Below are 72,089 nucleotides of genomic sequence, written 5' to 3'. Positions count from 1 at the left end.
AAAGGGGATTGGAAAATGGGGGAGGGGATGGATGAAATAGAAGGGTGAGAATCAGAGGGAAAGGATGAAAGAGAAGGTAATAGAAAAAAATTGAAGCGATGAAAGGGAAGGGTTGGGAAACAAAGTCAGCCGATGAATGAAACTGGACGGGATGATAGGTGAGAAAAGGGATGAAATGGAAATCAAGAGTCTGTTCCAACCACAGCACTGAGACTGCTGTGATTGCCGCCACCAGAACACTCCTTGACCGCAGAGAAACTGTAGCCCTGATACTCCTTGATCTCTCCGTGGCGTTCAACACTGTCTCTCACAACACTCTCATCAACAGACTCTACAAGGTACGCATACAGTAAGACGCCCTCAAGTGGATCACCTCCTTCCTTACAGGACACACACATAGCATCCGACTGCCTCCCTTCACCTCTGCCTCCTAAGACATCATAACACAATGATCATCCGTCAGCCTCACTTTGTTCAATACCTTTATGACCCCCCTCACACACTCAACTGATCCTCTAGCGCATGGAAGACCCCTCCAACACCAAAACTAACTTCTGCAACACAATGACCGATGTAGCCAAATGGAGGAAAGGCAACTGCCTTCAATTCAACTCAGACAAAACTGAAGTACTCATCTACGGAAAGAACACCTCTGCATGGCACCACAGCTGGTGGCCTGCAGAACTCAGACCTACACCCACACCAACCAACCATGCACGCAACCTCAGCATCACCCTCGACAGCCAACTGACCATGAAACGACAAGTCAATCTCGTTGTTTCCTGCTTCCACACACTTCGCGTGATCTGCAGAATCTTTAGAGGGATCCCTACAAACACCAGAAAGACTGTCATTCAGGCCCTCGTCATCGGCCGCCTCGACTGCAGCAACGCCTTCTACACCGGCATCTCCACTCAGCTCCTCAGAACGCCACAGCCAGACTCATCCTGGACCTCCCCAAACAAACCCATATCACTCCCCACCTGAGAGACCTCCACTGGCTCCCTATCCATAAGAGATGCCAGTTCCATGTCCTCACACGCCTACAAAGACCTCAACCACCTACCACCGGCCTACATAAACCATTGACTGAACTTCCACCAACACATGTGACACTTGCACTCCTCTTTAATTGCCCCCGCACACACACCCGTCATCCCTCACAGCCACAGCAGTGGTCGCTCCTTCTCCCACATGGCTACCGAGAGCAGGAACAACCTACCCTTACAGATCCACACAGCCCCCTTGCTGGCAGACTTCAGAGAGAGACTCAAGACCTGGCTCTTTGACCGATATACAGCACCCAAATACCCCTAGGAGTGACAGTGTTGAGCTTTACAAATGCTGTTTGATTGATTGAAGGGATCACAGGGAATGAAAGTGAAAGGGAAGGAATGAAAGGAAATAGAAGGAAATGAATCTGAAGGGATGAAATGATATGGAAAGGAAGGGGAAGGGATGGGAAGGTTTGAAAGAGGAAAGAAAGGAATGGGAAGGAAAGTGAAGAAAGGGAACGGGAAGGTGAGAATGGGAAAGAAAGTCAAGGAAGCATAGGATAGGAAGGGAAAGGAAGAAAAGGAGGAAGGGACTGAGGGAAAGTAAAAGAAAAGGAAAGGCTGTGAAGGGGAGACAATGAATTAAATGATATTAAAGGTGTGGCAAACATATGGAAATAAATGGATGAAACAGAGGGAAGGAGAGAAAAGGGATGTAAGGTGATGGGAAAGTGGGAATAGGAACAGAATGGATGAAAAGGAAGGGAAGGGAAAAGAATGTTGGGCATAGAAGCTGTTCAAAGAGATGGGAAGGGAAAAAGGGGTAAAATGGGAATGAGGGAAGGGATGAAATGGAAGAGCCGCAGGAAAGTGAAGCAAGGGATTGAAAATGGCGGGAAGGGGTGAAGACGAAAAAGGGGAAGAGATGAAAGGAAGACAATGGATGATACAGAAGGCAAGGTCTGAAAGGGAAAGGAAGGGAAGGGATGAAAGGGAAGGAAAGTATGAAAGAGAACGAAAGTCAAAGAAAGGGAAGAAAAGAAAAAAGGGCAGGGATAAAACAATGAAAGGGAAGAGATAGCAATGGAAAAGGAAGGCAATTGAAGGGAATGTATAGAAGAGGTAGAAAAGGGTTTGGAAGGGGTGAAAAGAAAGAGAGGAAAGGAAAGGAAATAAAAGGGAACAAGTATGTTTGAAAGGAATGAAGGGAAGGGAATGATGAAAGGTAAAGGTATAGAAGCTGATTAAGGGGATTCAAGTGAGTGGAAAGGTCGGAAATGGAAGGGAAGGGATGAAATGGAAGAGAGGGGAAGTGATAAAAGGGAAGCAGAGCAAGGGGAGGAAAAGGCATGAAAAGGTGGGAAAGAGATGGAAAGGATTAAAAAGGAAGGGTAGGAGAGCAGAAGAGGATGAAATAAAAGCAAAGAGATGGAATGGAAGGAAATAAAAAAGAGAAAAAAGGGAAGGGAAGCACAGCCAATGGATGAAACAAGAGAAAATGCGAAAGAGACAGGAAAGGAATGGAAGAGTTAAGAGAGGGGAAGGGACGAATGGGAAGTCTAGGGAAGTAGAAAGTAGAAAAGGCAATCGAATGGAAGGGACGACAGGGGAAGGGATAAAAGGCAAAGGAAGGGGAATAGATAAAAGTGAAAGGTATTGAAGCAGAGCATGGGAATGAACAGGCAGGAAGATGAGGAAGCGAAAGCAAGTGATGAAAGGGTAAAGAGAAAAAAAAGACGCTAAGCCAGGGGATGAAACAGTAGAGGAAGGTGAGAAAGGGGAGATATGAAAGGGAATGGTGGGGAAGCAGAGCAAGGGTATTACAATGAAAGGGAAGGTATGAAAAGGAATGATAGGGAAGTGAAGCAAATGGATGAAAGGAAAGGAAGGGACACGAGGGAGGGAAAGGGCTGAATGGGAAGGGTAGGGAAGCATAGCAAGGCAATGAAATAGAATGGGAAGGGGAGTAATACAATTGAAAGTAAGGCAATGGATGAAATGGAAGGGCTGAGAGGGAAAAGAAGGGCTGAAAAGGAAGAGATAAAAAGGAGGGAAGGAGTGAAAGGGAACAGGAGGGAAGCAGAGAAAGGGGATGAAAGGGACAGGAAGGACTGAGGGAGAAAGGAAGGCAAGGGAGGGAAGAGAAGGAAAATAATGAAAAGTACAGGAAGGCAATAGATGGGAGGATATGAAAGAGGAAAGTAAGGCATGAAAGGAAAGAGAAGGGATGAGATGAAGAGAAATGAAAGGTCATAGGAAGGTGGGAAAGGGATAGGAAGGGAAGAAAGTATAGGATCGAAGTGAAGTGAGGAAAAGGAAAGGGATGAAAAAGAGGGAAGGAAAACAGAAATGGTAATGTAAAGAAATAGAGTAAAGAGGAAACAAGGATTTAAATGATATTGAAGGGGAGGCAAATGGAGGGAAGAGAAGGGATGCAGACCTAGGGGATGAAATGGCATGAGATGGTGGGAAAGGGAAGGGATGAAAGGAAAGGGTCAGAAAGCAGAGCAAGGGGATACAAATGAGAGGTAGGGCATTAAATGGAAGTGTAGGGAAGCAGAGCAAAGGGATAAAAGAAGAAGGGACTACGGGAAAGAGAAAGGAAAGGTAGGAGATAGAGGGGAAGGGACAATGGGAAGGGTAGGTAAGCAAAGCAAAAAAATGAAATGGGATGGTAGGGGAAGGGATTATTATTATTATTATTAGGATTTATAGAGCGCATGGCTACCCAGCCAAGGGCTTCCCAATGTAACACTACAATGAGGTACCAGGGAGCACAGTAGAGACTGATTTAGGCTTTGAGGTTCCTGTGGAGACTGAAAGCAAACAACACGATCTCAGCTCTGACTGGAGAGAATTCCATAACTCGGGTCTAAAAAAAAAAGGCTTGGCCTCTTTGCCTAGCTTTCTTAACTCTAGGAACTACTACAAGGTCCCAATTACTTGAGCATAGGAAACGGCTGGGAGTGTATGGCAGCACCAAGGATCTTAAGTAGGATTAGCTAGAGTTTTAAAGACATTTGTGTACATAACACAGTGCCTTAAATTGGATACGATGTTCAACAGGGAGCCAGTGCAACTAGTGAAGCAGGCTAGCCATAGAGTAAAATTTGGGGGATGAAGTAAAAGGCTTGTCGCTGCATCCTGCACTATTTGTAGTCGTCTAAGCAGATTCTTTGGTACGCCAAGATACAAGATATTTCTGTAATCAAGCCTCAAAATCACCAGAGCTTGAATAACAGTTTATTGGCCCAAAAACGGAAGACACCCTAAGATTTGTTTGAGCATTCTCAAAATACTGAAACAAGCAGTGCCACTTTAGAGATCTAATGAATAATAGACAGTCTTGAGTCCATCCAAACACCAAGGTTTTTGACTTCTGGGTCAGGGGCGAGTATGGTGCCCATCACCTCAGGCCATAAATGTAGGCCTCAGATATGGGGAAGGTTTCCCAACACAAGTACCTCGGTCTTGTCTACGTTTAACTTCAAAGAATTAGAGTTCATCCAGGAGAAGACTTGAGTAAGACAACTATTCAGTGTCACATCGCTCTGATTCTCCTGAGAGGACAGGGAGACAACAATCTGGGTGTCATCAGCATAGGATAGTAGTGTAAGGCCATGTTTTTTCACCAAGTCTGAAAGTGGCCCTACGTACAGGTTGAAAAAAAGTGGGCTACGGGTGGGGCCCTGAGGATACCCGTAGAGTAAAGGCTTGGACTAATGTTGATTGGTATGCACTTGGGAAACCAGATCCTGAAGGAAGGAGCTAGCCAAGCCAGAACCACCCAAATGGCCTCTAGCATCTAACAAAAAATGTTATGGTTCACAAAATTAAACGCTGCACTGAGATGTAACAAAAATCTGTGCAGTGGTGAAAGGAGAATGGATAAAATGGGAAGGATTAGATTGGAAGAAAGGGACTGAGGGAAGAGTGGGGCTGAAAGGCAAAGGATAAAAGGGGAAGAAAGAGTATGGTTGAAAGGGAAGGGTAGGGAATCATAGCAAGGGGATGAAGGAGATGGGCAGTACTGCACTGATGGGGAAAGGAATTCAAGGGAGGGAAGAGAATGAATGAAAGGGCCAGGAAGGTAAGGGATGAAAGAGAAGGGATGTGATGAGAGGGGATGGGATGGGAATGTGGGAAAGGGATAGGCAGGTAGGAAAGCATAGGATTGAGAGGAAGTGAAGGGAACAAAGGGGAGAGAATGAGGGAACAAAAAAGGAAAGGGTAATGGAAAGAAGCAGAGTGAAGGGAAAACAAGGAATTAAATGATATTGAAGGTGAGGCAAATGGAGGGAAGGGAGGAATAAAAGGGCAAGGATGGGATGCAGGGCAAGGGGATGGAATGGCACGAGAAAATGGGAAAGAGAAGGAATTAAAGGGAAGTGTCGAGAAGTACAGCAAGGGGTTGACAATGAAAGGGAGAGGATTAAAGGAAAGGGTAGGGAAGCAGAGGAAAAGGATGAAAGTGGAAGCGAAGATGAGAAAGAGAGGATGGGAAATATGAAAAGGGATTTGATAAAAGGGAAAGGATGAAAGGGAACAGAAGAGCTGAGAGGGGAGAGAGGCTGAAATGGAAGTAAAGGGATGATAGGGCAAGGGAAAGAAGCAAAGTAAAGCTGGGATAGGAGAAGAAATGGACTGAAAGGACTGAATGGTAAAGGAAGGCAAGGGATGAAAGGGAAGGGAAAGGATGGGACGAAAGGGAAATATGGAAAGGGATGAAAGAGGAAGGAAAGGAATGAAAGGGATGGAAAAGTGGGAAAGTTATATGAAGGAAAGTGAAAAAAGAACAAAAAGGGAAGGGGATTGTTCTGGGGAAGGGGTGGGAGACGAGGAATGGATGTACTAGAGGAGGTCTGCGGGACATGTAAGAATGACTCTGAGAATATTAAAGGGAAATGTCCATCTTGCAATGTAACTATGATATCACTGAAATGCTGTGCATATTGAGGGAAGGGAATGAGGGAAGGGAAACGGAGGGGTTAATAGAAAGGTAGCAGAGTGAAGGGGTGACAATGAACTAAATTATATTAGAGGGGAAGCTAAAGGAGGGAAGGGATGAATGGGCAGAGAAGCTGAGTATAGGAATTAAAGGGGACGTTGAGGTGAAGAAGCGAAGGAATGAAAGTGATGGGAGAAAGGGGGCAGGCTGGTAGTAAAGGTAAGGAATGAAAGAGAAAAGGGAAATGGATAAAAGTAAGGGATGAAATTGAAAGTGAAGGGTAGAAATTAGATCAAGCAGATGAAAGGGGCAGGAAAGTCATGAAAGTGAAGGGAAGGGATGAAAAGAAAAGGTAGCGAAGCAGAGAAAGTAGACGAGAGGGCATGGGAAGGTGGGTAGGAAAAGAAGGAAAGGGACGAAAGGCAAAGGTAGGTAAGTAGAGCAAGAGAGTGAAAGAAGAAAGGAGGTGAGAAAGGAAAAGGAAAGGAATGGAAGAGGTTAAAGGAAAGTGGAGGGATGAAAGGGAAGAGTAGAGAAGGAGACAAAAGGGGTCGGCAAGGTAGGAAAGCATGGGAAGGGATAGGATGAGATGGGATAAGATAGGATGGGATGGTAAGGAATGTAAAAAAAGGTAAAGGGAAGGTATGGAAGGAGAAGGAAGGGAAGGGATGGAAGGTAAAGAAAGGGTAGTTATATAAAGAAAGGGTATAAAAGGGAATGGGAATTGTTAGAAATTTGATTTCTGGTTGGCTAGGGTATGGTCTAAGCCAGGCAGAAACAACCATTCAAGGCAGGGCAAGGGAGTTACACAGCGAAGATAACTCCTGCTCACCCCCTTGGTAGCTTGGCACGAGTAGTCAGGCTTATCCCAGAGGCAATGTGTAAAGCTTTTGCGCAACACACCCACAGCAGCAACACACTAGGCACACCACAAAAAGAACTCCATACAAGGTTATATATAAAAATAGCCTTTGTATTATCGAAAACACATTAGAATAGAAATCACACAATATAAACTGTGCCAACTGGCACTAGGCAATATTTACAGGGGATTATATACACATGACAGGGCCAATTGGGCCACTGTCAGAACAATCACAAAGCACACATAGTAAATGTAGAACACAACCAGTAATTACTGGCAAAACACTGTACTCAGCATTATATCCTGCAACATAAATCATATTATGCAATCAGCATCACATTAGGCGTAAAACACATTATGCACCAACCTCATAAGCATAAACACAGTATGCAATAACCTCATAAGCATAAATCACATTAGAGTCATAAATCAGGGTGCGTAAATCACATTTATCATAGGCACCACATAAATCACCTTTTGGCACTACCAACCTAACACTGACCCCCTGGCTAACTGGCCTTCTCAGAGGGCTCAAGTGCCCTATGTCCCAAATGTCAGGGCTGGCTGCCACAGTAGCAGACTCAAAAGTGCGAAATTGCGCTGGCACCACTGGGACTCCTCAGTCCCCACTGGGACTCCTCAAAATGCTCTGGCCCAAACGTTGCAGCAGCCGCTAATTGTGGTGCAGCTGTGCAGGTAACTGTGGGCACTGGCACTCACTGTGCCCTCTGGGCCCCCACTTGGGCTCTACCAACAAATATTGCCAATCGTTGCAGCTGCCCACTACGGCGGTGCAGCTGTGTGTAAATAAACCAGAACTGGCATAACTGTGCCACCTGAGCTGGGACTCTCTAATGACAAAAAGTGCCCCCTTGGTGCAGCTGCCCGCTACGGCGGTGCAGCTGCGTAGGAAAAATGACTTGGTGCGCTGGGGCCCCGCTCTGGCGCTCTCTTAACCAAAATTGCCCCAACGTTGGAGCGGCCCACTCTCCTGCGGGATCGCTCAGGATATCAAGCACCGACAGGGTACAAGCCAAGCCCTCACTCACCGGGCTCTCAGGAACTCCTCCGTGCTGCTGCGGGGAAGCGCGACACTCCCCCTCATATTTATTTTAAAAAAGAAAACAATATGTGCAATAAATATATGAAGAATAACTGTCGACACTGCGTATCGGTGCTAAGTTGGATCGTCACCTTCTTCAGGACAATAGTTCAATATTTAAAAAACTATTAATTTATGTGGAAGCTCTGATATTTGCCTCCAATGAAGTTTTGGACAGGTTCCTCGTCTGGTTTTTACAGTCTCATAGGTGCCGGATAATACCCTATATTTTCTTTGGAGGGTCTTAGTTTAGTTTTCTCACCCTTCTATTTCAATGAATCCCTTCAAGGGTTAATGTGATACCTTTATTGGTCACACTTCGATGGGATCATTCACAAAGAACTTTTATATTATTCTATGTATAATTTTATATTTTTGTCTGTAAATTTAGCAACCTGGTAATATTTGTCTTATTATATCTCAGTGTATGGCCTTACTATAACTAAGTTAACCAATCCAATTAGAGGATCAAATACTCATGTTTTCAAAGTAGAAGGAGAAGGGAACTTTGTGTTTGTTTCAGTATCTATACCCATCCCTTTTCCAAGTCCTAGGGTACCTCCCAAACCTTTTTGAGTGATTGAAGGAATGACATGAAATGGAAGGGTGCAAAAGCAGAGGGCAGAAAAAGAGAAGTAAAAATAAGATAGGAAAAGCAAATGGAAAGTTGGGAAACGAAAGGGAAGGGAAAAGAAGGGAATGGACTGGGAATTAAAAGGTAGGGAATGTGAGACAAGAAGAGTGGAATGAAGGGGAGATAAATTACTGGGTGAGGAGGTTGGTTACGGGAGCAAATGTATAGTAAATGGAAGGGGATGGAACGGGACCGCTGAGCCTTCACCAGGCGAGGTCGCCCCCACTCCGCTGCTCCTGCCCGCTGCCTGCCTGAGCCCTGCTCTGCTGCCTCGCTGCTGCCTCGTTGCTGCCTTGCCTCGTTGCTGCCTTCTGTGTCTTTCCCCCCTCCTGCTGCCTCATTGTTGCCTTCGTCGTTTTCCTTTCCCCTCTGCTGCTGCACTCGTTTTTTCCCTTCTATTTTGCCTGTTTGCCCTCTGTGTATCCCTTTCCCCCCTCTGCTGTCCTTGTGTCTCCTCCCGTCCGCCGGACGACCCAGCCGCCGCTGAGCCGCCCTCAGACCTCCTTCCCGCCACAGACCTCCGCCGACTCCGCCCCCCTCCTGCCCATTGGCCGCCCCGCTCCCGCCACCCAGCTGACCCGCCCTCCCGGCTCCTCACTTATGACGCCCCCAGAGCGACCGCGCAGCGGACGCGCGCAGCGGGAGCACCGAATGAGCGCCGAAGGTGCGCCAAAGGTAAGCCCGTCTGCGCCCGTCCGCGCCTGGACCGCGCCCAGTGCCAGGACCCCTGGCCCTCGCAGACACCAGCCCACCTGCCGGACCTACAACGCCACCGAGCTCAACGCACTCAATGCCGGCCGGACCCCGGGGTGCTACCGAGCCTCTCCGAGACGCACCCACGGACCCTTCTGCTGCCACTCCTGCAAGTTCACCTGCATCCGGACCTGCACTACACCAGCACCAACCAAGACGAGCACCAGCAGCAGCCACCTGAAGTGTATCCTGCTCAACGCCCGCTCCGTCCACAGACACGCCATCGAGCTCTGGAACCTGCTCGATACCACAGCCCCTGACGTCGCCTTCCTCACGGAAACCTGGATGAACGCCTCCTCAGCACCCGACATCGCCATCCCGGACGGCTACAAGATCATCCGAAGGGACCGCGTCAACCAGACAGGAGGAGGCATCACCATCATCCACAAGAACACCATCCGCATCACGACCAACACCGACGACACCCTCGCACCCGCCGAACAACTGCACTTCCAGATCCACATCAACTCCAAGACCACCCTCAGAGGCACCCTCATCTACAGACCCCCGGGACCACGCACACAATTCAGCGAAGACATCGCCGACTTCATCAGCCCGCACGCCCTCCCCTCCGCTGACTACATCCTCCTCGGGGACCTCAACTTCCACCTGGAGAACAACAACGACCACAACACCACCACCCTGCTGGACAACCTCGCAAACCTCGGACTCAAGCAGCTGGTGACCACCCCCACCCACTACGCTGGACACACACTCGACCCCGTGTTCTCATCCAGCAAGGACATCACCTTCAGCCACGCCACCGGACTCCACTGGACGGACCACAGCTGCGTCCACTTCAGCTTCAGAAGGACCACGATCCACCACCACCAGCAACAGGTTGCACGCAGAAGCTGGAACAAGATCACTGCCGACCAGCTCGCGACCTCCCTGAGCAAGAACCCTCCCACCGGCGCTTCGAACCCCAGCCAGGCGGCTACCAACCTCACAAAGTGGATCAGCAACTGCGCAGACGACCTCGCCACTCTGAGGACCCTGCCTAGCAGACCCGGCAGCAAGAAAGCCTCATGGTTCACCGACGAACTCAAGAGCTCCAAGAGGAACTGCCCAGCCCTCGACAAAGCCTGGCGCAGAGACCAAACTCAGGACAACATGACTGCCCTCAAGCTCGCCACCCGAAAACACCACCAACTGATCCACGCCACCAAGAAAACTGCATTCAAGGAACGACTGGACAACAATGCACACAACAGCAAGGAACTCTTCAACATCGTTAAAGAGCTCTCCAACCCCAACGCCGGAATCAACGACACCACCCCTTCACAAGACCTCTGCAACTCCCTCGCCGCCTACTTCTACAACAAGATCGCGGACATACACAACAGCTTCAGCACTCAACCAACGCACGCCACGACCGAACCACTGCCCCCCACCACCACCCTCCGTGCCTGGACCCCGATCAGCACCGAAGACACCGTCCGCACGATGAACTCCATCCACTCTGGATCTCCGTGCGACCCCTGCCCTCACCACGTCTTCAACAAGGCCGACGCTGTCATCGCACCCCACCTGCGGGACATCATCAACACCTCCTTCGACACCGCTACCTTCCCGGAGAGCTGGAAGCACGCCGAACTCAGCGCCCTACTTAAGAAGCCATCAGCCGACCCCACCGACCTCAAGAACTACCGCCCCATCTCGCTGCTCCCGTTTCCTGCAAAAGTCATCGAGAAGACCGTCAACAAACAGCTGGCCGCCTTCCTCGAGACGAACGGATCCCTTGACCTCTCGCAGTCTGGCTTCCGGGCTAACCACAGCACCGAGACCGCCCTGATCGCAGCCACCGATGACATCCGAGCTCTGCTCGACAACGGAGAAACAGCGGCCCTCATCCTCCTAGACCTCTCCGCGGCTTTCGACACTGTCTGCCACCGTACCCTAGTGCAGCGCCTCAGCAACGTCGGAATCCAGGAGAAGGCACTGGAGTGGATCATCTCCTTCCTCGCCGGAAGGACACAGAGAGTCCGCCTCCCCCCGTTCAGATCAGAAGCCACCGAAGTCATCTGCGGCGTTCCTCAAGGCTCCTCGCTCAGCCCAACCCTCTTCAACGTCTACATGAGCCCTCTCGCAGTCATCGCACGCCAACACAACCTCAACATCATCTCCTACGCCGACGACACCCAGCTGATCCTCTCCCTCACCAACGACCCCGCCTCCGCCAGAGCCAACCTACACGAAGGGATGACAGACGTAGCCAAGTGGATGATGAACAGCCGCCTGAAACTGAACTCGGACAAGACGGAAGTCCTCATCCTGGGATCTTCACCCTCCGCCTGGGACGACTCCTGGTGCCCCCCCGCCCTGGGCAGCGCACCCAAACCAACAGACCACGCACGCAACCTGGGCTTCATCCTGGACTCCTCCCTCTCCATGACCAGACAAATCAACGCCGTCTCCTCGTCGTGCTTCAACATCCTGCGCATGCTACGTAAGATCTTCCGGTGGATCCCCACCGAAACCAGGAAGACAGTCACCCAGGCCCTCGTCACCAGCCGCCTGGACTACAGCAACTCCCTCTACGCCGGTACCACCGCCAAACTCCAGAAGAGGCTCCAGCGGATCCAGAACGCCTCAGCACGCCTTATCCTGGACATCCCCCGTCGCAGTCACATCTCCGGACACCTGCGAGACCTGCACTGGCTCCCGGTCAACAAGAGAATCACCTTCCGTCTCCTCACCCACGCACACAAAGCCCTACACAACCAAGGACCAGGATACCTCAACAGCCGCCTCAACTTCTACGCTCCCACACGCCAGCTTCGATCGACCGGCCACGCACTCGCCGCCGTCCCCCGCTTCCGAAGAGCCACCAGAGGGGGAAGGTCCTTCTCCTACCTGGCCGCCAAGACTTGGAACTCCCTCCCGACCCACCTCCGCCTGACCCAGGACCACCTCGCCTTCAGGAAGCAGCTCAAGACCTGGCTGTTCGAGCAGTAGCGGACCCCCTCCACCCCTAGCGCCTTGAGACCCTCCGGGTGAGTAGTGCGCTTTATAAATGCCTTGATTGATTGATTGATTGATTGATTGGAAGAGCAGAGAAGGAAGAAAGGGGAAAGGAAGGTGGAATGGTTGGTAAATGGAAGGGTTGTGACTTGAAGGGGAAGTGAGGGCTAAAGTGAAGGAAAGGAAGGGATGAGATGGGATTGAAAGGAAATGGATAGGATTCAGTGGGGAGAGAAGAGTGGGCAAAAGATAAGGAGGGGAAGGCAATGGAATGGAACGTGACGGGAAGTACTGTGAGGGCATGCTAGAGGAATGCTGAGGAGGGGAATTAAGAGAGGTAGGGAGAAAGGGAAGGAGAAGGGGGAAATCAAATAGAAGGGTAGAGAAAGAAAGGGAAAGGGTGGGATGGCTAACGCACGGAATGACCAGGTGAGATGAAGGCGTGTAGGATTTGTTGCTGGAACAGTGATGTCAGGAGGGTGTTTCAAGAAATTTGGAGTATCCTGAGTAGTGCGTAGGGTGAATAAATTACGATTTAGGGCAGTTGGGGATTTTACTTCAGTTTTAAACCACTTTCAATTAGGTTTTTCAGTTTGGCTTTCAGTTCGATTTTAATTGGTTTATTAAGTCACCTTTGTCCCCCTTGTCCTGCCCCCGACCTCTTCATTCTCTCGAGCGGGCCTTCCACCAGCAGTGGTCCTTTCTCGCTGGAGTCCTTGTTGTTCAATGCCTCAGCTCCCTGGTTACAAGCCTTTTATACCATGGCCATGTCATAATGGAGAACTTTCATCATGTCACCATGACATCACCACGCCGCGGGTGATACCATATATTTCCAGGCCGGGGGGGGGGGGGGCAGCGCAAGATATGGAGAATATATTTTTCCTTGACAGGATTAACCACTAAGTCCCTTAAACGAATCCAATCGCTCTCCTGAAAATACGACACTGGGTTTCCTAACAGATTGACCCAACAACGGTTCCTCCTCACTGCTGCAGTATTGGTCTGCCCCGCGTGGGCTCCCTTGCCTTCACGTGCCCTAGTCCTCGTGACATCACAATGCGGGGACTACTACATCACTAGCATTCTCGTCACGAGGTTCCGCTTCTGGTGCTGCTATGATGGGATGAAGCCTTTCAAATCAATTACACTTTTACATTTTCCTCCGTCCTTGTTTAAAATAAATGATAACTTCAACATTATGCTCATGCTCCCAATGTGTGTGCCCAGACCTTTCTCCCGTTTAAATATAGAAGCATTCACACTGTCCAACTTGCTAGTCCCTCTGGGAATAATGTTCAATTACAATTACGTCCCTCACTCCCTAGAATAAATTCTGATTTCACTGGTGTACAGATCGCAGGAAAGACATACATGAAAGGCCCTAATGTGTGTATGTGTGTGGGGGGGGGGCTTGGTGGTTCGCTCTGTGAGTCTCAAACACTGCCCTATGGTGCCGGCCGTCTTACGTCGTTCCTTACACCTCTGTAGATGTAACTTCTGGGGCTGGCCTTGGTTCTGCCCGGTGCCCGCTTCTCACGCGGGCACTGCTGTTACAGATGTTTTTCCTTCAGCGGTGCCCCTCCTTTGCCTTGGCAGGACCCTGGCTCTCCTGTATCCGATGCTGTTTGTTCCACTTTGAAATCATCAGCCGGGATGTTCGATTCCCTCTCCCCAGGTCTGATTGTGTGTGTCCCCTCTCATCAGGTGTGGAAAATATGGAAGATTCCTTATATTTGGTGGCACAACCAAACCGTTCAAATATAGCAAGTCCCTAGCCCCGAGCACGAAATGAGCGTACTCTCATGACGCATGGCTTCTATGTGCTATATAGTGCCCGAGTACACAGGGATCAGTATGTGCTTGTTAGGCTGGTAACCTACAGAAGGATCAGGCTCCTCTCTGCCCTCCCTGCCTGTCCCCAGCTAGCCGAGCTCTTTATTTGTTTCACAGTATTCGGTGGTCCCTCCATATATGGCTAAACATGTAGCATGTGTGGCTGTATTTTTCTATATACGTCACAGAGGTCGTGTTGCTGCTCCACCCTACTCTGTCTTGAATAACTGGCTATATGGGGCTGCAAGGCCCCCCACATCCTAACCCGATGTTTACTGAAAGAGAGAGAGCGTACATATTGCATTAAACCATTAATGACACCAGCGGTCTGAGTGCCCAGTCAGGTGTAAGTGATGACACTGCTGCTTCCAGTCAAAGGGGATTGGAATCATTGGCGTCCACCCATTTCGAGCAGGTAAGCAAGCAGAAACAAGTCAACGTAAGAAAATACTCAGGCCTTGCTATATTGGTCCACAAACCTAACAGAAACTGTCTTTGCAGATTGGTCGTTTCTGGAGAGGACAGTGGGCTCTAAGTGACTGACTTCTTCTGGCCCCTTCATTCTCTACCTGACACAGCCACAGGAAGAACCAACTGACCAGGCTTGCTGCCTGCGAGACCAAGTGATAAATTGTGTAGCAGGGAGGCGTCCTTCTACAGTGGTCTCAGACCTTAGCTGTCAGTAGAAGAAAGCAAAAACAAGGAGATGATGGACGTAGAGCTGAAACTTTTCAGACACAGATCTGGGTTGAATCGATCATCATTCTTTAGCTCACTTCGCCACCCCAGTTCAGACCCAGCTATATGCAAATCAGTCTGGATCCTGTGCCTCATGGGAACAGTCCAGCCCGAACTGCCAAGCCAGGTCTTCCCTGAACCGGAAACAAACTGGAATGGCATAGTGAGCAAAGAAATGATGGATTTAGGCACAGATCTTTGTACTGGGGTGAATGTATGGCACTGTTCTGTATTCTGTCCATCAATTGTTGTTTTTTCATTTGTCAGTAGAAGAAAGTTCAGCATTTTTCAATGTCTCTATGGTACACCTGCGGGGCAGGAGTTCCCTTGTCAGTGGGTCTGGCACCTCTTGGATCTGGAGACTGTTCGATATGCAATTGACTGCAGTGTTTGTGTTTTTCAAACCCAAACATCTCCCCGCTTGAAGGTGCAGGTCACAGGGCTTCTTGCTTCCCCTCATCCTTTTTAATATCTACATTTGGCCGCAAGCTTTTATAAGATCTTTTGAAACTATAGTTGTCTCTTTTTTTACAACTTTATAAAAAAAATTACTATTTCAATACATTGCCATCCGCATACTGTAAGAGATGAATGCCTGGTATTGGTAACATATTTAGCCAAAGGAGGAGCATGGCGTTACATAAGCGCCTCATGTCTAGCGTTCTCTCAGAACTAGCCCATCCCCAAGAGCGGGGCAATGCTTCCATAGGTAGTTAGTACATTGGAACTGTATCTAATAGACAAAGGAAAAACACAAACTAGTAAATTCAACCACAGTGCTAACGTAACTCGTGATGCTGTATCACTGCCTCCTCCCCTGAGGCCGACCCATGCGTCTGTCCCTACTGGAGGACACCCCCACCTCCACCTCCATTGCCCTCCATCCCACCTTTCATCCAGCGGGTTCTCAGCAGTCATCATAATCTCTCATTTACCTCCTCAGCAGGTTCCAGCGCCTCTCCTTTTCCCCTCAACCCGTCCCACAAATCCTGTGTAAAACAATTCCTCATTCTGTTCAATGGGGGGCGTTCATAGGTTTTAGGATCTAGTTAGTCCGGATAAGTGTCCCAGAACACCAGGTAGTCCATCCCGTCTCCCCTGGACCGTAGAGCAGTGTAAATGGCCAACCCGCCCTAGCCCACTTAACCATGTCAGTGCCCATAGGTTCAGGGGTGGCGCCGCCTCAGATTTCCAGTTCATGGATATACATCTTTTCAGGAGGATCAAGGCAAGGCTTTGAAAGCGTGCAAGTCCCCTTGCCTTTTTATTGACAGTTCTCACACCCAGCAAGCATTGGAGAGGGTCCAGAAGGAATGTGCATGCAGTCACTTTCAATATTCATTGCACTACCTGTGACCAGAACTGAGATATAGTCGAAATCGAAAAGGATTATACCATGTAGATTAAGTCTGCGGTGTCAGCCATACAGCAAGGGCAGGAGGTCCTTGCCCCTGGATACAGCCTACTGACTCACTCTGGAGCCACCACTGTCCGAATATGTCATGCCAAACAGTTCAATGCACCATTGTCTGATTAATTTGGCAAATTCACCCACTGTGATATGTGTCTCTTGGCTTCTTGGCTTCTTTCCAAATATGCATGGATCCTGTATCTTTTCATATATGTGCCCACACCCCTCACATTCCATGTGAGTAGATTATAAGTCTGTGTAGTCATGGTGAGAAAAAAATGTAACCGCCTAAGGGCTGTATCTAGAAGAGAGGTGTAGGGCGGACGCTCGCACGCAACACATTTTAAACTCAAACATGTAAAACCAAACCCCATCGACTCCCTCTCCTTGGCTAGTGCACAGCAGCGTGTATACAAAAGGAGGGAGGAATGGGGATCTATGTAGATCCAGAGGGCCAAATGACCACTCACGGCAAGTGGAAGGTCCAAACCGCAGCATAGGCCCTCAGGTAACTGATACAAAAAAGGGGGGAGCTGGGCTGTTCCTAGGTTCAAGGTACAGGTCAGTGGGGAGTGGATCTGTATAGGAGGTTAGATGATAACCTGCCTGTGGGTATCCATTTTGTTGGATATAATGACCTCACACACCCTTGCAGGTGTCATGCTTCATCATCGGCAGTGCTCCTCGTTGGGTGGGCGGTGCAATACCCAACGGGCTACACCTCAAAGAGGGGCTCTTTGGCAGAGATCTTTTATCCAACTGCCCCTGGGTGAAGTGTGGGTGAGGGGCCAGAAAAGTAGTAGATGGTGTGTGAAATTAAAATAACGCCGGGGTACCAGAAGGAACTTTATTCGGGTGGTCCCAAGCGCTAACTAAAAACAACAGTTAGTCTAGGAGGTCTGGAAAGTAATGTTTTCCGCACTCAAGACTATTCTAGTAGGTGAGGATTGTGGTCGACATGTTTCTCGCTCAGGGCTTAGTTACCCGCGATTCATCAGGACCTATAAAAAGTGTTAGTTGTCTACAGTCTTGCTGATCTATCTAAGTATCAGTGCTTACATATATGGTTAAGAAGAGGTGTACCTGCATATACATTGTTCCATGCCTAGAGGTCAATTGTTAAATGTAACAGCAGTGTCTGGCGGGATGGACATCGGTGAGTCAAGCCTCTGTAGCTAAGGTTGAAGCTCCCGTGTCCTTTTCGTGTATCCTACCCCTCAACGCCAGGACCGGATGATGAAGCATGACACCTGCAAGGGTGTGTGAGGCCATTATATCCAACAAAATGGATACCCACAGGCAGGTTATCATCTAACCTCCTATACAGATCCACTCCCCACTGACCTGTACCTTGAACCTAGGAACAGCCCAGCTCCCCCCTTTTTTGTATTAGTGCACAGCAGCGTCATGCACAGCCAACACATAAAACAGTTTACCAACCGACATACGGACCTTCTGGATTGTGAAGCACATTCTTCATGGTCGACAAAGCGCAGGGTCATGCAAAGAGCGCTCCCCGACGCAGTCCCCTTTTTGTGTCTCGCTTCCAGGCCTTTCTGACCCAATAGCACGCACATAGTCTTGCACTTTGCCTAGGAAGCATCTCAAAATACGGGGGGAAAACTAAAGGATGCAACAGAGAGTGTGTCACATTAGTAAGTTTGCTGTCGTCAGGGTGATCTGCGCGCCGAATGGCAAATCAGCCGGAACCTTGTACCCTAAATATTTATCTTGTGAATTTGGCACGTCCGATTCTGAGTTCTTGGGTTTTCGATCCACATGTGCGTATTTTCCCGATTTCAGCACCTACCAGTGCCCTTTCCTCCACTCCGTGGGGCATATTACCAACGATTAGTGATATTTATCGCTAACTAGGCTTAGCAACAAATTTTTTATCGTTAAGCATCGCCGGAAATTATCGCTGAGATAACTTGCTATTAGCAAGGTTTATCTCCAAAGCGATATATTTTCCGGCGATAGCGTGAATATCACTGAGAATACAGCGATATTCACACATTTGCGACAAAATGCTCTTAGCCATGTTATCCACCTCGCATTGGATAACATGGCTAAGAACTGGCCTGAGCAGGCATTCGTTTTTGGAGATATTCGCGCTTAGCGTGAATATTTCCAACGCTACGCCTGCCTTGTTAATAGGTGATAGCGACGTTATCGACTGCTTTCAGTCGCTAACGGGTTGAGTACGCCCACTTTGCATGTCAATAGCGATAAACATCGCTGACATGCAAAGTGGGCCCCAAACCGCTCGCTATCGCCTAAAAGCTGTCGCTAACATCAGTTAGCGACAGCTTGCTAATGGGGCGATAGAATTATAGCCGCTTAGCGGCCGAAAACGGCCGCTAAATCGGCGATAATTGTCTATTGCCCCCCTTGGTAATATGCCCCGTGTTTGTTGGACGGACGGCTGAGGAGTTTTCAAGCAACTCGGCAGCTGCTCCTTCGCATCCTCCATCCTTCCTTAACGTCCCCGGGTGTTTGGGGGAGCGCTCGCTCCTTTAGTCTCCACCCAGCTCAATGCTTCCTTTGAGAAGGAGAAGAATACTGATTTACCCGCAGCTTTGAATATACCACCTCCAAACATTGGAACTCCCTGCCTAGTTTTCTCAAAAAAGAATCCAATCTGCTTAATTTTAGAAAGCACCTAAAAAAAACCTGGCTCTACTAAAGTTTTTCCATCCTTACCTTTGCTTGTCTGCTCTTGTTAAAGCGCCTAGACACCTCCGGGTATATGCAGCGCTATACAAATTCTTCATTTCATCTAGCACTTTGAGTTTCGCCTGAATTAATATTGCCTATGTAAGGCCGAGGAGGCGAAGCTGTTGTTTTACTGAGTAATAGGACTCCTGTTGTCTTTGCACCGCTGCCGTGTAATCAGGGTAAATAGTGACATTGTTATTCTCCATCTACCACGAATCCTTGGTGCTGGCAATTTGTGTCTCGATCTCAATAGTTAAAAGTTTTACCACCACTGGCCTTGGAGTGCACTGGGAGGAGGTGGCTTGCCCGGTACTTGGTGTGTGCATTCCGCAGAAAAAAAACACTTGGCTTGCCTCCCAGGACTATATCTGATAGCCACTGCTCCATGTATACATCCATATTTGGTGTCTCAGTTTTTTCTGGCAGCCCCACCACCCTGATGTTTCACCTTGAGCGCCCTTCTTGCGTTATCCGCCCTGTGTCTCAATACTTCTATTTCTGCCTGCAAAGCCTCAATATGATGCTGACCGGTGGTCATATGTGGTTGCATTGATCTCAGGATAGGTTCATGAGTGCGCTCTTTATCTTTGAGTTTTTTATGATTGTCACGCAGGATGCCAACATTGATCATAATCATAAGGGCAACCAGTTTTAGTTTCAGAGAGGTTTTAAAAATACATACTACAGTGAGGAGTTCTGTGAATTTCTCATTGTGGTCCCTGAGCATGTGTTCTACTGTGGTTGGGGCACTAACTATTTCTGTTGAAGCCAACGTGGCCCCCTCACTAGTTCAGCTCCCTTTTTCTTTCACCATTGAGGCAGTAATCCATGTTCGCCAAAGTGCAAGACATCACAGTATGATCCTCTCGCACTAGGCTCATGGGTAGCCCACTGACTCGCCACCGCTGCCCTGACTACCCGGGAGCGTCCATGGGGTGTGTCTGCGCCCCCTCTTTCCTTTTAGTTGTCTTTGGAGCTGGTGATTATGAGCACCAAGGGATTGACTGTTTCCTCGGGCTTCAGGCTGTCTCCCCAGTTCAGTGCCCACCTCCTGCCTCCTCGGATTCCAGCAGCCTTTCACTCCATGTTGCTCACCAGCAGATACCCATGGCGAGGTGTAGATCAGGTCTGCCACAATACTGTCTAACAGCAAGGCCTGCTGCGGCCTGGGGCATATGGGGGGCATCATGGTTTATGATTGTGCTCTCTTACTACCCCAGTGGTGTCCATACTGTGCCAGCTAAGCAAGACCTTTGGTACTGTTTACTCCTTCAGTGCTCCATTAACATTGCCGCAGCAGGGAGGCTTGCACCACATGGCCTACCTCTTCTGCGCCTCTCCGTTATTTCCTGATGAGGGATCTGTATTCAAACCATTTCCTGTAGATCAAGGGCCCCTGGGGTGGAGTTAGGCCTTGTCACAGTGTTTATGTGCTGCAGGGGCCATGCCCAATACCGGTGTCAGGCGTGCCTGTCCATTTCCAGCTTCCAGTGAAGAAAGGGCTGTTTTGGACCACCCGGAATGCGAGCCCCCGAGTCTTGCTGAGAACAAATTGGGCAGCATCACCTGTGCATACACGTGCATCCATGATTTCTATGCCAAGGTGAGGGGGATTCAGGCTTCCAGATCCTTTAAAGGGGAGTCCACCTCATCCAACATCTTCAAGCCGGAGGAGATCTATCATCCAAGATCCTCAGAGCGGCTCCTAAACCAGAAGGTGGCTTTGTATGTTGCTCAGTAAATACATCAACCCCTGGACAAAGAAGTCCATGCCCACATTCTGCGGGAGAGCTCTAGACCGTCCTTAGAGGAGAAGGTGGCAGCCACCCCTGTCGTGTCTATGAAATGAAGACTGACAAATCTATATGTATTTATAGAGGAGCTTTATTGAGTACCTCCTTCAGTGTCCCTGTCCCTGCTCTAACTAACCCCATCCTCTCTGCGCTCCTCCTCTTCCCTTCCACCCCAGCTAGCTCCACCCACCCAGCTACTAGACTGCTGACCACATAACATCTCCCCCTTTCTTAACAAATGACAGAACAGTGTGCTAAATCACATTTCTTCAATGAGTCTCTTTGGCCGCTGAATACGTTGATCAGATTCCGCAGTTAGCATGGTGCCCTTCTGTTGGGTAACCAGCAAAGGTTCATCTCGGAACCGACAGTCAGTCTTTCTTTGTTGATCTTGTTTGACAAGAACGTAATCTCCTTCATGCAAGGATGGTGATCTCGCTCTCCTTTCGGCATCGGCATATAATTTCATTTTGTCCTTGTTGCATTTATCAGTCGCCATCATCTCTTGATGGCTGCGGATTGGCAACATTGCTCGCAAGGCCCCTTCCCAAGTTGGGATGCGGTTTCTCATGGGACTCCCCAGCATGAGTGTTGCAGGGCACTTTCCGGTGGTAGAGTGAGGGGTCGTCCTATAGGCCCTGAGGACCTCATTGAGGGCCACTTGCAGGTCCTTCTTTTCAGCCGTGGCTTGCTGGAACGTCTTTTTGATTGTGGCCATAAATCTTTCGATGGGGCCATTCGCTTGTGGCCAGAGAGGTGTAATTTTCCTGTGATTGAAATCCAGGTGTTTTGCAAACGCACTGAACTCGTGCCCATTGAACGGAGGTCCATTGTCTGTTTTCACCTCTCTGGGGACACCCCAGGTTGCAAACACTTCATCTAGCACCTTGAGAGTGCTAGAGGCACTTGAGGATGGCACAAATTGTGCGATGGGAAATCGTGAGTATTCATCGATTATGGCTACCACGTATTTTCCGGATTGTAGCGGTCCGTAGAAATCCATGGCAAGTTCTTGCCATACTCCACTGGGTAGGGTGGTCATTTGTAATGGGGCCGGTGGATCACCTTTGTTGGTCAGCTGGCACAGATGGCAATCCTTCAGAGTAGACTCTACCATCTGGTCGAGGAGGGGAAACCACACGCGTTCCCGGAGAGCACGCTTTGTTGATACTATTCCTCTGTGGCCTTCATGGGCAAGATTGATGACTCCTTGCCGTAGTTGACTAGGAACCACAATCCGTTGACCTCGCAGTATTACTCCATCTGTGGTAACAGACAGTTCGTCACAGACGTGTCGGAATGCTTGCATCTCCTGCTTGACAGCTGGGTCGTTGTCTTCTTCTTGAGAGTCATGTCTCCACCGGTTGGTCTGAATCCGACGGAGTACTTTCTGCAAGACAACGTCTTGCGCGGTGACCTCTCGGATGACTTCCATGGGAATGGCAGGTGGCAGTGCCTGGTCAGCCACGAAGTGGATGTACTCCTCGGCAATAGATGGTTTGGAGTCCGACGATGCATGAGGGTGTCAGGACATGTAGTCAGCCGGGTTCTCCGCCTTCCCGGGTTTGTGAACAATGGTAAAAGTATATTCCTGAAGTCTGAGACCCCACCTCTCAATCCTCGGAGGCATCTTGGATCTGGGGTTGCCGTAGATGGTGACCAGCGCCTGATGATCGGTGATCAAAGTAAAGTGCTTGCCGTAAATGAAGACATGAAAATGTTCACATGCCCAAACCACCGCAAGACTCTCCTTTTCAGGTTGCGAATATGCCTTTTCAGGATCAGACAGACTGCGACTGGCATAGGCAACGATGCGTCTCTGGTCAGAGTCATTGTCATATTGTGCCAAAATAGCCCCCAACCCCACAGGGCTGGCATCCACAGTGATCTCAGTCTTCCGTCGAGGATTGAAGTACGAGAGGTTGTCAGCAGATTCCACTGCACGCTTGATCTCTCTGAACGCTTGTTCACACTGGGGCGTCCAGTCGAACGGTTGGTCTTGTTTAGTGAGGTTGCGAAGGGGATGGCTGATGGTCGCATAGTCTCTGATGTAGCGGGCACAGTAGCTGGTTATCCCCAGGAACGATCTCAGTTCACTGACATCTTGTGGGCTCTTGGTGTCGTTCAGAGCCGCTATCTTATCCGGATCAGGTTTCATCCCTGCACCCGAGAAAATGTGGCCAAAGAATTTCAAAGTGGACTGGTGGAATTCGCACTTATCTTTGTTCAACGTCAGGTTCGCATCCAACAGGGCGTGACAGACGCGGTCAAGTGCTATGTCGTGCTCACGAACATCGGAGCCATACACAAGAATATCGTCGCTGTAGTTCAGAGTGTTGGGGTTGTGTTGAATGATTTGCCGGATTGCCTCCTGAAAAATTTCCGCAGCTGATGAGACACCAAAACTTAGTCTCTTATCTGAAGAGTCCTAAGTGAGTTGCAAATGTCGTAATGTAGCGGGACTTGACGTCCAATTCCAGCTGGTGATAGCCCTTGTTTAAATCCAGCTTCGAGAACACCCTTGCTCCGTTCAAAGCAGAGATCATGTCGCTCAGATGCGGCCCAGGGTGACGCTCCCTTTCTATCGCCGTGTTAGGTAGTCGCATGTCAACACACAGTCTCACCTTGCCAGAGGTCCCTTTCTTTGGCACGATGACCACCGGCGATACCCATGGGGTTGGACCATCCGTTCGTTCGATGATGTCCGCAGACAGGAGGTCTTGAAGTTCATCCTCAACAGCTTTTTGAAGATGGAATGGAACACGTCGAGGGTGCTGTGCCACAGGGCTAATCTGTTCATTGATGTGTAGATGTATTTGGCATCCCCTCAATTTCCCTTGACCTTGAAACAGCCTGGGAAACTTGCTGACGCTGTCCTGGTCATCACTGACTTTAAATAGGATTTCAACAAGGCGGAGACGCTCTGCAGTTGGTAGGCTAAGTAAGCAGTTGGCCTCTGGGCCTTTGATGACATGTATGACCGCTGGTATGGTGATAGTGTTGTGTTTGAGAGTTGTTGGGAATTTTCCCAAGCAAAGGAGTGGCTTCTTGGACATCCAAGTGAAAACTCGGACCGGTGCATAAGTTAGTGGGGGCTTAGGATTCATTCTCTCATATTCTGTGACCGGGATATAGTTCAGCGAAGCCCCGCTGTCCAATACGAATTTAGTGTTGTGGTTCCCTACTTTTATGTCCAAGCGTGGATATTTTTTGAGTTGGTCGGGATCCGCAATCATATTCACATATTCTACTGTGTATTCTGAATCTCTGGACGATGATCTGGAGTCCCGGGACGGTGATCTACGCTCCCATCGAGATCTGCGCGACTCTCGGCTGGAGTGTGACGAGCCTGAGGACAATGTGGGCTTTCCTTGGACAGCTCTTATGTGATGTTTGCTGGTGTCGGAGCGAGACGACCTCGTCGTTTTGCTTCGCCTCTCTTTGTGATAGTCCCCACACATCGCTTCGAAGTGGTTCGTCCGCCCACATTTCCTGCATCGCTGACCCATGGCAGGGCAGGTGTCAGCATGAGGATAGTCATATCCACACCTGTAGCATCTTTTCGTCCTTTCCGGTCCCCTGTCTCTCCGCCCAGGTTCTCGTCTCCTGTGGTCTGGACGTCTTTGACGAGATGACGGTCTTGGTCTCCATTGCTTTTCTCTCGAGTTTCTTCGGCTGCTGCCTTTGGCTTGGACACGACGCACTTGTTCATGACTTACATTGCGCCCCGTTTCAATGGTGGTGGCATGTTCCTCTGCCTGGTCATAGACGCGAGTCATTTCTTCAATGTCGTCTAGTTCATGGGGTTTTCTTAGCAGCCGCCTCCTGAGGGTTTCCGAGTGGCATCGATCTATAATTTGTGACTTGATGGCGGCATCTGTTGAGAAGTTGTCGAAATTCACAGTGTCTCGACAGCCGCCGCAGTCGGGTGATGAACGCGCTCATCGCCTCGTCCTTTCCTTGGCGCGATTGATGAAACGCATGACGTTCATAATCCACGTTTCTTTTATGGAGGAATTTTTTGTTCAATGCCTCACGTACCTTGTCATAGGTTCCAGCATCTGCAGGGGGAAGATCTTTGATTATCTTGCTTATTTCTCGACCTGCTAGGTTGCGGAGGGCAATCAATTTTTCTTTATCTACTGTTACTTTGGATCCCTCGATATAGTCTTCGAAGTCTTCCAGCCACTCTTGCCACTTGGGGCCCATGCTCCCTCCGGTGGTCAGAGTTAAAGGTTCCGGTGCCCGCAGATGCGACACTCCTGAAATGATGGGCTTGACTTCATTTCGCTGTGGGGATGTGTCTGGGGTCACCATCGTGGTATCACGTGTCTCTCACCCTTTTCTCTGACACTGACTGGCCTGTCGCTGCTCGTTCGCAGGTGCTTTAGTTGGGTAATTACGGTCGTCTTCAGTCAGTGTTATCTAACTTTGCTCGTGTTTGTTTATCTTTGTTTAATCAGGTTAATTCAGGTTTGCTATGCTTCTTCGTAGCCTGTGTGTCATTTCTCACTGGCCAATCACCACGCCTGACCTTAAGATGGCCACCCCCACACTGCACAAGGAGTCTGTCCTTGAGGCTGCCTGACCTCAAAATGGCCGCCGTTGTTGGCTTCGCACTGCACCCGAGACTTTCTCTCTGTTCATTCAGACCAAGGCTGTTTCAGTCCAGACTCACCGGCCGTCGATTCCAGGAAGGGCAACACTTCTCCTGGTCTCCACACCCTGTGCCACTGCTGCTGCACTCAGGTAAGGTTGGGGTGGGCTCTTGCCTTGCTTGTCTTGGCGTCTCGCGCTCACTCGGCGCCACCTTGCCAAACCTCACGCATCGGGAGTTCGATTGCGAGGTCGCGCGCCACTCGAGCTCTGGGTGCACCACGCTCGCTGGTACGGGTCCGCGGGCCTTCTGTGGGCGACGCTTGCTGTCAGGACGATTCCAGATGACTTTGGGTGGCAGGCAGAGTCGGAGTGGGCTCCCGACTTCTGCTCTTTCAATACGTGCTAACTTACACGCATTAGGCGTGAGTCACGGTTTTGGCGCGAACGGGTTTCCTTTTCTCGAGCATTTCGGCACTCGTTGCTTCGGCCCCTCTTGGCTCCCTCGCAGTCGCCGGACTGAGGGACAGGGTCACCTACTGCTGGCCTCTCTCTTCAGGCGGCAGCTTCGCTTCGCACAGCAGCGTTCTCCTTTCTGGACGCTGCTTGGGACAGGACACTCCTGCAGGGTTCTGTGGGCGATGGACATGCCGATCCCACACTCGTCGCCAGTTGTCGTGTCTATGAAATGAAGACTGACAAATCTATATGTATTTATAGAGGAGCTTTATTGAGTACCTCCTTCAGTGTCCCTGTCCCTGCTCTAACTAACCCCATCCTCTCTGCGCTCCTCCTCTTCCCTTCCACCCCAGCTAGCTCCACCCACCCAGCTACTAGACTGCTGACCACATAACATCCCCCACATTAAAGATCCCAAGAAGGGCATTGACCACTCCTGAAGGGCTTTTCAGTACAAATTGCTTGACGTGGTAGGCCCACTGACTAAAATTGTTGAATTGGCCAAACACTCCAAACAGTAAGGGAAACCCTTACCCACAGACATTGTGGCTGGTTGGGTGCAACACGCGATGGTCCTTTTGGGCAATGCAAATTGTGCACTGTCAGCAGAAAGGAGGTTGCTCCCTTCTTTTGAAAATAGATTAGAAACAGGGTGAACTCTCCTTATCTGAAGCAAGGTGTGAGAAAGTGGCTCTATATATACTGGACAATAATGAAGTACAGTGTGTATAGATTCCACAAACCGCAAAAGTATAACAGAGGTTAAAGTCAGGACTGACCTTACTCTCCAAAGTGGTAACTTGATCGAGCAGTAAGGCAGTACCAGAGGGCAGTGCAAAGCATTTGTTGTACACACTCAGTCAGCAAAGGATTTCACACACTCAAAGACTGAACTCCAGGCCAATGGTTTTTATATCCAAAGATATAGTTGTTTTATTTTTAGAACCAACAAGCATAACAAATATACTTTGCTAGATATGAGAACTCTCGTGTAATTACTTTGCAAGGAAGCAATAAAGCTGATGAACACAATAGGTACAGAAGTTGCTGAAGGCAACTCAAGTCTAGACACACTTTAGCATTGAGCTCAATGGATTGTTACCATAAAAGTACAGTTTATTACAGTACAGATTACTTTAGTAGTTCCAGGACTAGATCCTAGATTCAGTCCTGGGGTCTAAGCTGAAACCAGATTAGCAAAAACGTTTTAGTTACTGTGGTGAATTTTCATGAATATAAAGCTGTTTTAAAAGTTCACACTTAGAAACTTTTCAATGACAATCTGGCTATGTTATTCAATGGGAGAAAATTTAGGTTGCAGGTAAAGTATGATCACGTTACTTTTGTATTCCAGTACTGGGCTTCTAGGGCCAGCACTGGGGTCTGAACTTAAAACAGGTAGGTAATTGCGTTTCAGTATTTCGTATGATTTTTAAAGAATATTTCAAGTTTTCAAAAGTAGGCACTTAGAAGAAATTTCATATAAAAGCATACAATGGGTTCCCATCGAGAAAATACAGATTACTAGCAAACCCGGTAAGTATTACTTTTGCGGTTCAGTACTAGGCTGCAAGGTACAGTACTGGCTTCTCGCCTGCTTGCAGGTGAGTACTTTGGAATTCGGACTTCGGCTGATTTTATATGAATATTTGCAGTTTTCAAAACTTCAAAGTTAGAAAATGTTCCAGTCAGAATGGGTCAATGTTATCCAATGGCAGGTAAGCGAGTTACCGATTTCCAGGTGAGTACTTGGCTGGTGAAGTTAAGGTTCCGGGTATAGACTCAGGGGCCCCCCAGGGTCAGGTAAGTATAGTCGGTTCCGCCCCAGCAGCGCAGGGCCGGCCGGGTGCAGAGGTAGGTAGGCCCAATGATATCCAATGAGGGAAAGGGGGCCTTCGGTTGGTGGCACCTGGTCACTTGCTCAGGGAAAGGGGGAAGTAGGATAGGACAAAGGTGGCACAGCCAGTGGCACTCGGGCGGCTGGGTGCAGGGTGCTCTTGAGCCGTCGGGCGCTCAATGTTAACCAATTGTAAAGGTCAACAAGGAACAAAGGCTGCAGGCTCGGGGACGGAGACTCTCCAGGGGTGACCAGCACTTCGAGAGGTAAGTTGGGATCTTGGAGCACAGGTAGGTACCCCAAAAGGAGGCACAGGGGGCTGTAGAGCGCCGAGTGCAGGGGTGTCTTTGGTTGTCGGAAAACCTTACCCTCGGCTGGTCGCGGTTGGGGTGGCACCTGGTTCTGAGTCTGCAGGCGTCGGCTGGTTCATCGAGGAGGGTCTTTGGGCACTGGACTTCGGGTCCCAGTTGCCGGGGGGACGCCCTCGTGGTCTTGGTTCGGTTGGGCCCGACTGAAGTACCAGAAAAATAATCACAGCCCAAAAAGAGCCATACTTACAAATAGCCCATATACCAATTACCAATAATCAGTCAGTTGGCAGTGTAGAAGGTCCAATCGTTTATTACAATAAGCAAACTCTGCCAGAGGAGCTCCTTGCGACCTAACCCCACGAGGTACGCCAAGAAGACTGCTGGCACATTGTTAGCGCATCACATGTATACTGTTACATTTCGAAGTCGTTACCTAAGATGGAAAAATACAGGCTTGTACAGGTTGGTGCAAAGGAAAGACCATATATACACAAAACCCCTCAAATATAGCTCAGCTCGTTATAGCAAGGTCAAGCGGGTGACTCCCTTCTGCTAACTTCGAGAGAGTCCGAACAGCGCTCCCCTGGAATGTGCTTGCCCAATCTACCCTCACCTATAACCTTGACAGGCCTAACGTGCAGAAACAGAAGGTTGCTACAGTTATACTGTTTCGCAGGGGAATGGAGCTCAAGCATGGATATTAGAAAGGGTCGTGTTGGTGCTGAATGCTGAAGGCGGGCTAGGCCACAAAATGGCGCTTGTCGGGTCAACCTGTGTTTTACGTATAAGCTAAAATAACGTGCAATAAAGTGTATGTGAGTTCTAAAACAGTTTCGTGTGCCAGCATATTAGTGTTCGAAGCTTTATATCTGCATAATAGCTACACCACGCTAATTACTAGTACTAACTTACGTGTGTTACTAGGCCCAGATCGAATTCTGGTTCCTCAAACCCTCCTTTTAGCGTGATGAAGCTAAGTAATAGGAAGTACTAATCCTGGAAGACTTCCTCGTCAATGGCCATAAGCTCACGAATCTCCTGTTGGAGCATCTGACTCTTAGTGGGGACAGAAGAGGGGGTGAACATGGCTGTCATTTTCGTAGTGCAGTAAGAACAGTAAGCCGGCCCACACTGCATACAGAGGCAGCAGGTGAATATGATACCGGCCGCTCCAGCAACTATCATCAGTAGTTTCCACCCCCATGTAGACAATAACCCCCAGAACCAACCAGAAAGGGACCAGGACCCATTCTCAGTGTGCATTTCCGCTGCAATGCGATGTAGTCTCTGGATAGCCAGATGGACCGTGGGGGCGGAGTCTGGGATGTAAACACAGCAGGAGCTGCCGATCACTCGACATGCTCCTCCCCGATCAGCTAAGATGACCTCAAGAACCATCCGTTTCTGAAGCGAAACGAGTCTCGTGGCCTGAAGCTCTACGGTGATATTGGTCATGATATCTGTGGTGATATTAATGACATTTTCTACTATCCTAGACAAACGTCTTATTTCCCTACTATTAAAAATCGGCCCCCAAAAAGGGACCAATCCTTTCGTGAAATCCGTGAACTGTTGCAGGGAGGTGTCAGTTTGATCAACTTTCGTCATGTCGAGCTGTCTTCGCTGTCTAATGGAAACTGGTTTTGCACTATGGAGCTGGTGTGTTTTATGGTAGTCTGATGGTGCTATATACACCAGGGGTACAAGAAGGACAAGTAACATTGCCCTGCCCACCCTCGCGGTAACCAGGTGTAAGCATTTTCCCCACAAACGAAATACACATTTGGTGGTGTCAACAATGGAGGGCTACTGAAAATCTTCATTCTGTATGTATAATTGCAAATGCTATTTCCAACCTGTACATGTCCCATACCCTGGACACAGAAATCAGAAGTAGTATTCAAAATAGGGACAGGCATAGTGCATTCACTAGTGACATTTCTGGCAACAAAATGCTGAAAATACTGAGAATGATTGAAATTAGCAAAGTCATAAAGTTCATCCTGTAGCCAAGTACTGTTCTCATTAGCAGTATACAAATTCATACAAGCATCGGGGTCCAGTGATCCCTCTCCCCCGTTTCCAGCTGGGTCGAATCCCTGGTGTGTTTCAATGTATGCTAGGATCATACTGTAGTCCTTCTCTGTGTATTGTTTGGGGTTTTCTACATAATGATTATACATGGCAGAGAACATGGAACCATGCTTCACAGCTTCCTAAGTAGGACAAAGGCAGAGAGAGAAACAAGTCGTGCTTATGCATCACTGACGGTAAGAGCCCACAAACCCAGCAATCGGCCATATTAGTAGTACTGTGAGTTTGTTGGAGCATTTCTACAAATACATTCTTGGCATAAGTCTGGCGATGCCTCTGTTTATGTGGTGCTAAGGTGAACATCAAATGCTCGGGCGGGGCAATGGTAGCGGGCATCATAGCTTGCATGGGGTACTTATATTCTAGATATATGAAAACACTCATAAAGATGGCTAATATTACAGCTATTACTAACACAAAGGCTATTTTTACATGCATGGTCCAAGTGGAAAACATTGGCTCATAAAATGGCAAATAACGCGGTGCAATAGGACGTTCTTCTTCAAGCACAACACGACCAAAAGGGTACATTCCTAACTAAAAGTCCAAAACTAAACTCGGGCGCAGCAGTCCGTCCTGCCAGAGGGTTCTTCTCCCTGTGTCCGTCAGAGTCTCACAGGCAGACTCCTATCGTTCATCTCAAAAGAATCAAAGAACTTGATGCACAACCTGGCCTTTTTCGAGGGTAAGTCCTTCTTTCTGAACAGAGCACAATGACAAAAGTTCCAGCTCTCAACGTGTTCAGTCCAGTGTCTCGCTCAGTACCTCAGACTTGGAATCTAGCAAACCCTTTCTACTCAAGTCTTTCCTTATCTCCTAACAGTGTTGTCTGAGGCACCGTGATGTTTTCTTGGCCGTAGGTTGTATCGCACATGACCCGGAATTTCCTGATCCGAGAACAGCAGAGTAGGCACTTTCTTTTCATTGGGGCCTCCACTCGCAGAAATATCAACAACGGGATTAAGGGCACTTGCGGATTCAGCTGAGACCGGTTTGCCCGATCCCGTTACTCCTTCTTCTTGCCTTTTCCCTGTTTCGCAGGCATCGGAAAAAGGGACAAATGCAGTGGCTCTCTCAGTTTCCTGGGTCAATATTTCACTAGATTGTAGCTGATCATAGGGAAGCGGAAGTGGCAGTTTCTTCAGGTGGGAGACATGGATCCAGTGTTTTCTCCCATCTACCTTCACCGCCGGTCGCGTTGTAAGTAATATCTGGTGTGGCTCCGACCACCTCGGGGCCAAGCTGGTATCTCGCTCGTACTTCTTAACCAGTACCCACTGGCCAGGTTCCAGTCGGTGTCCGGGGCACCCTGGCGGAGGCTGCTGTACAGATGCTACCTGCTGATGAATAGAACGGAGGTCTTTAGTCAACGTATACAGGTAATCGATAAACATAGGATATTCAACATCAGAAAAAGATCGTGGTCTAGGCACCCCCCATATGTTAGCTGGTCACACAAAGACAATCTCATAGGGAGAGAGACCAGAACGAGAATGAGGGGTAACTCTCAATGACATGAGAGCTAAGGGTAGGGTGTCAGGCCACTTCAAACCAGTACTTTCCTGGATCTTAGCCATTTTGAGTTTCAAAATCCCATTATATTTCTCCACCAGCCCTGCTGACTGGGGATGTCGGGCTGCATGGAATTTTTGTCATATTTGTAAGCCATTGCAGATATGTTTAACTAGAGCCCCCTGGAAGTGCCCCCCATTGTCCCACCAAATCAAACGGTGCAAACCGAATCTAGGTAGAAATTCCTTGATTAGGGCCTTTGCTGTAGCCAGGGCAGTGTTCTCCTTAGTTGGGTAGGCCTCAACCCATTTACTGAAGGCTCACACCACTACTAAGACATATTTTAAGTTGTTAACGCGCTCCATGTGGATATAATCCATCTGGAGTACTTCAAACGGTAAAGTTGGGGGTGCAAAGCTGCCACTCAAAACACTTTCTGCTTTTCCTGGGTTATGTTGCAGGCAAACCATACAGTATTGGACCAGACGGATAGCTGTCCTTTGTATGTAAGGATTATTCCATACCGGATCCAACAAGGCACAAATCCCTTTCGCTCCTACATGGGCTGGGCCATGGGCCATAGTTACAACGGCTTGTACCAGAGCATTGGGCAGCAGCCATCTTTGTTTATCTGTTAAATCAACCCAACAGTTATTCTCGTCCAGTCTCCCTACTTCCTTCTCCCATCTCTCCAATTCAGCTGGGGTAGCTTCCTTCTGTAATTCTTTCACACTTTCTACGGTATTATCGAACAGATCAGACTCCTCCACCCATCTAGCAGAAGATGTTACAAACATATTGGACATCATGGACTGCGCTGTTTGCTTAGCAATCTGATCTGCAAAAGCGTTCTCTTCACCTACTTCATCCACCACTGCCTTATGGGCACTACATTTCACTATGGCTAGCTTTTTAGGCAAGGTAGGGCATCCAACAATCGTAACACCAGGGGGCCATTTTGTATTTTCTGACCGTGGGAAGTGAGGAAACCACGTTCCTTCCACAGCCGCCCAAAGCTATGGGCCACGCCGAAGGCGTATTGGCTGTCTGTATAGATGTTGACCTCTAGTCCTTCACTTAATTCACAGGCTCGTAATAATGCCACTAGTTCAGCAGTTTGAGCTGATCGATAGGGAACTCGAGATGTCTCAACTACTGTTTTCAGTGTGGTGATTGCATATGCAGCTGGTGCCATCTGTTACCTTGAAACAAGACCCATCCACATACAATTCCCCTTGGGGGTCAGATAGAGCAATGTCTGTGAGGTCAATCCTACCCTTCGTGTCTTCTTCAGTCCGAAATAGGCAATCATGGACATCATTTACATTTTCATTCGAAGGGAGCGGTAGCAATGTGGCAGGATTTAATGTGGCATATCGCGTAATCGTAATATGTGGAGCAAATACTGTCAATTCATATCCAGTGAGGCGTGCACTTGTAAGATGCTGGGTCTTAGTTCTGTTTAGCAATACATCCACAGCATGTGGCACCATCACCGTTAAACTAGAATTTAGAACGAGCCCTTCTGATTGTCGGATGGCCACCGCAACAGCTGCTGTGGCCCTCAGGCAGCTAGGAAGTGCTCTGGCTACGTTATCCAAGGTGGCTGATAAATATGCGCAAGGCCTCTGCTTACCTCCAAATGTCTTAGTTAACACTGAAAGCGAGCAATCGTCGACCTCATGCACGTAGAGTACAAAAGGTTTACGGTAGTCAGGAGTGCCCAAGACGGGTGCAGAACAAAGAGCGGATTTCAAAGAGTCAAAAGAGAGCTGACATTCATCAGTCCAAGGAAGAGGTTCATGCACATCTTTAGTGGTTAATTGCAACAAAGGTTTAGCAAGAAGAGAAAAATTAGGTATCCATTGGCGACAGTAAGAGGTGATGCCAAGAAAAGCATGAACTTCATGCTGGGTGCAAGGGACAGACATGTTAGAGATAGTAGTAATACGTTCAGGAGTCAAACGCCTACCTTCCTTCGACAGTAAATGACCTAGGTAGGTCACCTCCTGTCAACAATATTGAAATTTGGACAAGGACACCTTATTCCCCTTCGCCGCCAAATGGTGTAACAATTTAACCGTGGCGTTCTTACAGCCTTCCTCAGTGTCGGATGCAATCAACAAGTCATCTACGTACTGTAAGAGCACGTTACCATCAGGCAACACCAAGTCGTCCAACAGAGCCATAAGGGCCTGACTATAGATGCTCGGACTTTCAGTATGGCCCTGGGGTGCAAGGCAAAATTGAAGCTTCGGCCAGATAACGAGAGTCCGAAGATCTGCCTGCTATCAGGATGAATGGGGATACTGAAGAAAGCGTTCTTCAGTTCGATGACTGAAAAGTATCAAGCAGTTGGTGGGATCATGGTAAGTATAGTGGTGATGTCGGTCACCACCGGATACTGTGGTACTACGACCTTATTGACCTCCCGCAGGTCAATCACAAAGCGATATGCATCGACCTTCCCCTGGGGTCCTGACTCGGATGATTTCTTCAAAATCGGGAGAATCGGGCTGTCACAAATATTGGCAGCTGTTTCCTCAACCACCCCTTTATCAATTAAGTCCTGGATGATCGAAAGCAAGGCTCGCTCACCCGTCGGTGAGATCTTATACTGGGGTATGCGTGGTAATTTTGTACCCTTCTTCAACGTAATATGGACGGGAGGGATGTCTAGTTTTCCGACATCCGCATCCCCTGTGGCCCATAACGTCGCAGGGACGGTATCAAATTCAGGCGGGAGAGGCTCATTTCTGGCAAAACATTGATTCATACTATCAGCGTAGGGCTGTATGGTCAAATAAACTCCGTCTGGGGAGCAATAGATTTTCGCATTCAGCCTTTTTAACATATCCAAACCCAATAAATTCTCTCCACAATGGGAAGTTAATAAAAACGGTGATTCGATAGTAGCAGGACCAATTGTGAAGGGGAGAGGTTTAGAGATGGGCTTACCACCGGGACTCCGGAAAATCCCACAGATACATTATTGTGCCCGGACAGAGCCGCCCCTGGAACCAAAGATCGAGCAACCGAACTGTTCATTGCTCCTGTGTCAATTAGAAAATTCTCAGAAGTCCCCATTAACTCCCCTTTCACATAGGGTCCTTGCTGATTGACTGGGATCGACACCTGGCCCCTACTCTGTCCTTGGCTGTCCTATGGGTGGTCATATCTATCCTGCCCGCAAAATGAGTAATCCTCATTATAGTATTGTCTACTCTGAGGGTTGTCAAAATGGTTCCGTTCAGACTTGCCTTGCGCCGCCTCTTCCCTATGCATATCACTCCGGTCCGGGCCACTCCGTCCACGGCCTTGTCCCCGAACCGCTCCGTTCTGGGCGAGTAGTAACGGACACTGAGCTTTCCAGTGTCCTTCCTGTTTGCAATACGCACACTGATGTAACCCTAACGGTTGGCCCCTGCCTGCACCTGCGCCTCTGCCTGTGCCGCTTTTTGCAAACACAACAGTGATGGACAGAATGTGGATCAATGTCACACATTCACCCCAGTCAAAAGATCTGGGCCCAAATCCATCGTTTTTCCACTCCACACCACCCTGGGTTAGACAATGGCGATATGCAAATCAGCGCTGACCCTGTGCCCCATGGGAACAGTCCAGTCCGAACTACAAAAGCCATGTCCTTCCCAGAACGGAAACAAGCATCCGAGGACCGGCCCGGTTTCGAGGTAACACCTCTCATCAGCCCGGCTAGCTTGACTCCAGTGGTGTGGAGTGCCTGGGACTCACGTCTGAGCATCCCCAGTACACTTAGAGCGGTAATTGCAAACACAACAGTGATGGACAGAATGTGGATCAATGTCACACATTCCCCCCAGTCAAAAGATCTGGGCCCAAATCCATCGTTTTTCCACTCCACCACCCTGGGTTAGACAATGGCGATATGCAAATCAGCGCTGACCCTGTGCCCCATGGGAACAGTCCAGTCCGAACTACAAAAGCCATGTCCTTCCCAGAAGGGAAACAAGCATCCGAGGACCGGCCCGGTTTCGAGGTAACACCTCTCATCAGCCCGGCTAGCTTGACTCCAGTGGTGTGGAGTGCCTGGGACTCACGTCTGAGCATCCCCAGTACACTTAGAGCGGTAATTGCAAACACAACAGTGATGGACAGAATGTGGATCAATGTCACACATTCACCCCAGTCAAAAGATCTGGGCCCAAATCCATAGTTTTTCCACTCCACACCACCCTGGGTTAGACAATGGCGATATGCAAATCAGCGCTAACCCTGTGCCCCATGGGAACAGTCCAGTCCGAACTACAAAAGCCATGTCCTTCCCAGAACGGAAACAAGCATCCGAGGACCGGCCCGGTTTCGAGGTAACACCTCTCATCAGCCCGGCTAGCTTGACTCCAGTGGTGTGGAGTGCCTGGGACTCACGTCTGAGCATCCCCAGTACACTTAGAGCGGTAATTGCAAACACAACAGTGATGGACAGAATGTGGATCAATGTCACACATTCACCCCAGTCAAAAGATCTGGGCCCAAATCCATTGTTTTTCCACTCCACACCACCCTGGGTTAGACAATGGCGATATGCAAATCAGCGCTGACCCTGTGCCCCATGGGAACAGTCCAGTCCGAACTACAAAAGCCATGTCCTTCCCAGAACGGAAACAAGCATCCGAGGACCGGCCCGGTTTCGAGGTAACACCTCTCATCAGCCCGGCTAGCTTGACTCCAGTGGTGTGGAGTGCCTGGGACTCACGTCTGAGCATCCCCAGTACACTTAGAGCGGTAATTGCAAACACAACAGTGATGGACAGAATGTGGATCAATGTCACACATTCACCCCAGTCAAAAGATCTGGGCCCAAATCCATCGTTTTTCCACTCCACACCACCCTGGGTTAGACAATGGCGATATGCAAATCAGCGCTGACCCTGTGCCCCATGGGAACAGTCCAGTCCGAACTACAAAAGCCATGTCCTTCCCAGAACGGAAACAAGCATCCGAGGACCGGCCCGGTTTCAAGGTAACACCTCTCATCAGCCCGGCTAGCTTGACTCCAGTGGTGTGGAGTGCCTGGGACTCACGTCTGAGCATCCCCAGTACACTTAGAGCGGTAATTGCAAACACAACAGTGATGGACAGAATGTGGATCAATGTCACACATTCACCCCAGTCAAAAGATCTGGGCCCAAATCCATCGTTTTTCCACTCCACACCACCCTGGGTTAGACAATGGCGATATGCAAATCAGCGCTGACCCTGTGCCCCATGGGAACAGTCCAGTCCGAACTACAAAAGCCATGTCCTTCCCAGAACGGAAACAAGCATCCGAGGACCGGCCCGGTTTCGAGGTAACACCTCTCATCAGCCCGGCTAGCTTGACTCCAGTGGTGTGGAGTGCCTGGGACTCACGTCTGAGCATCCCCAGTACACTTAGAGCGGTAATTGCAAACACAACAGTGATGGACAGAATGTGGATCAATGTCACACATTCACCCCAGTCAAAAGATCTGGGCCCAAATCCATCGTTTTTCCACTCTGGCGATATGCAAATCAGAGCTGACCCTGTGCCCCATGGGAACAGTCCAGTCCGAACTACAAAAGCCATGTCCTTCCCAGAACGGAAACAAGCATCCGAGGACCGGCCCGGTTTCGAGGTAACACCTCTCATCAGCCCGGCTAGCTTGACTCCAGTGGTGTGGAGTGCCTGGGACTCACGTCTGAGCATCCCCAGTACACTTAGAGCGGTAATTGCAAACACAACAGTGATGGACAGAATGTGGATCAATGTCACACATTCACCCCAGTCAAAAGATCTGGGCCCAAATCCATCGTTTTTCCACTCCACACCACCCTGGGTTAGACAATGGCGATATGCAAATCAGCGCTGACCCTGTGCCCCATGGGAACAGTCCAGTCCGAACTACAAAAGCCATGTCCTTCCCAGAACGGAAACAAGCATACGAGGACCGGCCCGGTTTTGAGGTAACACCTCTCATCAGCCCGGCTAGCTTGACTCCAGTGGTGTGGAGTGCCTGAGACTCACGTCTGAGCATCCCCAGTACACTTAGAGCGGTAATTGCAAACACAGCAGTGATGGACAGAATGTGAATCAATGTCACACATTCACCCCAGTCAAAAGATCTGGGCCCAAATCCATCGTTTTTCCACTCCACACCACCCTGGGTTAGACAATGGCGATATGCAAATCAGCGCTGACCCTGTGCCCCATGGGAACAGTCCAGTCCGAACTAAAAAAGCCATGTCCTTCCCAGAACGGAAACAAGCATACGAGGACCGGCCCGGTTTCGAGGTAACACCTCTCATCAGCCCGGCTAGCTTGACTTCAGTGGTGTGGAGTGCCTGGGACTCACGTCTGAGCATCCCCAGTACACTTAGAGCGGTAATTGCAAACACAACAGTGATGGACAGAATGTGGATCAATGTCACACATTCACCCCAGTCAAAAGATCTGGGCCCAAATCCATCGTTTTTCCACTCCACACCACCCTGGGTTAGACAATGGCGATATGCAAATCAGCGCTGACCCTGTGCCCCATGGGAACAGTCCAGTCCGAACTACAAAAGCCATGTCCTTCCCAGAACGGAAACAAGCATCCGAGGACCGGCCCGGTTTCGAGGTAACACCTCTCATCAGCCCGGCTAGCTTGACTCCAGTGGTGTGGAGTGCCTGGGACTCACGTCTGAGCATCCCCAGTACACTTAGAGCGGTAATTGCAAACACAACAGTGATGGACAGAATGTGGATCAATGTCACACATTCACCCCAGTCAAAAGATCTAGGCCCAAATCCATCGTTTTTCCACTCCACACCACCCTGGGTTAGACAATGGCGATATGCAAATCAGCGCTGACCCTGTGCCCCATGGGAACAGTCCAGTCCAAACTACAAAAGCCATGTCCTTCCCAGAACGGAAACAAGCATCCGAGGACCGGCCCGGTTTCGAGGTAACACCTCTCATCAGCCCGGCTAGCTTGACTCCAGTGGTGTGGAGTGCCTGGGACTCACGTCTGAGCATCCACAGTACACTTAGAGCGGTAATTGCAAACACAACAGTGATGGACAGAATGTGGATCAATGTCACACATTCACCCCAGTCAAAAGATCTGGGCCCAAATCCATCGTTTTTCCACTCCACACCACCCTGGGTTAGACAATGGCGATATGCAAATCAGCGCTGACCCTGTGCCCCATGGGAACAGTCCAGTCCGAACTACAAAAGCCATGTCCTTCCCAGAACGGAAACAAGCATCCGAGGACCGGCCCGGTTTCGAGGTAACACCTCTCATCAGCCCGGCTAGCTTGACTCCAGTGGTGTGGAGTGCCTGGGACTCACGTCTGAGCATCCCCAGTACACTTAGAGCGGTAATTGCAAACACAACAGTGATGGACAGAATGTGGATCAATGTCACACATTCACCCCAGTCAAAAGATCTGGACCCAAATCCATCGTTTTTCCACTCCACACCACCCTGGGTTAGACAATGGCGATATGCAAATCAGCGCTGACCCTGTGCCCCATGGGAACAGTCCAGTCCGAACTACAAAAGCCATGTCCTTCCCAGAACGGAAACAAGCATCTGAGGACCGGCCCGGTTTCGAGGTAACACCTCTCATCAGCCCGGCTAGCTTGACTCCAGTGGTGTGGAGTGCCTGGGACTCACGTCTGAGCATCCCCAGTACACTTAGAGCGGTAATTGCAAACACAACAGTGATGGACAGAATGTGGATCAATGTCACACATTCACCCCAGTCAAAAGATCTGGGCCCAAATCCATCGTTTTTCCACTCCACACCACCCTGGGTTAGACAATGGCGATATGCAAATCAGCGCTGACCCTGTGCTCCATGGGAACAGTCCAGTCCGAACTACAAAAGCCATGTCCTTCCCAGAACGGAAACAAGCATCCGAGGACCGGCCCGGTTTCGAGGTAACACCTCTCATCAGCCCGGCTAGCTTGACTCCAGTGGTGTGGAGTGCCTGGGACTCACGTCTGAGCATCCCCAGTACACTTAGAGCGGTAATTGCAAACACAACAGTGATGGACAGAATGTGGATCAATGTCACACATTCACCCCAGTCAAAAGATCTGGGCCCAAATCCATCGTTTTTCCACTCCACACCACCCTGGGTTAGACAATGGCGATATGCAAATCAGCGCTGACCCTGTGCCCCATGGGAACAGTCCAGTCCGAACTACAAAAGCCATGTCCTTCCCAGAACAGAAACAAGCATCCTAGGACCGGCCCGGTTTCGAGGTAACACCTCTCATCAGCCCGGCTAGCTTGACTCCAGTGGTGTGGAGTGCCTGGGACTCACGTCTGAGCATCCCCAGTACACTTAGAGCGGTAATTGCAAACACAACAGTGATGGACAGAATGTGGATCAATGTCACACATTCACCCCAGTCAAAAGATCTGGGCCCAAATCCATCGTTTTTCCACTCCACACCACCCTGGGTTAGACAATGGCGATATGCAAATCAGCGCTGACCCTGTGCCCCATGGGAACAGTCCAGTCCGAACTACAAAAGCCATGTCCTTCCCAGAACGGAAACAAGCATCCGAGGACCGGCCCGGTTTCGAGGTAACACCTCTCATCAGCCCAGCTAGCTTGACTCCAGTGGTGTGGAGTGCCTGGGACTCACGTCTGAGCATCCCCAGTACACTTAGAGCGGTAATTGCAAACACAACAGTGATGGACAGAATGTGGATCAATGTCACACATTCACCCCAGTCAAAAGATCTGGGCCCAAATCCATCGTTTTTCCACTCCACACCACCCTGGGTTAGACAATGGCGATATGCAAATCAGCGCTGACCCTGTGCCCCATGGGAACAGTCCAGTCCGAACTACAAAAGCCATGTCCTTCCCAGAACGGAAACAAGCATCCGAGGACCAGCCCGGTTTCGAGGTAACACCTCTCATCAGCCCGGCTAGCTTGACTCCAGTGGTGTGGAGTGCCTGGGACTCACGTCTGAGCATCCCCAGTACACTTAGAGCGGTAATTGCAAACACAACAGTGATGGACAGAATGTGGATCAATGTCACACATTCGCCCCAGTCAAAAGATCTGGACCAAAATCCATCGTTTTTCCACTCCACACCACCCTGGGTTAGACAATGGCGATATGCAAATCAGCGCTGACCCTGTGCCCCATGGGAACAGTCCAGCCCGGTTTCGAGGTAACACCTCTCTTCAGCCCGGCTAGCTTGATTCCCAGGTACTCCACACCACTGGAATCAAGCTAGCCGGGCTGAAGAGAGGTGTTACCTCGAAACCGGGCCGGTCCTCGGATGCTTGTTTCCGTTCTGGGAAGGACATGGCTTTTGTAGTTCGGACTGGACTGTTCCCATGGGGCACAGGGTCAGCGCTGATTTGCATATCGCCATTGTCTAACCCAGGGTGGTGTGGAGTGGAAAAACGATGGATTTGGGCCCAGATCTTTGGACTGGGGTGAATGTGTGACATTGATCCACATTCTGTCCATCATTGTTGTGTTTGCAGCATCTGCCTGTGCCGCAGCCTGTCCCCTCCCCTCTGGATACAGGCACTCGAACTCCTCTCCCCCTGCTTGTCCTCGGACGACTTGCTGCAACAATACTCGAGTCTTAAGATCCTTAGCCTTCTTCTCCACTTTATCCTTGCTCTCATTCTCCCTATGCTCATAATATTGGGCCATGCTCAGTATCACAGAGGGGGTAGAGGTAGTCCAGGTACTTTCGGCGGCCTGTAATCGTGTATACATTTCAGGTGCCAAATTGGTTACAAACCTATTTACGAACAACCAGACCCCACCTTCCGTTGCCAAATCCTGTCCACTAAAATCAATAAAAACTCCCTCAAACCGAGTGAAGAAGTCGGAAACACTCTCATCCTTCTTCTGTCTACAGGCTGTCAATTTATCCCAGTCAACCTTCCGTGGGGGAATCAGTGTATGCATGTAAGCTATAATTTTCGCCGGTAAGGTGGTAATTTCATTCCTAGGCTTATCACTGGGTTTACGGTCTCGGTCCCAGTCTTTCAACTCAGTCCAAGTTCCCCCTAGCTCGGCAGCATGATCAGTGTCATGCACTTGCCGCCATATGTCGACCGGTACCAATAATCCGAAAAATAATTCAATATCTGCCAACGTCATTACAGCCGAGGTTGCAGCTTCGGTCAGCTCTTTGTAGTAGGCGGTGGGATTTTTGCGGGGGTCAGGCAATTGCGATTTAAGGGCAATAACCTCACTCCTTTTCCACGGAGTGTACACCCATTGTTCCTGAAAACGGGCGTCTACCCTAGCTCTTACGACCTGGTCAGCATTATCACATAGTTCGGGGATTTCAGGATGATAAATAGGGTGTACTTTTTTCATGGGGTACTGGGAAGTCCAATTGGGAATTTTTTATAAACATTCTGCCGCGATATTTTACTAATGTGTCGACATTGTTGTACACCTCCTCTGGGTCCATGTTAAATTTATGAGCTCAATCTCGGATGTTGTACAGTATTTGGGGTGCCATTCCATCACGGAAGCATAGTTCCCAGGCTTCGATAAGATAGCAGGACATTTGGTATAGTGCATGTTGCTGCATAACTAGTTCGAGATCTTTTATGGTACTCCACAAATCAGCTACCGTATAGATATTGTTCCGCATCCACTTAGCTGCCTGGTCCGCCACCGCTTCTTTCTCACCATACTCCACGGATCCCCTGGTAAATAATCGTCTAGCTTTCATACCACCATGTTCCTCTAACGGTGTGCGCCCCCTATCTCCGGGTGTCGTACTGGCTGATTGAGAGGTCCAAATGGGACTCGGGCTGCTAAAACCACTCGAGAAGCCGCCACGGGCGGCTGCCCTCCCGGGAGAAGGGTAGCCATGTCTCTCGATGAGGTAGCAGTAGCACCATTAGTACCTAGGGAGACGAGAGACACGTCCGCTTCTGGGGCGGAGGCCGGGGAAACTGCGGCAGGTTGAAGAGGCAGAGCCGGATATACGCGTTGAGGCGCATACGGGGTGGGGGTCGTGCGTTCAACAAATCCTCTATCTCGTCTTCCGCCTCATTTCGAGTCACATAACTACCATCTACTTGTAACCTAAACTGTCGGTCTGCATACTCGATATTCTGTTCGGTCTTATTTTTGTCATGAGCAATTGCTTTCTGAGTTACAGTCTACCCTTGCTGTATCTTCATTAATTTCTCGGCCCGTATGCATCTCCGTTTCGCCTCTTTCTTCCATTTGTTAAGGATATCAAACATGGCCTGTCTGCTCCGCTTAGCGAACAGACGTTCCTGCAAATACTGGATCTTTTTCTCATCAAAAGATCCCATCTTTGGCCACTGGAGTTCTACGTTGTCTTTTGTGTATTTATTCCACAACGTATTAAATAAGAGGGGTCCAATACCATGCTTACAGTACATATCATGGCTAGGAGTTCCCTCTGGAGGGGCTGGTTGGCTTTCATCCAACCTCGTACCTCCTCGGCCAGTACAGCCAAAGCATAGCTTACTGAAGCACGGCATTGCTCTTTTCCTAGACCGGTAGCTGAAAAGGAAAGGTATTATTTACAACGCACTCATACACATGGCCATGTTCTGTACTCAAATTCACTCTCACAATCTTGCACAAATAAAAAGACTACAGTTCTTCGGTAACATAAAACAACACAACAAACGTTATTTCCAAACAAAAGGTGGAGCCCGTCGACTTCCACCTATGGAGAACTCTTTCCAAATTTCAAGTAGACCCAAAAAAATCAAACAGCCTTGTCCTTAGACTGCCCAGAGATAGCCACACAGGTTCCTCAAAACCACAGATCGCTCTACGGACCATCCGACGGCATTCATGGTTCACCTCCCAAACTATTCCGGCTAAGCCCGCTTTTTCAAGCGCCGCTCCAGATCTGTCCGGGTGCTACCCAATCTCAGCCGCCGGCGTTTCCGAGGGCAACCTGGCCAGGTACAAACTTGTCCACAAGTCACACCAAGGCGTCCGGCCTCAATCTCTAGTTATTTCCAAAATCAAAACAGGAACGTCTGCCCGTGCAGTCTCAATACTGCCCCGTCAGACCCCCTTCTCGAGTTCTCCGTGACCAAAAGTCACCAAATTCCAAATATCAAATTCAAATCTAAGGATATCCGACAAGAAACAAGACGAATCACTCACCTGGTGCACTCAGGTCCGATTGGGCGTTCTCCACTGCCAATTCCTGTGGACCAACGTGGTCCGTTCTCGGGTTACACCCGAAGGACTCTGGCGTGGGGTCACTAGCAGCCGAGCTCTCTTGATCGGGAGAGCGGAGCGGACCCCAATTCTTCGGCCGATCCTTGCCCCCCGGTCAAGATCGCCCTTTCCAATGTCCCGTCTTTTCTGATTACAGGGGGACGACCCCAACGCGGAGTCCTGGCGGAGTCGCCAACTGAAGTACCAGAAAAATAACCACAGCCCAAAAAGAGCCATACTTACAAATAGCCCATGTACCAATTACCAATAATCAGTCAGTTGGCAGTGTAGAAGGTCCAATCGTTTATTACAATAAACAAACTCTGCCTGAGGAGCTCCTTGCGACCTAACCCCACGAGGTCCGCCAAGAAGACTGCTGGCACATTGTTAGCGCATCACATATATACCGTTACATTTCGAAGTCGTTACCTAATAATAATAGAGCATTTATAAAGCGCATGGCTGCACAACTGTGTATCCCCGCGCTTACTGCTAACAAAAAACTGTCAGAGGGAGAGGGGCGGTAGCAAACAGAATATAGTTATTGCGGGAAAATGTGAGTTTTTAATTTAGCTCTGAATAGAGTTTCTGAGGGTTCCATTCGCAGATGAACTGGGAGGGCATTCCAATGTTTCACTCCAAGATAGCGAAAGGATCTGCCCCCCATTTTTGCTCTGAAAATATGGGGAAGTTTGAATTGTGTCATTCCAGAAGATCTTAGGTCTCTGATCGGGCGATGAATAGTTAGGAGGTTTCTGAGATAGATAGGTCCTTTATTGTGGGCAATTTTATGGGCGTAGCAGAGGGTTTTAAATCTGATTCTTTCCCTAACAGGGAGCCAGTGTAATTTGGACAGAGCCGCTTTGGAGGATGTTCTTCTGGGAAGACCCAGTACCATGCGGGCGGCTGCATTTTGAATGCATTGTAGCTGGTGTAGTTGCTTTTGGTTCAGGCCTAATAGGAGAACGTTTCCGTAGTCCAGATGGGGAGTTATGAGCGCGTGTACAATAGTTTTTCTGGCTTCAGTAGGGATGAGATCAATGAATTTTCGCAAGGTTTTTAACGTGCCGAAGCACTTGCCTGTTATTTTGTTGACTTGGGATTTTCCCGAGAGATCTGAGTCAATCATAACCCCTAAATTTCTGACCTTTTCTACAGGGCGGGGGAAATCACCCAGAGCCGTAGGCCACCATGCCTGGGACCATATTGATGTTTTGTTCCCTACTACCAACACCTCTGTTTTGTCTCCGTTTAAACGGAGGCAATTGTTGTCCATCCAGGTGGCTACAGCAGTCATGCAACCAGAGAAATTGGTGGCAAATTTCTCGCTGTCTGGGGTGAGCTTGAACATAAGCTGGGTGTCGTCGGCATAGCTAACAATGCCCACCCCAAAGTTCTCTATGACGCGAGCCAGGGGCTCCATATAGATGTTGAATAAGGTAGGGCTCAAACTAGAGCCCTGTGGAACCCCATAGCTCACGTCACGAGAAGATGATTTAAAGGGTGGACAGTGCAGCTGGAACGATCTTTTGGTGAGAAAAGACTTGAACCAAGCCAAAGCATGGTCTTTCACTCCTATATCCGAGAGTCGGGACAGCAGCGTGGCATGAAGCACAGTATCAAAAGCTGCGCTTAGGTCTAGCATGACCAACGCTGCTGTTTCTCCCTCGGCCACCATCCTACGGATGCATTCCGTGGAATATAGCACAGCTGATTCCGTGGAATAGCCAGGTCTAAAACCCGATTGTGTGGGGTGGAGTACATTTTCCTTTTCTAAAAAAGCCATGAGTTGTTTATTGACTATTTTTTCTATTATCTTGGCACATTGTGGCAGGAGGGAGATGGGCCTTAGATTTTGGAATTGAGTGATAGGGATATTGTTTTTTTTAGAGGAATGACTTGCGCTGTTTTCCAAGCCTCTGGTACGTTGCATTCATGAAAAGAGAGGATTATCATGTTTCTTATGTGGTCTATAAGAAAGTTTTCCATGATGTCTTTACTTTTTACCAATGGGCACACATCGCTAGGGGAACCTGAATGTATGCTATTGATAATGTTGATTAGGTCTTTTTTGTCAGGTGTAGTGAATTGTGTAAGGATAGGTTTTTGAGTAGTGGGGGTTATGGTCCTTATCTCCTCTCCTAATATAGAGGGTTTGGGAAAAGTGGCGTGAATTTTCCCAACTTTTTCGACGAAAAAATCAGCTATTTGTTCACATATATCGTTGGAATATGTGTCCTGCGTATCTAAACATGTTGTATCTGTTAGTTCTTTATAGATACGGAACAGTTCTTTCGTGGGGTTGGTTGCCTCTTCAATTCTGATTTTATAAAAAGTGCTTTTTTCCTCTCTTATCATTTTCTGGTATATTTTTAGTTCCGATTTGTAAATTTCCTTAAGTTCGGGAGAGTAGCTTTTTCTCCATTTGCGTTCTGTCGCTTTGCATTGGGTCTTTGCGATTTTTAGTTTTTCCGAGTACCATGGTTCTGATTTGGTTCTCCTGACTGGGGGCTTCGAAGTCCACGGGGCGATTTTGTCTAATGCCTTACCTAACCATAGTTCGTAGTTATTCCATGTGTCTTGTAAGGACTGACCTACCGGAAGGGGGTGTTTCTCTAATTCGCTGACCAAGCTTTCAGGAGTATAGTTTTTCCAATTTCGGCGCTTTGTAGACAGTGGTTTATTGGGGACCTTATTAGTAATGTTAGTAGGAATGTTAAAAGTAATTATATAATGGTCGGACCAAATTATAGGGATCGGGGGGGGGCATTTCAATTCCTTCCCAAGTGGCAAAGATAGGGTCTAGAAGGTGCCCATGTTGATGCGTGGGGTTGGTGGATAGTAATTTTATTCCCAACGCGTGTAATGCTGTCTTAAGTATTTGAGCCTCTTTAGCATTATTGTCTTCGAGGTGAAGATTAAGGTCACCTAAAATCATGAAGTTATTATGCCTTATAGCTAGCTGGGTAGCTACTTCTAAGAGTTGATTGCAAAAAGGTGTTGCCGTGCCAGGAGGGCGATATATAAGGAGACCAGTAATGGTCGAATAAGAAGTTAATTTAATGGAGAATGTACCACATTCACTATTAGTAATGGCCTTGTTAGTGAGAGTACATTCTAATTCCTTTTTGCAAATCATTGCAAGTCCTCCACCACGTTGTTTTAGCCTGTCGATTCTTAGGAGACTGTAGTTCGAGGGCACTGTCTCTAAGATATCGGGGGAGGAGGATTCTTCTAACCATGTTTCCGTAAGAAACATTACATCGAAGTCACCTTTCTGCAGTAGGTCGTGTATTTCAGTTTTATGTTTTATCATAGATCTGCAATTGAGCAACATCATTTTTAATATGTTCGTGGGGGCGTCATGGTTCTGAGAAGTGGGAAGTGATCTATTGCATACATTACAATATGACGGTATCATATTGGGATCAATGGTATGCATCACACAAAAGGGTAGAACAGGTCTAAGGGTGGTGTGTTTCTATACAAGCGACTGAGAAACAGTTGGATCTATGTGTAGGTGAAAAAAGACTGTTAGGTCACTAGGTTTGGATAAATCCCATCAGCCCACCCATTTGGCGGTTTGTCATCATATGGGACAGGATAAACATCCAAAACCTAACCGGTCTTATAGTACCGGGATAAAATGGTTCCTCAACATAATGGTGTTCTTAAGGTGCAGTGCTCAAGTGATAGTGTGGGTTCAAATGACTACTAGGACTAGGGATGTTTCCAAAAAGAAGTCTAAGTGTCAACAGTTTAAAAACACGCCGGGTAGTGAAAATTGATACTACCCCACGGCGCTAGGCAAGATGGTCGACATGTTTCAGCCTGATGGGGAACTACCCCGGCTTTCTTCAGGACCTTTCGTATTTAGTTGCTACTGCCGCTAATAGTGATAAGTGATATGAGGAACAAAAGTGTATGTGCTTATAAGGAGTCACATATCTACCAGGAACCTTGCTTTGCAATGTTTACTGGAGGAAGACAGTCAAGACTTCTTCCTGGGGAGACAAAAGATGACACAACAAAACAGAATAAGGTCACCCTCATACACCCGCATGAATACACAGACAAAGTACAGTAAAACACAACTGCGTAAACAGACTCTGTTCCGCATTATCAAGCCTAATAGCTACATCACACAGAGGCATTTCCTCATGGTGATACTCACCCAGCTTTGTGTGGGTGACGACCTCACCTCACCCGGCAACCGCTCGGGAAAATGAGGCCCCGCTCTACAGTGTAGAAAAAGGACATAGTAAGTGCGAATCATCTACCATGCCCAGCCAAATAGCTCTACACATAACCCAACAGACGTGTGATGGAAACCCAAAATATCAGACCACTCGATTGTTTAAATGGAGGTTAACAATAAGACAACCAGGGGCTTCAAGTGTCTTATTGTACACATGTATTTCCAATAGCCGAGTAGGCACTAGAAAGTTTCTTTAAAGAGACTCCTCATCTATACCCACTGAAGATACTCAATAGATAATACTAATTTGTGTGGTGAAAGAACGATACCACTCTCAAAGACACCCAATTGATGACCAAAGATAAATTATATTTAGTGTAGGAGCGAGTTCGACTGGAAAAACCTAGTCTCAAAGCAAAATCTGGACGATATAAATAAACCATCCATTTGGAAGGACCTAAACAGTGCCCCTTGTTAAAAACCACGATTACTGTGATAAGAGGGCAATTCAGGCTAGTTGAAAACATGGTGACTGCCAAATGGAGCCCCGTAACCGTAGCTAAAAAATCATGCAAGTTACCTGTCCGTCGGTGCCTCTTGTGTACATCGAGCAGAAGTGGAGGTGTTTCTCATTACGCCCACCTTCTTTTTGTAGAGGAGCGACGATAGGTTGGTTAGTCACATGGGACTTATATCGCCATACCCTTCACAGAAAGCTGTGACTATCCATATTTTTCAGGCAGTCACTAGTGTGAGGCATATCGTGTGAAGAATTGTAAAATTGCGCCGCTGCGCTGGAACAGGAAGCCGAAGTCGGGTCCTGACTTAACTGCGCATGCGCACATCGGGAATCGCAGTATCTTTGCGCATGCGTAGTGACAGAAGGGCCGCAAGGCCGAAAGGACTGTATTTCTTTACAAAGCCCTTATTTTCAAGCACCACGTTATGCTCAGACTGGTAAAAAGTACGCTATTCTTACAGGGAAACTGGGTCTATGTAAATACGTGCATCTAAATTGAGATATAGTAGCTGGTCTCGTCAGTAATATTATTGTGCACGCATGTACAGATTATGAACGCTATTCCCTGTTTAATTACCTATTGGCAGTTCAAAATGCTTGCGTATAGGGAAAACTGCGTATCGAGTGTACTGCCAATAACTTTGTCTTAAGAGCAGAACCCAGTTCTTAGAACTGCATATGTCAGGATCACTCTCTATTAAAATACTAAGTGGGACAAATGTCTTTTTATTTATTGTCTCAAAAAACTTGGAAAAATAATTTATGAGTTCAACAATTGACGGGTTAAACATGGTCTGTTCAGAGTAACCATCACAATTAAGTTGGGTGAGCTGTAATTGTAAACCTAAAATACGTTTACATAATCATGACCCGCAACTAAGAAGCTGCTCTAAATACTTAAGTATTACGCAACTAAGAAGCTGCTCTAAATACTTAAGTATTTAGAGCAGCTTCTTAGTTGCGGGTCATGATTATGTAAACGTATTTTAGGTTTACAATTACAGCTCACCCAACTTAATTGTGATGGTTACTCTGAACAGACCATGTTTAACCCGTCAATTGTTGAACTCATAAATTATTTTTCCAAGTTTTTTGAGACAATAAATAAAAAGACATTTGTCCCACTTAGTATTTTAATAGAGAGTGATCCTGACATATGCAGTTCTAAGAACTGGGTTCTGCTCTTAAGACAAAGTTATTGGCAGTACACTCGATACGCAGTTTTCCCTATACGCAAGCATTTTGAACTGCCAATAGGTAATTAAACAGGGAATAGCATTCATAATCTGTACATGCGTGCACAATAATATTACTGACGAGACCAGCTACTATATCTCAATTTAGATGCACGTATTTACATAGACCCAGTTTCCCTGTAAGAATAGCGTACTTTTTACCAGTCTGAGCATAACGTGGTGCTTGAAAATAAGGGCTTTGTAAAGAAATACAGTCCTTTCGGCCTTGCGGCCCTTCTGTCACTACGCATGCGCAAAGATACTGCGATTCCCGATGTGCGCATGCGCAGTTAAGTCAGGACCCGACTTCGGCTTCCTGTTCCAGCGCAGCGGCGCAATTTTACAATTCTTCACACGATATGCCTCACACTAGTGACTGCCTGAAAAATATGGATAGTCACAGCTTTCTGTGAAGGGTATGGCGATATAAGTCCCATGTGACTAATCAACCAACCTATCGTCGCTTCTCTACAAAAAGAAGGTGGGCGTAATGAGAAACACCTCCACTTCCGCTCGATGTACACAAGAGGCACCGACGGACAGGTAACTTGCATGATTTTTTAGCTACGGTTACGGGGCTCCATTTGGCAGTCACCATGTTTTCAACTCGCCTGAATTGCCCTCTTATCACAGTAATCGTGGTTTTTAACAAGGGGCACTGTTTAGGTCCTTCCAAATGGATGGTTTATTTATATCGTCCAGATTTTGCTTTGAGACTAGGTTTTTCCAGTCGAACTCGCTCCTACACTAAATATAATTTATCTTTGGTCATCAATTGGGTGTCTTTGAGAGTGGTATCGTTTTTTCACCACACAAATTAGTATTATCTATTGAGTATCTTCAGTGGGTATAGATGAGGAGTCTCTTTAAAGAAACTTTCTAGTGCCTACTCGGCTATTGGAAATACATGTGTACAATAAGACACTTGAAGCCCCTGGTTGTCTTATTGTTAACCTCCATTTAAACAATCGAGTGGTCTGATATTTTGGGTTTCCATCACACGTCTGTTGGGTTATGTGTAGAGCTATTTGGCTGGGCATGGTAGATGATTCGCACTTACTATGTCCTTTTTCTACACTGCAGAGCGGGGCCTCATTTTCCAGAGCGGTTGCCGGGTGAGGTGAGGTCGTCACCCACACAAAGCTGGGTGAGTATCACCATGAGGAAATGCCTCTGTGTGATGTAGCTATTAGGCTTGATAATGCGGAACAGAGTCTGTTTACGCAGGTGTGTTTTACTGTACTTTGTCTGTGTATTCATGCGGGTGTATGAGGGTGACCTTATTCTGTTTTGTTGTGTCATCTTTTGTCTCCCCAGGAAGAAGTCTTGCCTGTCTTCCTCCAGTAAACATTGCAAAGCAAGGTTCCTGGTAGATATGTGACTCCTTATAAGCACATACACTTTTGTTCCTCATATCACTTATCACTATTAGCGGCAGTAGCAACTAAATACGAAAGGTCCTGAAGAAAGCCGGGGTAGTTCCCCATCAGGCTGAAACATGTCGACCATCTTGCCTAGCGCCGTGGGGTAGTATCAATTTTCACTACCTGGCGTGTTTTTAAACTGTTGACACTTAGACTTCTTTTTGGAAACATCCCTAGTCCTAGTAGTCATTTGAACCCACACTATCACTTGAGCACTGCACCTTAAGAACACCATTATGTTGAGGAACCATTTTATCCCGGTACTATAAGACCGGTTAGGTTTTGGATGTTTATCCTGTCCCATATGATGACAAACCGCCAAATGGGTGGGCTGATGGGATTTATCCAAACCTAGTGACCTAACAGTCTTTTTTCACCTACACATAGATCCAACTGTTTCTCAGTCGCTTGTATAGAAACACACCACCCTTAGACCTGTTCTACCCTTTTGTGTGTTATATATCTAGAATATGGGGAGTGAGTAGTCAGGTCTTTAAATATTCCCCTTGACCCTCCACACTTGTGTTTGTTAAGTATTTAGAGCAGCTTCTTAGTTGCGGGTCATGATTATGTAAACGTATTTTAGGTTTACAATTACAGCTGACCCAACTTAATTGTGATGGTTACTCTGAACAGACCATGTTTAACCCGTCAATTGTTGAACTCATAAATTATTTTTCCAAGTTTTTTGAGACAATAAATAAAAAGACATTTGTCCCACTTAGTATTTTAATAGAGAGTGATCCTGACATATGCAGTTCTAAGAACTGGGTTCTGCTCTTAAGACAAAGTTATTGGCAGTACACTCAATACGCAGTTTTCCCTATACGCAAGCATTTTGAACTGCCAATAGGTAATTAAACAGGGAATAGCGTTCATAATCTGTACATGCGTGCACAATAATATTACTGACGAGACCAGCTACTATATCTCAATTTAGATGCACGTATTTACATAGACCCAGTTTCCCTGTAAGAATAGCGTACTTTTTACCAGTCTGAGCATAACGTGGTGCTTGAAAATAAGGGCTTTGTAAAGAAATACAGTCCTTTCGGCCTTGCGGCCCTTCTGTCACTACGCATGCGCAAAGATACTGCGATTCCCGATGTGCGCATGCGCAGTTAAGTCAGGACCCGACTTCGGCTTCCTGTTCCAGCGCAGCGGCGCAATTTTACAATTCTTCACACGATATGCCTCACACTAGTGACTGCCTGAAAAATATGGATAGTCACAGCTTTCTGTGAAGGGTATGGCGATATAAGTCCCATGTGACTAATCAACCTATCGTCGCTCCTCTACAAAAAGAAGGTGGGCGTAATGAGAAACACCTCCACTTCCGCTCGATGTACACAAGAGGCACCGACGGACAGGTAACTTGCATGATTTTGTAGCTACGGTTACGGGGCTCCATTTGGCAGTCACCATGTTTTCAACTAGCCTGAATTGCCCTCTTATCACAGTAATCGTGGTTTTTAACAAGGGGCACTGTTTAGGTCCTTCCAAATGGATGGTTTATTTATATCGTCCAGATTTTGCTTTGAGACTAGGTTTTTCCAGTCGAACTCGCTCCTACACTAAATATAATTTATCTTTGGTCATCAATTGGGTGTCTTTGAGAGTGGTATCGTTCTTTCACCACACAAATTAGTATTATCTATTGAGTATCTTCAGTGGGTATAGATGAGGAGTCTCTTTAAAGAAACTTTCTAGTGCCTACTCGGCTATTGGAAATACATGTGTACAATAAGACACTTGAAGCCCCTGGTTGTCTTATTGTTAACCTCCATTTAAACAATCGAGTGGTCTGATATTTTGGGTTTCCATCACACGTCTATTGGGTTATGTGTAGAGCTATTTGGCTGGGCATGGTAGATGATTCACACTTACTATGTCCTTTTTCTACACTGTAGAGCGGGGCCTCATTTTCCCGAACGGTTGCCGGGTGAGGGGAGGTCGTCACCCACACAAAGCTGGGTGAGTATCACCATGAGGAAATGCCTCTGTGTGATGTAGCTATTAGGCTTGATAATGCGGAACAGAGTCTGTTTACGCAGGTGTGTTTTACTGTACTTTGTCTGTGTATTCATGCGGGTGTATGAGGGTGACCTTATTCTGTTTTGTTGTGTCATCTTTTGTCTCCCCAGGAAGAAGTCTTGCCTGTCTTCCTCCAGTAAACATTGCAAAGCAAGGTTCCTGGTAGATATGTGACTCCTTATAAGCACATACACTTTTGTTCCTCATATCACTTATCACTATTAGCAGCAGTAGCAACTAAATACGAAAGGTCCTGAAGAAAGCCGGGGTAGTTCCCCATCAGGCTGAAACATGTCGACCATCTTGCCTAGCGCCGTGGGGTAGTATCAATTTTCACTACCCGGCGTGTTTTTAAACTGTTGACACTTAGACTTCTTTTTGGAAACATCCCTAGTCCTAGTAGTCATTTGAACCCACACTATCACTTGAGCACTGCACCTTAAGAACACCATTATGTTGAGGAACCATTTTATCACGGTACTATAAGACCGGTTAGGTTTTGGATGTTTATCCTGTCCCATATGATGACAAACCGCCAAATGGGTGGGCTGATGGGATTTATCCAAACCTAGTGACCTAACAGTCTTTTTTCACCTACACATAGATCCAACTGTTTCTCAGTCGCTTGTATAGAAACACACCACCCTTAGACCTGTTCTACCCTTTTGTGTGTTATATATCTAGAATATGGGGAGTGAGTAGTCAGGTCTTTAAATATTCCCCTTGACCCTCCACACTTGTGTTTGTTAAGTATTTAGAGCAGCTTCTTAGTTGCGGGTCATGATTATGTAAACGTATTTTAGGTTTACAATTACAGCTCACCCAACTTAATTGTGATGGTTACTCTGAACAGACTATGTTTAACCCGTCAATTGTTGAACTCATAAATTATTTTTCCAAGTTTTTTGAGACAATAAATAAAAAGACATTTGTCCCACTTAGTATTTTAATAGAGAGTGATCCTGACATATGCAGTTCTAAGAACTGGGTTCTGCTCTTAAGACAAAGTTATTGGCAGTACACTCGATACGCAGTTTTCCCTATACGCAAGCATTTTGAACTGCCAATAGGTAATTAAACAGGGAATAGCGTTCATAATCTGTACATGCGTGCACAATAATATTACTGACGAGACCAGCTACTATATCTCAATTTAGATGCACGTATTTACATAGACCCAGTTTCCCTGTAAGAATAGCGTACTTTTTACCAGTCTGAGCATAACGTGGTGCTTGAAAATAAGGGCTTTGTAAAGAAATACAGTCCTTTCGGCCTTGCGGCCCTTCTGTCACTACGCATGCGCAAAGATACTGCGATTCCAGATGTGCGCATGCGCAGTTAAGTCAGGACCCGACTTCGGCTTCCTGTTCCAGCGCAGCGGCGCAATTTTACAATTCTTCACACGATATGCCTCACACTAGTGACTGCCTGAAAAATATGGATAGTCACAGCTTTCTGTGAAGGGTATGGCGATATAAGTCCCATGTGACTAACCAACCTATCGTTGCTTCTCTACAAAAAGAAGGCGGGCGTAATGAGAAACACCTCCACTTCCGCTCGATGTACACAAGAGGCACCGACGGACAGGTAACTTGCATGATTTTTTAGCTACGGTTACGGGGCTCCATTTGGCAGTCACCATGTTTTCAACTAGCCTGAATTGCCCTCTTATCACAGTAATCGTTGTTTTTAACAAGGGGCACTGTTTAGGTCCTTCCAAATGGATGGTTTATTTATATCGTCCAGATTTTGCTTTGAGACTAGGTTTTTCCAGTCGAACTCGCTCCTACACTAAATATAATTTATCTTTGGTCATCAATTGGGTGTCTTTGAGAGTGGTATCGTTCTTTCACCACACAAATTAGTATTATCTATTGAGTATCTTCAGTGGGTATAGATGAGGAGTCTCTTTAAAGAAACTTTCTAGTGCCTACTCGGCTATTGGAAATACATGTGTACAATAAGACACTTGAAGCCCCTGGTTGTCTTATTGTTAACCTCCATTTAAACAATCGAGTGGTCTGATATTTTGGGTTTCCATCACACGTCTGTTGGGTTATGTGTAGAGCTATTTGGCTGGGCATGGTAGATGATTCGCACTTACTATGTCCTTTTTCTACACTGTAGAGCAGGGCCTCATTTTCCCGAGCGGTTGCCGGGTGAGGTGAGGTCGTCACCCACACAAAGCAGGGTGAGTATCACCATGAGGAAATGCCTCTGTGTGATGTAGCTATTAGGCTTGATAATGCGGAACAGAGTCTGTTTACGCAGGTATGTTTTACTGTACTTTGTCTGTGTATTCATGCGGGTGTATGAGGGTGACCTTATTCTGTTTTGTTGTGTCATCTTTTGTCTCCCCAGGAAGAAGTCTTGCCTGTCTTCCTCCAGTAAACATTGCAAAGCAAGGTTCCTGGTAGATATGTGACTCCTTATAAGCACATACACTTTTGTTCCTCATATCACTTATCACTATTAGCGGCAGTAGCAACTAAATACGAAAGGTCCTGAAGAAAGCCGGGGTAGTTCCCTATCAGGCTGAAACATGTCGACCATCTTGCCTAGCGCCGTGGGGTAGTATCAATTTTCACTACCCGGCGTGTTTTTAAACTGTTGACACTTAGACTTTTTTTTGGAAACATCCCTAGTCCTAGTAGTCATTTGAACCCACACTATCACTTGAGCACTGCACCTTAAGAACACCATTATGTTGAGGAACCATTTTATCCCGGTACTATAAGACCGGTTAGGTTTTGGATGTTTATCCTGTCCCATATGATGACAAACCGCCAAATGGGTGGGCTGATGGGATTTATCCAAACCTAGTGACCTAACAGTCTTTTTTCACCTACACATAGATCCAACTGTTTCTCAGTCGCTTGTATAGAAACACACCACCCTTAGACCTGTTCTACCCTTTTGTGTGTTATATATCTAGAATATGGGGAGTGAGTAGTCAGGTCTTTAAATATTCCCCTTGACCCTCCACACTTGTGTTTGTTAAGTATTTAGAGCAGCTTCTTAGTTTCGGGTCATGATTATGTAAACGTATTTTAGGTTTACAATTACAGCTCACCCAACTTAATTGTGATGGTTACTCTGAACAGACCATGTTTAACCCGTCAATTGTTGAACTCATAAATTATTTTTCCAAGTTTTTTGAGACAATAAATAAAAAGACATTTGTCCCACTTAGTATTTTAATAGAGAGTGATCCTGACATATGCAGTTCTAAGAACTGGGTTCTGCTCTTAAGACAAAGTTATTGGCAGTACACTCGATACGCAGTTTTCCCTATACGCAAGCATTTTGAACTGCCAATAGGTAATTAAACAGAGAATAGCGTTCATAATCTGTACATGCGTGCACAATAATATTACTGACGAGACCAGCTACTATATCTCAATTTAGATGCACGTATTTACATAGACCCAGTTTCCCTGTAAGAATAGCGTACTTTTTACCAGTCTGAGCATAACGTGGTGCTTGAAAATAAGGGCTTTGTAAAGAAATACAGTCCTTTCGGCCTTGCGGCCCTTCTGTCACTACGCATGCGCAAAGATACTGCGATTCCCGATGTGCGCATGCGCAGTTAAGTCAGGACCCGACTTCGGCTTCCTGTTCCAGCGCAGCGGCGCAATTTTACAATTCTTCACACGATATGCCTCACACTAGTGACTGCCTGAAAAATATGGATAGTCACAGCTTTCTGTGAAGGGTATGGCGATATAAGTCCCATGTGACTAACCAACCTATCGTCGCTCCTCTACAAAAAGAAGGTGGGCGTAATGAGAAACACCTCCACTTCCGCTCGATGTACACAAGAGGCACCGACGGACAGGTAACTTGCATGATTTTTTAGCTACGGTTACGGGGCTCCATTTGGCAGTCACCATGTTTTCAACTAGCCTGAATTGCCCTCTTATCACAGTAATCGTGGTTTTTAACAAGGGGCACTGTTTAGGTCCTTCCAAATGGATGGTTTATTTATATCGTCCAGATTTTGCTTTGAGACTAGGTTTTTCCAGTCGAACTCGCTCCTACACTAAATATAATTTATCTTTGGTCATCAATTGGGTGTCTTTGAGAGTGGTATCGTTCTTTCACCACACAAATTAGTATTATCTATTGAGTATCTTCAGTGGGTATAGATGAGGAGTCTCTTTAAAGAAACTTTCTAGTGCCTACTCGGCTATTGGAAATACATGTGTACAATAAGACACTTGAAGCCCCTGGTTGTCTTATTGTTAACCTCCATTTAAACAATCGAGTGGTCTGATATTTTGGGTTTCCATCACACGTCTGTTGGGTTATGTGTAGAGCTATTTGGCTGGGCATGGTAGATGATTCGCACTTACTATGTCCTTTTTCTACACTGTAGAGCGGGGCCTCATTTTCCCGAGCGGTTGCCGGGTGAGGTGAGGTCGTCACCCACACAAAGCTGGGTGAGTATCACCATGAGGAAATGCCTCTGTGTGATGTAGCTATTAGGCTTGATAATGCGGAACAGAGCCTGTTTACGCAGGTGTGTTTTACTGTACTTTGTCTGTGTATTCATGCGGGTGTATGAGGGTGACCTTATTCTGTTTTGTTGTGTCATCTTTTGTCTCCCCAGGAAGAAGTCTTGCCTGTCTTCCTCCAGTAAACATTGCAAAGCAAGGTTCCTGGTAGATATGTGACTCCTTATAAGCACATACACTTTTGTTCCTCATATCACTTATCACTATTAGCGGCAGTAGCAACTAAATACGAAAGGTCCTGAAGAAAGCCGGGGTAGTTCCCCATCAGGCTGAAACATGTCGACCATCTTGCCTAGCGCCGTGGGGTAGTATCAATTTTCACTACCCGGCGTGTTTTTAAACTGTTGACACTTAGACTTCTTTTTGGAAACATCCCTAGTCCTAGTAGTCATTTGAACCCACACTATCACTTGAGCACTGCACCTTAAGAACACCATTATGTTGAGGAACCATTTTATCCCGGTACTATAAGACCGGTTAGGTTTTGGATGTTTATCCTGTCCCATATGATGACAAACCGCCAAATGGGTGGGCTGATGGGATTTATCCAAACCTAGTGACCTAACAGTCTTTTTTCACCTACACATAGATCCAACTGTTTCTCAGTCGCTTGTATAGAAACACACCGCCCTTAGACCTGTTCTACCCTTTTGTGTGTTATATATCTAGAATATGGGGAGTGAGTAGTCAGGTCTTTAAATATTCCCCTTGACCCTCCACACTTGTGTTTGTTAAATCAATGGTATGCAGACAGGATTTATTAGAAATCTTACCCAGTTCTAATAGGGTTATGCTTGAGTAGTGGAATCTCTGATGATCCTCCACCCTGTCTGTCTCCGGATATTTATCTGTGGGGGCTTGGAGTCCTGCCCCGTGCCTCGTTCGGTTGCGGACGGGCGCAGACGGGCAGGACTCAGGCTTGACTCCGGCGCGCGATCGGCGCGCCCGCAATGCGCGTCCGCTGCGCGGAGCCATTGACGTATAATTTTATGCAGTCGGGCGAGCGACGAGTAGGGCGAGCCCTCACAAAGATGGCCGCTGTATTTTCTATTACTCAGATCCCAGGTTAGTCCCCACCAGATGACGGCCTGAGAATCGGTCACACCCACGGGAGCAAAGCAAGTAATCTGCCTCCTCACTAAGAGGAAAATGCTATCAGGCACAACACAAATATCTTCTCCGCCGCTAAGGAAATTCAGCGCAAGAGTAGATCGAGTGCTGGGGGGTGAGGGAAAGGACACACGGGGAAGTGCAATACAATTTTAAAATCAAGAGCAGTGCAATTTAAAATAACCTCCCGGCTCAAGCCTCAGGAGTATAATGTCGAGCAGTAGTACCTAAGATGGAAAAATACAGGCTGGTACAGGTTGGTGCAAAGGAAAGACCATATATGGAACACAAAACCCCTCAAGTATAGCTCAGCTCGTTATAGCAAGGTCAAGCGGGTGACTCCCTTCTGCTAACTTCGAGAGAGTCCGAACAGCGCTCCCCTGGAATGTGCTTGCCCAATCTACCCCCACCTATAACCTTGACAGGCCTAACGTGCAGAAACAGCAGGTTGCTACAGTTGTACTATTTTGCAGGGGAATGGAGCTCAAGCATGGATATTAGAAAGGGTCGTGTTGGTGCTGAATGCTGAAGGCGGGCTAGGCCACAAAATGGCGCTTGTCAGGTCAACCTGTGATTTACGTATAAGCTAAAATAACGTGCAATAAAGTGTATGTGAGTTCTAAAACAGTTTCGTGTGTCAGCATATTAGTGTTCAAAGCTTTATATCTGCATAATAGCTACACCACGCTAATTACTAGTACTAACTTACGTGTGTTACTAGGCCCAGATCGAATTCTGGTTCCTTACGGCCCGGGCTCGTGGGTGCAGAGTGGGCTGGTCCAGAGCTTCCTGGTTGGCACCAGGTGGGTTGTTGCAGCAGAGCCTCTGCTGATGGGAGTCCCAGTCTTTAAGAGGGTCAAGGCAGGCAGGTCCTCCGGGTGTCCAAAGGTTGCTGTCCGCAGGAGTCGCCGGGAGTAGCAAGGAGCAGGTTCCAGGATCGACAGGCCGGTAGGGCTGGGGCCAAGTCAGTTGTTGTCGTCCTGTTGTTAGCAGCTGCACGGCGGGTCTTCTTCTTCTTGATCTTCTTTCTTCTTTTTGTATCGGGATCTGAGGAAGGAAGGTTCAGGGAGCCCCTAAATACTGAATTTAGGGGTGTTACAGGTAGGACATGGGCAGGGACCAATGGGTCCCTGTCCTGGGGTGAGTACACCCCCTAGCCTGCTCCTCTCCTGTGGGAGGGGGCAGGAGCCTAGCTTGGATTGTGCAGGGCTCCCCATCTACAAGATGGCCGGAGCCCGGGATCGTGCTTCACCTCGTCTCCCCCACCTGAGGGGTGGGATTGGCACAGGCTGGCAAACCCCCTTCCTGACGTAGTTTTTCCCGCCAGTCTTCCCGCCAGAGTAGGGGTTAGAACCGGTGGGGGCCAGTTGCTGGGTACAGCAAATGGTCTGGAGAAGCTCACAGAGGCGGCATGCCTTTGAAGCTTCCCCCCTGCCCATCCTGGGGGAGGAGACCTAGCACCTCGCCCAGGATGTGCATTGTTGCAGGCCCAGGAGAGCGGGGGCTCTCCACCCAGGGGTCCAGCAACATGTCTGCTGTGTGGCAGCCTCTGCAGCCACTCAGCCCAGACGTGGATTGTAGGTTAGGATTTCAGAGGGCATCTCTAAGATGCCCTCCGGTGCATTTTACATTAAATCCCACACTGGCATCAGTGTGGGTTTAATGTGCTGAGAAGTTTGGTACCAAACTTGTCAGTCTTCAGTGTAGCCATTATGGTGCTGTGGAGTTCGTAATGACAACCTCCCAGCACCATATACTCTTAATAGCATCACTGTACTTACAGTGCCCAGGAATGGCCCTTGGTACTGTAGGGGCACAGGGCTCATGCACCTGTGCCCACACCTCTGGCATAGGGCACCCAGCTAGAGGGGTGACTGAATATGCCAGGGCAGTGGGTTCTGTGGACATGGCACACATGGATGTGGTTTAGTCCTGTACTTAGGCACTCAGCCTGCAAAGGCAGTGTGTGGATGCTAGGGTACAAGGCCCCTGAGGGTGGCACAATAAGTGTAGCAGCCGTCAGGGCTCTTCTCTGGTCACCATGCCCTGGGTACCTAGGGTACCATTTACTAGGGGCTGACAGGTGGCCAGAGATGCCAATTGGGTTTTTAGTTTCAGCACAGTTTTAGGGAAGGAACACAGGCCCTGAGTACCTGGTTGGCAGGAACCCAGGGCACACTCAGTCAAAGCACATTAGCAGTTCAGAAAAGAGTGGGTGCATACCAAGGCAAGAAGATGGCACTTTCTCATACAACCCCCCCCCCAAACGAAAGGTGATGAGACTAACCTTGCCCTTGGGAGTCTTCATTGTCTACGTGGAAGAACCTGGAAAGTCCATCTGCATTGGCATGGGCAGTCCCTGGTCGGTGTTCCACTTCAAAGTCCATATCCTGTAGGGAGATGTTCCATCTCAGTAGTTTTGGATTTTCCCCTTTCATCTGCATTAGCCATCTGAGAGGTCTGTGGTCAGTTTGAACCAGGAAGTGAGTTCCAAACAAGTAGGGCCTCAACTTCTTCAGGGACCAAACCACAGCAAAGGCCTCCCTGTCAATGGCACTCCAACACTGCTCTCTGGGGAGTAGCCTCCTGCTTATAAAAGCAACAGGTTGATCTTGGCCTTCCTCATTGATCTGGGAGAGGACCGCTCCTATCCGCAGCTCTGAGGCATCAGTCTGCACTATGAACTGCTTGGAGTAGTCTGGTGCTTTTAGAATGTGTGCTGAGCACATTGCTTCTTTTAGGGTGTCAAAAGCTTTTTGGCAGCTAACAGTCCAGTTCACTTTCTTGAGCCTTTTTTTGAATGTGAGTTCTGTGAGGGGAGTCACAATGGACCCATATCCCTTCACAAACTTTCTGTAGTACCCAGTCAAGCCAAGGAATGCCCTGACTTGGGTCTGGGTGGTTGGAGCTGCCCAGTCCAGGATGCTCTTGATCTTGGGCTTTAAGGGTTGGACCTGGCCCCCACCAACAAGGTGGCCCAAGTAAACCACAGTGCTCTGCCCTATCTAGCATTTGGATGCCTTGATAGTCAGTCCTGCAGATTGCAGGGCTTGTAAAACCTCCCCAAGGTGGATCAGGTGATCCTGCCAGGTGGAGCTAAAGACAGCAATATCATCAAGATAAGCTGCACTAAAGGACTCCAATCCAGTCAGAACTTGGTTCACCAACCTCTGGAAGGTGGCAGGGGCATTCTTTAACCAAAGGCATTACAGTGAACTGATAGTGCCCATCAGGGGTGGAGAATGCTGTATTTTCTTTGGCTCCTGGGGCCATGCCAATCTGCCAGTACCCTGCAGTTAAGTCAAAGGTGCTGAGGAATTTGGCGGTCCCTAGTTTGTCTATCAACTCATCTGCTCTTGGAATGGGGTGAGCATCTGTCTTAGTGACAGAGTTGAGCCCTCTACAGTCCACAGAGAACCCCTTCTCTCTCTTTCCACCCTGTTGATGAGGTTTGGGGACCAGAACCACTGGGCTAGCCCAGGGTCTCTCAGAGGGTTCAATCCCCCTAGCTCCAGCATCTTGCTGACTTCAGCTTTGATGCTTTCCTTGACTTGGTCTGATTGTCGATAGATTTTGTTTTTGACAGGGTTACTGTCACCAGTGTCCACATCATGGGTACACCAGCAGGTCAGTCCAGGGGTCAAGGAAAAGATGCTAGCAAACTGTTGCAAGACTTGCTTGCAGTAAGTCTGCTGTTGGGGAGAGAGGGTGTCTGAAAATACCACTCCATCCACAGACCCATCTGTTGGGCTGGAAGAGAGGAGATCAGGGAGAGGTTCACTCTCTGCTTCCTGTTCTTCATCAGTCCCCATCAGCATGGTGAGGTCAGGCCTGTCATTGTAGAGTTTCAGGCAGTTCACATGGATAACCCTTTTAGGTGTCCTGCTGGTGCCCAAGTCCACTAAGTAAGTGACTTCACTCTTTTTCTCCAGGATAGGGTAAGGGCCACTCCATCTGTCTTGGAGAGCCCTTGGTGCCACTGGCTCCAAAACCCACGCCTGTTGTCCAGGTTGAAATTCAACCATGGCAGCTTTCTGGTCATACCAGTGCTTCTGCAGCTCCTGGCTGGCCTCAAGATTCTTGGATGCTTTGTCCATGTACCCAGCCATTCTGGACCTTAGGCCAAGCACATAGTCCACAATGTCTTGTTTCGGTTCTTGGGGAGGCCTCTCCCAACCCTCTTTCACCAGCCAAAGTGGTCCCATAACAGGATGATCAAACAGAAGTTCATTTTTTTTAATTTTTGTATTATTCCCCCGTAGGGACAAGGCATCAGTACAGGTATAATAAACACGTAATAAACAATAATGTATTTATATCTCATCATACATACTATTCCGTACTAGATATTCAGCTCTCCAAATATTCTTGAATTGCACCCCAAATCAATATACCCAGTCGCCTTTTTCTACCCCCCTTCAAAGAATACAAACTCCATTCCAATTCAAAAATATGGTATAACTTCGCCCTCCAAAATTCAAACGCGGGAGGTTCTTCTTGTAACCATTCCGAAGCAATGCAAAGGCGAGCAATTGTCATAGTCACAAATATCAAATATCTAAATCGATATAAATCAGGATCCTGTGTTAGATTTTCACCTATACCTAAGAGCATCATAGCTGGGGATATTTTTACAGTAAGCTGTGTAATCATAGATAGAAAATTTTCGATATGAATCAAAAACTGACGCAATTTACAACAACTATAAAATATATGCATAATGTTCGCGTTATCCGACTTGCAACGGAAACATTTCCCATCATATTGTGAGCCCCACTTTCTCATACACTCTGGTGTATAATACAATCTAAAGATAGTCTTAAAAAATTGAGCCTTCAAATTGGCCGAAAGATAAGTATCCTTATACATATCAATTGCATCCTTTATTTGTAAACTTGGTTCACCCAGTTGATTTTGCCAATACAAATTAAATTTCTGCAAATCGTCAGGTCTATATTCCATTAGTAAATTATACAAAACCCCTATTTTCAGGATGACCAAACAGAAGTTCAAAGGGTGAAAACCCCACTCCCTTCTGTGGCACTTCCCTATAAGCCAAAAGCAGGCATGGCAACAGGACATCCCACCTCCTTTTGAGTTTTTCAAGGAGACCCTTGATCATACCTTTTAATGTCTTGTTGAATCTCTCCACAAGACCATTGGTTTGTGGGTGGTATGGGGTAGTGAACATGCACTGCACCCCACACTCCTTCCACATGTGTTTCAGGTAATCAGACATGAAGTTGGTACCTCTGTCTGAAACCACCTCCTTAGGAAACCCTACCCTGGCGAAGACACCCAGGAGGGCCTTGGCTACTGCAGGAGCTGTAGTAACCCTAAGGGAAATTGCTTCAGGGTACCTAGTAGCATGACCCACTACTACTAGAATGAATTTGTTCCCTGAGGCTGTGGGAGGCTCAAGTGGACCCACAATGTCCACACCTACCCTTTCTTTTTTTTCTTTTTTATTTTTTTTATTTTATTGTTTTATGCAAGGAAAAAACAGTAAATACAGATCAAATATTTCACAATATTGCAATCACTTAGATGAGTTCATCAAATACCATTATCATAGTACAAATCATAATACAAATCATATCTGAAGCATCGCAAATCCTAAATCCATTCAGTAATGGGTGCCCATATCTTTAGTCCCATAACCCTCCTCTTTAACCCTTTGGTTTTATAAATAGCCAATTCCAAATTATCCATTGACAATAATCTATCACGCCAACTGAAAAAAGAAGGGGGCTGGGGATTAATCCAGTCTCTTGTAATACAAGCTCGTGTCGCAGCCATACAAATAAAAAGGAAACTTGTTGTAGCTTTTGGTCTTGGCTGACCTATAGTTCCTGAACTACAACCAATCAAAACCATCTCAGCAGTTATACTAATTGTACGTCTCAAAATTACCCCCAAAAAGTTCAATATGATGACAAAAATCAGCAAGCTTAGGGCATTGAAAAAACATATGTACCGCATCAGCGGCATGTAAGCCACATCTGTTGCATTTAATCCCCGTTGTCGTGATCCATTGAGAGATCTTACATGGGGTATTATATAAATTGTGTATACACATAGAATATTGTGATCTCATCATCCCAGTTATAAGAACTCGATTGGCTAGCGTGATAGATTCAGGAATATTAATTTCCGGTATCCCAAGCTTGTTTACCCATTTTACTCGGCAATTTTCCAGGCCATCCGGAAATTCCTGCATCAAACACGAGTAAAATAGGCTAAATGATGTCTTTTTTGCCATATACTCGATAAGGGGGATTTTACTCATTTGATGGTCTAATGATGGTCACGTTCTGTAAAAAGCTAAGAATTTGCAAGTATTTTGATAAAGCAAACTTGATTTGTAAATCATTAAAAGAAACTAAATGACCTTCTTTAAACAAGTTCCCTAAGTGACAAATTCCTTTAGTACCCCATCTAATAGCTACTAGATCACAAAAAATATGGGGTTGTAAACCAGGTGCTGAGAAAGGTGTATGTATATTTAATTTTGCAATACCCAGATGTCGCCTCACTATTTTCCAGACGGCATATGCCGCTTTCAGAATCTTAAATTTAGTCTTCTTGAAGTAACTAGGTTCAATTACCTTCAAAAAGCAAGCTTTCATCTCTTCGCCCATGACTCACTCATAAATTGATGGGGTATTGCAAAGAGGGATACAAGCTTTAACCCCAATTATGAGTGGGCTAATAGGTTGAAGAGTTGCAGCAATATAGTAAAATAAAAAATAAGGGATATTCCAACCACCACACTCTTTAGGAAGAATCAGTTTTTGTAGGCTTTGCGTTGCCGTTTGTAACCCCACAAAAATCTGGAGGTTGCCCTTTTTAATTTTTTAAAGCAAGCAAGAGGGAATTCAATGGGTATTGTACGAACCATATATAAAAGTTTAGGTAGAATTAAAAAATGTAATACATTAGCTCTGCCGTATAGTATAAGTGAAGGTGGTCTAATCTTTCTAATATCAAATTAATTTTAGCCACTGCCGGATTAATATTCAGTCCAGGGATGTTAGAGATTGGAAGTGAGATCTTAATTCCCAGGTAAGTAACTTCTGGGACAAGTGGAATATTAATAGGAGGGTTATCTCCAACATACAGAGTCTGAGTTTTGGAAAGATTCAACTTATACCCAGAGAAGGACCCAAACTGTGCAGCTAAATCATTAATAGCTGGCAGCGCAGTTTCAATATCTGTTGTGACAACCACAATGTCATCCGCATAAGCTAGGGCTCGATAATTTGTATGGGCTAAATTGATTGGTTTTATTTTTTCAGCCAAATGTAAGCGATTAACAAAAGGTTCAATATAAAACGCAAAAAGTAACGGGGAACACGGATACCCTTGTCGCGTGCCCCGGTTGATTGAGAATGGGGAAGAAGTTTGACCATTCAAATGAATAGAAGCAGTGGGAGCATGATACATAGTTTTTAAGGCGGTTAAAATACCTGGACCCAAACCCTTTCTAATCAAAATGTCCCACATATATGCCCAGGCAACCCTGTTGAATGCTTTCTCAGCATCCAACAGGGTTACACCAATAGTAGAGCGAGTTGCCTGAGCCCAGTCCAGAAAAGTGATCAAGCGGCGGATATGGTCTGCTGTGTCACGTGCAGGAATAAACCCGTGTTGAAATTTTGACACAAGTGGTGTAATAATTCTAGAAGGACGTGATGCTAACATCTTGGAGTAAACCTTGCTATCCGCGTTAATCAATGATATGGGACGGAATGAGGACGGGAGCAAGGGAGGTTTGTCTTTTTTAAGAAAAACAGTGATTACTGATTCTTGCCAGGAGGGTGGAGCCTTTCCTTTTTGAGCCTCGTAAACAGTATTATCATTTCTTGTTTTAAAATGTTACGAAAAAACCTAAAAAACTCAAGAGGAATAGCATCAGGTCCGACAGCTTTACCAGACGCTAATGACATTAGGGATAATTCTATTTCTTCCCACGTGATAGGGGAATGCAATTGTTCAGACTCTTCTAATGATAAGGTAATATTGGGTAAGGAATCAGTGAAATCTATTACCCTTCCTTCAATATCACCAGAAACATCTTCTGTATATAAATTGCAATAGAATTCCCGAAAGACCCCCAATATATCCGATGGATTGTCATATAGCTTCCCTGAGTCATCCATGATCTTATCTATATTAGCGAATACCGCTTTCTGTCGAAGTCTTTTGGTTAAAAGCTTGCCTGAATTTTCCCCCACCTCATACAGCTCCGATTGAGCTCAGCTGCTATTATTTTGAGCCAATTTCGGGACAAAGCCCTGATGAATCCTGGCTTTCTGTACAGCTAAGTCCTTTGAAATTTGCTCAGTGCACGTCCCTCTGCTACATGCCATCATTAACTGAATTTCAATATCTCGCAACTTGGCCATCTCAGCTTCGTCCACCTTCCTAATTTCCCGCTGCTTATTTATTGAATAACTTAACGTTTCTGCTCGAACCCCTGATTTAAAAGCATCCCACACAATCTCAATTGATGCTGAACCTTGATTATTCTCAAAAAACGCAGGGATCCACTTCCCCATGTGTTCAATATAAAGGGGGTCGAAAAGAAGCTTACGTTCAAAAGACCAAGGCTTCAGAGATTGTCTAAAACTAATATCTAAGTCAAGAGTTATAGGGTTATGGTCGTAAATTAGTTTAGGGACAATTTCAAACCTAATATTTGCAGCAATTTTAATGAATCCAGCCGTAGCAAAGAAGTAGTCTAATCGGATATGTTTCTGGTGCGGAGTAGAGAAAAAAGTACTCCCGGGGGTACCCCCTCCCTTTAAATATCCTACGTCCACTAACCCAAATTCATCGATAATCTCTTTGGTGGTCTTAATCACATTTTTTTTCCTACCAGCGTAATGACAGTTACTAGAGATATCATATTTCCCATCCAGGTGTAGGTTAAAATCCCCACATAAGAGTAAAGGAGAGGGCCACAGTGCTAATTCAATGCTCAATTGATTCAACATATCCGGATCATCCGAATTGGGGCCATAGATAGAACAAATAGTCAACAGTGTGGCCTCCAATTGTAATTCCATAATCACCCATCGCCCCAGCGGGTCTCCTTTAACTCGTTTGCATAGCCCCAACCCATACGTCTTTAATATAGCAACTACTCTTATATTAGAGCCCTGTCGAGTACAACCTGCAAATTCTAATCCTAACTCTTTAAGCCAGTTTCTGTTCTTCCAAGGTATATGGGTTTCTTGAATACACAAGAAGTCAATTCTCATAGTTTTCAGTATTTGAGCCATTATACCCCTTTTCCTCTTGTCGTTAAGACCGCAAATATTCCAAGAACATATTGTAAATCTACCCATCTTCACATCTAAATAAAAGTATAGCATAAAGAACAGAACAGGCAATGCTCGCTACAACAATAGCTACAGCATCAAAATAATACAAAGTGGCAAACTCTTGAACTTGATTTGCACAAAACGTCCTTTAACTGATTTTCCTTGCCCCACGCACCACACCCCTTCCCCCCCTCCCCCACCCAGTTCCCCTTCCCAACCAACCCCCACCCTCAGTGGACCCACCCAACAGAGACTTAAGGACCATGTCCTCAGTGATGGTAAGTGATCGTGTAGTGAGTGAGTCCCGCCGTGTCCCGTGACCTATACCCTATGCCCTACCTACAACCCACCACCCAGACTACAGTTAGCCTCTCTTCGTGTACCTATTTTCCTATTGCCATGTCATCAAACATTACAGGAAAAAATGAATAACAGTTACTAAGAGCACAGGAGAGCTAACCCAACAATTTACGAGATGTACGTCACATCATATCCAAAAACTCCTGTGCCTTAATTTCAGAAATAAAATATGTTGTTTTCCCTTTATAAATCACTTTCAGTTTTGCAGGGTTTAATAAAAACACCTGCCACCCTTTAGCTTGAATAGGTGATATCATTTGCCTTAAGCGCCACCTCTGTTGTACGGTCACCTGACAAAAGTCCAGGCGCACGAAAAAGTCCCATCCATTGCCTTTCCTAGGCCGTGCTGGCCTGGCCATATCATAGAGAATTTCACGAAGCAGATAGTTATGGAGACATATAAGAATTGCTCTTGGTTTCTCAGCCCCACCTCCTGAATTTCGTTTCTGCACAAAAGGGAACCTATGAGCTCTTATAATCTCCTTATCCCAATCCTTGAAGTCAGGAAAGGGAGTTGTAAATAGTTCCACCACAAACCGTCGCGTATCCTTCCCCTCACTACCTTCCGGTACACCGAAGACGCGTAGATTGTTTCTACGTACACGATTCTCCAAGTCGGTGAGTTTCCAATCTACATCCTGCCCGGTTTTCTGTAGTGTGGTTATAGAAGATTTTTGCAAAGAAAGTTGGTCCTCGACTGTCGAGTTCCGCTCCTCCACTTTGTGTACTCTAGTAGTTACCTCTGTACATGACTTGGCAATGCGACAAACAGTGTTCTGTAGCTGTAGCTTACGTACCACCCCCTGGGTCCGCAGCCCTTCAGCTTTGGTCTCCTCCCTGCGCGCCATGATGATTTTATAAATAGTTATAAGAGTGATCCCGCCTTCTGGTTCAGCTTCATCGCCTACTTCGCCTTGGTCGGCCTGCATACCGGGCGGGGTATCCCATTGAGGTGGATCAACCATGCTGGGTCTAACGTTTACAAGTGGTTTTGATGATTCAGGTACTTTGCGGACTGTATCTTGACCATCTTGGTTTGTTGCAAAATCTAAACTTACAATGTCATCTTCCAGAGATAAATTACCATCCTCAGCCCAGTCGCCCGAGTAACTCAATCTGTCATTCTCATTCTCATTCTCTGAGGTGAAAGATACATCAGACATAGAATACAATTGCCCCCAGAGCCGGCTGACTCTCCACCATTAACAGGTACCATTCCTATGTCATTATCTTGGTTGTTATGGTCATCTTTCCTATTCACTTGAAGTACCGGTACCTTCATTACATCTAAGGACCCAGAAATCCCAGGAGTCACCTTCGCAGCAACACACAGACCCATATCTGGGGGGGGTTTCAGTGGTATTTGCAGCAGTCTTGGGAGAAACTCTAACTTTGTCCACAGCCTTCCACAGTTCGGCCAGCACGTCTTCCGGCGCATCTCCAGGCAGAGGCATCGACAGTGGCATTGGCATCACAATAGGTTCAGGAGTTGTCCCAACAGTTGCTTTGCTGCCCCCAACTGAAAATGAAGATGTAGGGGTTATTTGTCTTCCAGGTGGCGCAGTCTTTTTCTTAAAGATGTCGGGTACTGAGCGCTCTTTTACCACAGTATCTGACTGAACCCCCGTTTGCCCGTTAAAGACACTGTGAACATTGAGCCCATCCTCGCCGCTTTTACTACTAGGTGGGTCGGGGGAACTTGAATAAATTACAGCATTTGACGCAATTGGGTTACCAGATCATCCTGCCCCTTCTGTAATTGCCCCAGTTGATGTGCTCCCACTCGTGGTAGCAGCAGCTGCTATGGCTACAGCCTTTGTCTTTGCCCCTCTTCCCTTTGGAGCCATTACTGATTCCAAAACACTGGGGAAACCAGGGTCCAACAAAGCGAGCTCAAGCACTCCAGTACAGCCCCGACAAACAGTCTCCACAGATAAAGCGAATTGTTCCAAACTTACTGTACCGCACACAGGCTCCGACCTCCTCCACTCTATTCTGACCGGGTCTTCAGATGCCTTCGACTGCCTCTCCCCTCAGCTCCTACTCCACTACAAGCTCGGCGCACCTCAGCACGGCTTCCTCCGCTAATGTACTTCGCCCGAGACTTTCCGTGAGCTCCGTCCCCGTACTGGTGCTGTCATGTTCTGGCATCAGGTTTTGGCATACAGCCTCGAGCGCTCCGGTTCACAAAAAAAAGGAAACACACGGACTCCAACACGGTTCGGCGGCTCACGAAGGACACACTGTCTCCAGGCGTGCCTTCAACTCCAATCCGCTCCGGAATATTTTTCCAGGCGTGGATACCCCTGAGCATGCCACTTCAGGAGAAACACAAGCTCAAGCACGCCGCTTCAACTGCTTCAGGTGAGGATGGACTCCAGCACGCTGCTTCGGCGGCTCACGAACAAACCACTGCCTCCAGGCGTACCGCAACTCTGAACCGCTCCGCAATATTTTTCCAAGCACAGGTACCCCACAACACGCCGCTTCAGGTGAGAATGGACTCCAGCATACCGCTCACGAAAGACACACTGCCTCCAGGTGTGCCACAACTCCAAAACGCTCCACAATATTTTCCCAGGAGCGGATAGCCCTCAGCACGCTACTTCAGGTAAGTACGAGCTCAAGCACGCCGCTTCAACTGCAGACACAGATAAGGACGGGCTCCAGTCGGGACTGCTCACTCACGAACTCTCACTCTGCCACGCACGCGGCCGCCATCTTGCCCCAGGTGTAACTTTTCCACACCTACCCTTTCAAAGGGTACCCCCACCACTGTCAGTGGTATCTGGGGGGCCTTTGGTTTGCCACCTGTCTTGCCACTGGCCTGACAGGTAACACAGGAGCTCACAAACTCCTTCACCTTTTGGTTCATCTGGGGCCAGTAGAAGTGGCTAACTAGCCTTTCCCAAGTTTTGGTTTGCCCCAGGTGTCCAGCTAGGGGGATGTCATGAGCTAAAGTTAGGAGGAACTCCCTGTACTTCTGTGGCACTACCACCCTCCTGGTAGCTCCAGGATTGGGGTTTCTTGCCTCAGCATACAGTAATCCCTCTTCCCAATAAGCTCTGTGGGTACCACTGACATCTCCCTTTGTTTCTGCAGCAGCTTGCTGCCTCAGGCTTTCAAGAGTGGGGCAGTCTCCCTGACCCTGGCACAGCTCTTCCCTAGTGGGTCCCCCTGTGCCCAGGAGTCCAGCCTGGTAAGGCTCAAGCTCCATCAGATCAGTTTCCTCTAGGGGTTCCAACTTCTTTCCCCGAGGAGAGGGGTCCTGAGAGGCTGGCTGTGTAGAAGCTGGTTCCCCAGTCTCCTTGCTTTTTCTCTTGGTTGGTTGGACCATACTTTCAGGCTCCAAACCTACTTGTTCACCCTTCTTTTTGCTCTGTGCTCTGGTTTGCACACACACCAGTCTAGGGATACCCAGCATGGCTGCATGAGTTACTTGCTTTGGCTGAGGTTTCCAGGTCATTTCCAAGCAGACAGTCAGCTGTCAATTGTGGAGAGACCACTACCAGTTTCAGGCCAGTAACCTCCCCCCATCCTAATGTCACCATAGCCAGAGGGCGTTGGGTGGTAATGCTGTCA

Source organism: Lissotriton helveticus, chromosome 10 (assembly GCF_964261635.1).
Source record: "Lissotriton helveticus chromosome 10, aLisHel1.1, whole genome shotgun sequence".
In the NCBI taxonomy this organism is placed as follows: Eukaryota; Metazoa; Chordata; class Amphibia; order Caudata; family Salamandridae; genus Lissotriton; species Lissotriton helveticus.
This window is presented reverse-complemented; position numbering follows the sequence as displayed.